The sequence below is a fragment of the Biomphalaria glabrata genome, chromosome 9 (genome assembly GCF_947242115.1).
Source record: "Biomphalaria glabrata chromosome 9, xgBioGlab47.1, whole genome shotgun sequence".
NCBI classification, from domain to species: Eukaryota; Metazoa; Mollusca; class Gastropoda; family Planorbidae; genus Biomphalaria; species Biomphalaria glabrata.
Window position 1 is genome coordinate 32,675,382 of NC_074719.1, and position 54,845 is coordinate 32,730,226.

The 54,845-nt window shown below is 35.3% G+C and overlaps 3 protein-coding genes across 7 annotated transcripts; 1 reads left to right on the forward strand and 2 right to left on the reverse strand.

The window, feature by feature from the left end:
- Positions 1-8,072: 8,072 nt before the first annotated feature.
- On the reverse strand, positions 8,073-17,052 carry LOC106060294 (FAD-dependent oxidoreductase domain-containing protein 1-like). 3 transcript variants are annotated; one of them, XM_013218113.2, is made up of 11 exons: positions 16,922-17,052; positions 14,813-15,020; positions 13,590-13,789; positions 13,109-13,238; positions 12,914-13,013; positions 12,278-12,372; positions 11,670-11,830; positions 11,072-11,217; positions 10,699-10,837; positions 10,438-10,542; positions 8,073-9,536 (listed from the first exon to the last, which is right to left on the reverse strand). In XM_013218113.2, the coding sequence occupies exons 2-11, from the start codon at positions 15,006-15,008 to the stop codon at positions 9,282-9,284; spliced, it is 1,527 nt and encodes a 508-aa protein (XP_013073567.2). In that variant the 5' UTR covers positions 15,009-15,020; positions 16,922-17,052; the 3' UTR covers positions 8,073-9,281. The 3 variants fall into 3 exon arrangements, with proteins under 3 accessions (XP_013073567.2, XP_013073565.2, XP_013073566.2); XM_013218111.2 differs by lacking the exon at positions 16,922-17,052 and adding an exon at positions 16,798-16,921; XM_013218112.2 differs by lacking the exon at positions 16,922-17,052 and adding an exon at positions 16,764-16,902.
- Positions 17,053-17,121: 69 nt separating this feature from the next.
- LOC106060295 (exosome complex component RRP4-like) lies at positions 17,122-24,270 on the forward strand. Its single transcript, XM_013218115.2, has 8 exons — positions 17,122-17,477; positions 18,724-18,825; positions 19,354-19,489; positions 20,520-20,585; positions 21,374-21,442; positions 21,919-22,095; positions 23,271-23,399; positions 24,097-24,270. Exons 1-8 carry the CDS (start codon positions 17,248-17,250, stop codon positions 24,175-24,177), a joined length of 990 nt encoding a protein of 329 aa, XP_013073569.2. The 5' UTR covers positions 17,122-17,247; the 3' UTR covers positions 24,178-24,270.
- A 591-nt stretch (positions 24,271-24,861) lies between these two features.
- Positions 24,862-43,524, reverse strand: LOC106060296 (uncharacterized). 3 transcript variants are annotated; one of them, XM_056040447.1, is made up of 8 exons: positions 42,816-43,294; positions 42,422-42,545; positions 34,750-35,873; positions 32,082-32,230; positions 31,289-31,350; positions 29,251-30,629; positions 28,432-28,760; positions 24,862-27,658 (listed from the first exon to the last, which is right to left on the reverse strand). In XM_056040447.1, exons 3-8 carry the CDS (start codon positions 35,871-35,873, stop codon positions 27,459-27,461), a joined length of 3,243 nt encoding a protein of 1,080 aa, XP_055896422.1. In that variant the 5' UTR covers positions 42,422-42,545; positions 42,816-43,294; the 3' UTR covers positions 24,862-27,458. The 3 variants fall into 3 exon arrangements, with proteins under 3 accessions (XP_055896422.1, XP_055896421.1, XP_055896420.1); XM_056040446.1 differs by lacking the exons at positions 42,422-42,545; positions 42,816-43,294 and adding an exon at positions 43,444-43,524; XM_056040445.1 differs by lacking the exon at positions 42,422-42,545.
- Between the last annotated feature and the right edge of the window lie 11,321 nt (positions 43,525-54,845).

A 54,845-nucleotide genomic window follows, 5' to 3' on the forward strand; every position in this document is an offset into this window, starting at 1 on the left:
GGCTGGGCTCCATTAATAAAGTGCAGTGAATAGTCTAAATGTGGCTCAACAAAGATGGCTATGGCGGATTTTAGGAGTCAGTTATAGACATCGGGTCTCAATAAGGGAAATCCTATACCGAACTGGGATTCGACCCCTTAGTAAGGTTGTGACAGAGCGTCACATGAGGATAGCGGGACATGTTCTCCAACAAAATGAATTACACATATTAAGTTGCGATGCCATTACGAGGAAAGCGCAAACAGGGACATCCTAGTACAACTTGGCGCTACAATTCCATGGAGGTCCTTAGAGCAGGTAGAAAGAGACTTCAGACATTGCCAGTGACAATTTTTTTGTGCCGCCCAATGCGCCGAACGACGCGGGAGGATCTAAGTCAGAAAGAATAGCACTTAAGGTTTTTGAAATAAATCTATTTAATAGCAGGATAATGCACTGTAGATACCTCAGAACAAGCATTTTGTTCTTGGTATGTACACACACACACACGCACACACACATATGAATTTTTTCCGGGGGGTAGGGGGGTGAACCCATGCAATGGTTTAACACCTTGCCACAGAGATTTGTTCGGACTGACAACTTTCCTAATAATTCTTACTATTAGTCCGCTGTGACATCCATCAATACTTCTGACACCATCATTAGTCACTCCAAGTCATTTCTCTCAATATAGAAAAAGATCATCTAATATCGTTGAAACCTTTTTTAAACAAGTCATGGCTCCATACTCACAAGTCGAGAGAAGAATCGCGTTAGCAGAAACGTATACAAAAAAAAATCCTTTGACAAAGAACACATAGTCCACATAGTGCATATAGTCCACATAGTCCACATGGTGCACATAGTCCACATAGTGCACATAGTCCACATAGTGCATATAGTCCACATGGTGCACATAGTCCACATAGTGCATATAGTCCACATAGTGCATAAAGTGCATATGGTCCACATAGTGCATATAGTCAACATAGTGCATATAGTCCACATAGTCCACATGGTGCATATAGTCCACATAGTCAACATAGTGCATATAGTCCACATAGTCCACATAGTGCATATAGTCCACAGAGTGCATATAGTCCACATGGTGCACATAGTCCACATAGTGCATACAGTCCACATAGTGCACATAGTCCACATGGTGCACATAGTCCACATAGTGCATATAGTCCACATAGTGCATAAAGTGCATATAGTCCACATAGTGCATATAGTCCACATAGTCCACATGGGACATATAGTCCACATAGTCCACATAGTGCATATAGTCCACATAGTCCACATAGTGCATGTAGTCCACATAGTGCATATAGTCCTCATGGTGCACATAGTCCACATAGTGCATATAGTCCACATAGTCCACATGGTGCAAATAGTCCACATAGTGCATATAGTCCACATAGTGCATAAAGTGCATATAGTCCACATAGTGCATATAGTCCACATAGTGCATATAGTCCACATAGTCCACATGGTGCATATAGTCCACATATTGCATATAGTCCACATAGTGCATATAGTCCACATAGTGCATATAGTCCACATGGTGCACATAGTCCATATAGTGCACATAGTCCACATAGTGCATATAGTCAACATAGTCCACAGGGTGCACATAGTCCACATAATGCATAAAGTGCATATAGTCCACATAGTGCATATAGTCCACATAGTGCATATAGTCCACATAGTGCATATAGTCCACATAGTCCACATGGTGCAACTAGTCCACATAGTCCACATAGTGCATATAGTCCACATAGTGCATATAGTCCACATAGTGCATAAAGTGCGTATAGTCCACATAGTGCATATAGTCCACATAGTGCGTATAGTCCACATAGTCCACATGGTGCATATAGTCCACATAGTCCATATAGTGTATATAGTCCACATAGTGCATATAGTCCACATGGTGCACATAGTCCACATAGTGCATATAGTCCACATAGTCCACATGGTGCACATAGTCCACATAGTGTATATCGTCCACATAGTGCATATAGTCCACATAGTGCACATAGTCCACATAGTGCACATAGTCCACATAGTGCATATAGTCCACATAGTGCATATAGTCCACATAGTCCACATGGTGCACATAGTCCACATAAGAATAAGAACACATAGTCCACATAGTGCATATAGTCCACATAGTCCACATGGTGCACATAGTCCACATAAGAATAAGAACACATAGTCCACATGGTGCATATAGTCCACATAGTCAACATAGTGCATATAGTCCACATAGTGCATATAGTCCACATGGTGCACATAGTCCACATAGTGCATAAAGTGCATATAGACCACATAGTGCATATAGTCCACATGGTGCATATAGTCCACATAGTTCATATAGTCCACATGGTGCACATAGTCCACATAGTGCACATATTCCACATAGTGCATATAGTCCACATAGTCCACAGGGTGCACATAGTCCACATAGTGCATAAAGTGCATATAGTCCACATAGTGCATATAGTCCACATAGTGCATATAGTCCACATAGTGCATATAGTCCACATAGTCCACATGGTGCAACTAGTCCACATAGTCCACATAGTGCATATAGTCCTCATAGTGCATATAGTCCACATAGTGCATAAAGTGCGTATAGTCCACATAGTGCATATAGTCCACATAGTGCGTATAGTCCACATGGTGCATATAGTCCACATAGTCCACATAGTCCACATTGTGCATATAGTCCACATAGTGCATATAGTCCACATGGTGCACATAGTCCACATAGTGCATATAGTCCACATAGTCCACATGGTGCACATAGTCCACATAGTGTATATCGTCCACATAGTGCATATAGTCCACATAGTGCATATAGTCCACATGGTGCACATAGTCCACATAGTGCACATAGTCCACATAGTGCATATAGTCCACATAGTGCATATAGTCCACATGGTGCACATAGTCCACATAGTGCATATAGTCCACATAGTCCACATGGTGCACATAGTCCACATAGTGTATATAGTCCACATAGTGCATATAGTCCACATAGTGCATATAGTCCACATGGTGCACATAGTCCACATAGTGCATATAGTCCACATGGTGCACATAGTCCACATAGTGCACATAGTCCACATGGTGCATATAGTCCACATAGTGCATATAGTCCACATGGTGCATATAGTCCACATAGTGCATATAGTCCACATGGTGCACATAGTCCACATAGTGCACATAGTCCACATGGTGCATATAGTCCACATGGTGCATATAGTCCACATGGTGCATATAGTCCACATAGTGCATATAGTCCACATGGTGCACATAGTCCACATAGTGCATATAGTCCACATAGTGCATATAGTCCACATAGTGCATATAGTCCACATGGTGCACATAGTCCACATAGTCAATAAAAAAAAACAACTTATTTGAAAATAGGGTCTACTAAAATAATATTTCAGTGTTTCTCATACTTCTAATCAGTGACACCACATCTAGACAAAACAGATTCTATTCGTGTGTAAAAGGGGGGTCAAGAATGTAATTTAAAAAAAAGGAATTCAAAGACTTCAGATTATAACATAATGTTCAGTATTTTTATTGTTAACATATATATATATATATATATATATATATATATATATATATATATATATATATATATATATATATATATATATATATATATATGTGAACAGATATCCGTGCTGCGATACGGTTGAAATAGTTGGTATAGGTTTACTCTGCCTGAAACACTATTTTATCCTTCAAACCACTATTACATAAGATCTGAATGAAGTTCCATTAGAACTAACCAGAAAGAATTAAAAACTCCTTCATCCCAATGTCGGTCAGAGTGTTACAAGATCATCTGTCATCATCGAGAAGTACATAGAAGTCTAATTCATAAAGCGCTGGTTGTGAGTGTGTATGTGTTTCGTGTGTGAATGTTGTTCGTATTCGCATCTAGAATGTTATTGTTACAGTAGTTAGGCTGAGGTTGTCAATTGTTGTCAAACTAAATTTCCATTTGATTGGATCAATACAAATTATCTTATCTATCTGAATAAAACGGCCTGCATTATCTTATCTTATCTTATATAATACAGACGTTACTTCAAAAAAGAAGATGATTACGTCCTACGCGTCATGCATTTAGTCATGCATATTAACCAATGACTTAAATTCTGCCAAGTCACTGGTTTTCCTGGCTAGCTCAGGCAACCCATTCCATGCTCTAATAGCACTAGGGAAGAAGGAGTATTTGTACAAATTTGTCCTAGCATATGGGACGAGGAAAGTGCCTTTATCTTTGTGTCTTTCAGAGTATTTTATTAAATTTTGTTTTTGTATTTGAAGATTATGGTTCAGTGTTTTATGTATGATTGCTACTTTACTTTTGAGCCTTCTGTCCTGAAGGCTTTCTAAATTTAGTGATTTTACTAAAGGTGTTACTCTAGTCAAATGTGAATATTCGTTTGTTATGAATCTCACTGCTCTATTTTGTGTCTGTTCCAGTTTCTTAATGTTTTCTTGAGTTGAGGGGTCCCAAACGGAGGATGCATATTCTATTATTGGCCTAACCAAGGTTAAGTAACATTTTAGTTTTATGTTCTTATTTGATTTATAGAAATTTCTTTTAATAAATCCTAATGCTTTGTTTGATTTTTTTGTAGTTTCATCAATATGTGGATTCCATGATAGTTTTTCATTTATTATAACACCTAGGTATTTTGCGTTTTTAGTCTGTGATACTGGTTTGCCATGAATAAGATAAGTGGAATTAATTTGTTTTAGTTTTTTTGTTACTCTTAACAACTGACATTTTTCTGGGTGGAAAGACATGCTCCAATTTGATTCCCATTTCTGTAATTCATCTAATTCTCTTTGTAAAATATCTGTGTCTTGTGTTGTTTTTATTGTTCTATATATTATGCAATCGTCTGCAAATAATCTGACTTTTGTTCCTGAACTAATGCAATTTGGTAAATCATTTATGTAAATTAAAAATAGTAGTGGACCCAAGACTGTACCTTGAGGTACACCTGAGTTTACTGTTATCGGTGTTGATTTAGAGCCATTTATTATTACAGTTTGTTCTCTCCCTATCAGAAAGTCTTTAATCCACTGATGCAGTGGACCATTAATGCCGAAATATTTTAATTTTTTAAGCAAACTATGGTGGTGAACTTTGTCAAAAGCCTTAGAAAAATCTAGTAAGATAGCATCTATTTGTTCACTATTATCTAAACCTTTTGAAAAATCATCAATTAGTCCTATTAGTTGTGTTTCACATGATCTATATTTCCTAAAGCCATGTTGGTATGGTGTGAGGACATTATGTTTGTCTAAGTGGTTTATGATGTTGCTACATATTATGTGTTCTAGGATTTTACATGTGATGCTGGTAAGTGATACTGGTCTGTAGTTTCCTGGGTCAGATTTTTCTCCTTTTTTAAATAGGGGGGTGACATTAGCTTCTTTCCAGTCCTTTGGTACTCTGCCCTGGTTAAGTGAAGCCTGAAAGAGTATTTTGAACACTGGGGCTAGCTCATTACTTAGTTCTTTGAGTAATCTAGCTGGAATACCATCAGGTCCAGAAGCTTTATTTGGTTTGGTGTTGGCTAATAGTTTTTGAATTCCATTTTCTTGTACTACTATATCTTCTATGTTGTCTACTTGGTTCAAATTCAGTAATATGTCTTTGTCTCCTGGGGCTGAGAATGCTGATGCAAAGTATTTGTTTAGAATGTTTGCTTTAGTTTCATTATCATTATGTATTATGTTATGTTCATCTTTTAATGGCGCTACGCCTGTTGTTTCCATTTTCTTAGACTTAATGTAAGACCATAGGTTTTTGTTGTTATCTTTAGATATTACATTGTTTATGTATTCACTCTGCAGCTGTCTGCTTACTTTTTGGGTTAAGTGTTTAATTTTTATATACTTTTTGTAAACTCTTTCGCATTAGTTTCTTTAAATTTTCTATAGAGGTTTTCCTTCTGTTTACAAAGCTTCTTTAGTCTATTATTAAACCAGCATTTATTTATGTTGTTTGATGTGTATTTAGTTGGTATATGATTTTCTATAATGCTTTTAAGATGGTTTTTAATGAAATTCCAGAGGTCATCGACTGGTTGGTTAATGTCTTTTTCTAATAAGAATGTTTGTTGAAAGTTTAGTGCAGCTTGGTGTAGTTGTGTCAGGTTACATTTATTCCAGAGTAAGATTTTTCTTTTGGGTTTTGTATTGGCTACTGCTTTTATCTGACTGTGTATTTTTATGATCTCATGGTCTGATAGACCAGGGATAATTTCATAATCAACTACTAATCCAGGTCTGTTGGTTAAGAAGAGATCTAATGTGTTGTTTAATCTAGTTGGCTTTTTAATGATTTGATCTAAACTTAGGTTGTGTAAAGTTTCTATGAAAAGCTCATTTATGTCCTTAAGGTTTTGGTGTTTATCTATGGTTAGTGTTTTCCAATTTATATCAGGTAGGTTGAAATCACCCATAATCCAAAAAACTGCATTTTTATTTGTCTCTTTAAGTGTAGTAATCTGATTACATAGTTCCTGCATGTATTCTAAACTAGAATTTGGTGGTCTGTAAATGCTGCCTATTATTAGGGATGTTGAGGTGGTATTAATTTTACAAAATGTTGATTCTACATTTTTTGAGTTAGGTAAGGTAATTTCTTCTGCTATAAGAGTGTTTTTTATTGCTAAAAGAACTCCTCCATGATTATCAGCCCTATCTTTTCTAAAAATTTCATAATTACTATTGAAAATTTCTGCATTATAAATTTCAGGATGCAGCCAAGTTTCTGTTCCTGCAATTATGTCTGGTTTCTCACATTCTAATAAAATTTCTAAGTCTGCTGTTTTGTTCCTAATGCTTTGAAAATTTATAACTAAGGTTTTAAGGTATTTTGGTATTACTTCTTTAGTAGGTTTGTTTAGTGAGGCTGTTGTATTAATTTTAGTAGATTTAGGTTTAACAGGAGTGGATCTGGCTAGTGGTTGGTGAGTTTGGTTCGGGATGGTGTTTAGGATGTTGTATGGGTTAGAAGTGTCCGCATCAAAGGAATCAAACAGTCCTGATGTAAACTGAGGTAACCCACACGGTACACAGTGCCATGATGCGTCTTTGTTGCCTAAGGCATAATACACAGGTGTATTCATATGGAGACATGATGCATGGTACCATTCATCGCAGGTGTCACATTGAATGGCTTTCTGTTTCAGGGTGCATATTTTTTTGCAGATGTTGCATCTATCTTTAGATCTAGGCCCTGGATTTGACTCTACATCTCCTGCTATTAATATTAACAGTGATAGGTATTTATTTCTGCTGTGTCTGATTGAGAACTTCCATTTGTGATGGGTAATCTTCTTTAATGTTATAGATGTGTATGTTAGGTTATTTTTGAAGTTGCATTGTTCTAAAGTGTGATGATTGATTATGACTGTTACAATGCTCCCCTAGGCCCAACACATTATTTCTAGTCTTCAAATTCTATAAGACCCTTTTGTTCTCCTTGTCATCTTTCAATTGTCTCCTAGATATTTTTTTTTGTTTTAAATTCTTTCTACAGAAATCACTAAGGGTGGAGCGCTGAAAGCTGGGCTGCTGAGCCATGCATCTTTTGTTTACTTAGACTAAGAAGAGCATCAAGTGTGTACTATACAAACAGTTGTATTCAAAAGTGATGGGAGGAGGCCTATGTACATGAAAAAAGTGTACTACTAAAGAATACTCAAGAAATCTCAGGAGTGCTGCAGAGCATCTGGCCAATTGTTTTGCTTGGTGCATCCATTTTTTTTTCTTGACAGAAGAAACCAAAGTATTTATGAACAAAAAAATGTTTTTTCTAGTTTATTTCTATTTTTTATTGACATATGATATACAGTATATTTCATGTTTACTTTCACCTTAAGACATTTTCAACTCTCTGACTGATTAAGTCAATGAATAATAGTATCCAAATATATGCAATTAAATTTAGCACAAAAGTTTATTATATTCTTAATATTGTTGTAACTCTAGGTTAGGCACTCAACGAATAGGCATGCAACTCAACACAGTTTAACAGGAAATAATAGTTGTGTTTATTCACTAGGGTAAACACATAACATGATGATTCATCCTTCAGCTTCCTCAGAGTCTTACTACTAAGTATACCAGTCCTTTGTTACTTCGCTCCAGGTCCCTACTACAACCTTCAGGCAGCACAAAAGCTGGCTTCTTCTTAGTTTCACAAACATTCAGACTCTTCACAATCCCTGATGCACTGTTCTTCTCTCTATTCTAGTGTCTTCCTGTTTACGTGCGCTAGTGCGCACCTCAAGCACTGGTGCAAGGCAGGGTTACAACAATATAAATATAATTTGAACCAAAAAATGTTAGGAATTTTAAAAAGACCTTTCAATGTTGACTATTGACAGAAAACAGTCCAAACTTTTCATATTCTAAATCATCTGAAATATACATTGAAAAGAAAAATTCAATCACAATGTGCATGCAGGCAGCACATAAGACCAACAGTTACAGAAAATCCTAGATTTTTTTCCCCGAAGTAAGGTGGATCCTATAAAGTAATATCACTAATGAACAAAGTTTTAACAAGATAAATCTTTAAATACAAGTTGTACACATTCGAGTGCACAGTTGAATACATTGTAACACATTACTTTGTACAATAAATTTCAAATTATATCTAGAAGTAACATGACTATTTAACAAGAAGTTGTATCAATCTCTGTTCAATACTGTACACAAAACATTGTTAAATAGATAAGAGAGACTTAACCAAAGATCTAGAGTAGCATTAGGAAGTCTTTATAAGTCACTCTGTCTCTCAAAACATTTATGTCTTCCTTGCATGTTCAACTGAATTTAAACTTGCATACAATTTAAACAAATTCTAAGGCAGTATGGCATGAGACATAAAAAAAAAAAGCACAGCACACAAAGATTCAGATCCATAACATAATGATTCTGTTCAGGAACAACCATAACATAATGATTCTGTTCAGGACCAACCATAACATAATGATTCTGTTCAGGAACAACCATAACATAATGATTCTGTTCAGGACCAACCATAACATAATGATTCTGTTCAGGAACAACCATAACATAATGATTCTGTTCAGGAACAACCATAACATAATGATTCCGTTCAGGACCAACCATAAATGCAAAAAGTTCTCTTTGATCTCACAGAATGACATGAAGCAACATTTGTGCAATGACATGATGTTCAACAATCACAAAACTATGTTCCCTGTCAGCTAAACTATTCCCTGCTCTTCAATGGGCACTTTACTAATGAACCTGTCAAAGTGAAATTTTTCCAGGTTTATTGTTTTGTAATCACCATCCAATATATGTTCCATTATGGCCCGACCCACGCCAATGGAATGCTGAAGGCCATGGCCACTGAGGCCATTGGCAAAGTACATATTTCTTAGATAAGGATGTGGACCAATGACAAGGTTTTGATCAAAGAAGTTGTAATCATAAAAACCTGCCCAAGCTGACTTCAACTGAAAATAAATACAAAAATACAAATTTATGTATATTAGATTTTAAAAATCTATTGTAGTATTGAAAGTAATAAAATTTTAAATAGAGTGCGAGGCACAGTTGACAATACAGTATCCTGCACAGTAACTTAATGTATTATGTCATACAATAGAATGTATAAATAATAACAATTCAAGAATTTCAACACAAATGAAACACATTCATTTTTCATTTAACACTTTCATTTTCCTGTCATTATAACCTCTCAAAAGGCGAAGGTCATATGCTTAAGTTGGATCCTCATAAAAAAACTTAAGGAAAAACACTTATAGAATGTGTGTGCATGTTTCTGATGCAACCAGGAGTAAAATTGTGGCAGAGAATTTGTGTGTAATTGCTGAAAAGATTCTGATGTTACCATTTCTGTCTGTCTGTCACAGTTGAGGTGATAAGTAGGGGAGTAAAAACAAACTGGAGATGAGTGACAGAAAGTAAGTAGTTTAAAGAGAGTTCTATTTGGTTTCAAATGCTCAAGATAGGACTTCTCATTTGTGTTTCTATAGAGATCTCCATTGAAGTTGAAAGCTGTGAATATTGTCAAAAAAAAAGTTATGTTCATTTTGTTTAAAAAGAAGTTTGTTGAAGTTTTATTAATTTCTGCATCAAGAATATAATAGATCTCCAATATTTAGTTGGACTAGCTGTCGGAAGTCACAACTCAATGAATGTGTATTGACAAAAAACAATTTTCAATTGATTATGTATGTTTCAATTGATTTTGTATAGTTTGCACTCATTATTTGTCATGAGGGCATAATGTAATCTGGAAATTTACTACAACAAGACAGCAACAGTCAGACTTGACCTGGACAACTTATAAGTTAACATGATAGGAACTACAAAACGAAAAGAGTTACTAACCTTTGAGTCATTAAAAGCAGGAACTCGATTGGCTACACCTGGCCAGACAATTTTCTCATAGAAATCATAATCCACTTCAAAGTTGGATATATCAGGTTCTTCTGACTAGAAACAGAAAATAACTTTGGTATGAATTCTGTAAGATGTCAATGTTTTAATGTACCTACGAATGATAGTTTAAATGTCTGAATAAATCAGTAAAAGTTTTTTTGGATCACGCATCTAGCAGCATCATAAAGAGAGAGACAAGCAATATTTTACCTCATTAGTTGGAGAGCTACCACAAAGATAATGGCCACCAAAGCCTTCCCTACGTAGATACACTCCTGATGGATCTATGACAAATGGACAGTCAAGCATGGGTCCTTCAGGACAGTGTGTTACATAAACAAATCGTTTCCTGTAAAATCATACAAACATAAATATACAAAAAAGAAAGAAAAGGATTACAACAACAAACAAAATGTGATACTGCCACAGAAGAGAAACAAAATTTTAATCTTTAGGAAATAAATTACTTATACTTTTTTACATATTTTCTCCTGGACTATTGCCTAAGAATGGATTTAGTTTGAACTACTTTGTTTGAAAAGAACAACTACGCTGACAAGACTACGATGTTGACACATTTCACCTTGGTTCCACTGGAAGGGGAACTTGTAAGTCATTCTCCCCTATTCCTATTCTGGCCATTTCCGCCACATCTGCGGCCCATGGGCCAGCACAATTTACAACAACAGCAAACTTGATTTCATACTCTATGCCACTTTTAATCCTGACCTGCAGATGAAGAGAAATTATTTATTCTAAAAAAATCTTTAGACAATTCAATAAGTTAATGTAGACATTTTCAGTGTTTCTACTCAACAAGAAATACTGTGAAGCTCGATAAGTTATTGAAATGTTAATGTAATTGATTAGTTATTAAAATGTTATGTTTTTTTTTTCAAAGTGATAAGTTATTGAAATGTTAAGTTTTTTCAAAGTCATAAAGGTTAGGGAATGTTTAAAAAAGTTGTTTTATCTTCTATTCAAATACTTTCAGTTATTTTTTTGTTTTCTATGACAGTGCTACTCAATAAATCATCTTTTTGTTTTCTATGACAGTGCTACTCAATAAATCATTTTTTTAAACAATTTTTAAATTTAGGTTTTTATTTGATTGACAAAAAAAAATAATTATAAAAAAGAAATCGCTCAAAGTATTAACAAATCATAAAACAATAACTTACCACGCCAGCCTCAAGACTGTCTGGTTCATTTGTATTACCTTTCTGAGCAAATTCAAAGCCAGTGAGCTCTCCATGTACATACTTAGTGCCCAGACTTAGATTTTTTTGTTTCAGTGCTCGGACCAACAGCCAGGGGTCAAACCAACCTTCACCTTCAACTCCTGAAAGACAGAAACAAAAGAAGTATGAACTGATATTTTCTTTTTTAAATAGCTAACATCTTTTAAGATAATTAATAGAAGACATCACAAGAGAGGTTGGAAAGTAGTGATGAATGCCTCCAACACGTAGTAGTGATGAATGCCTCCAACACGTAGGAAAATATGCTAAGTACTGTATCTAAATCTTAGAATTGCATTGAATACTAATGGGTAAAACATGTAGCCTAACAATTTAGTCTTTGCTTCTTTCAACCAATGTGGATATTTTAGGAACACAAAATTACTTAAATTATTGCAGCTAAAATAGTTCTCAGGTCTAAAGGCTATAAACTATTTTTTATAAGTATTTTTCCCCTTAATAAAAAGTGCAAATATCTCCACAATCTGTTAAGCTAATCAATGAACACAAAATCTGAGACCACTATTATTTTAAAGATAAATACTTACCAAAAGAGCCACACTCTATACCATCGAGGTTCATCCAGGGATACTTCTCAGCTAGTTGTTTTTTTGAAAGAAGCACAACCTTGGCTCCGAGCTCTCTAGTGAAAGAAAATATCTTTGTCAATTATAGAATGCAATGAAGCACCAAGTGTGGTCACTGTGATGTAAGGAGATAATTTTTTATTCAGCCTTTAGGAAAGTGTATGTTAAAAACAATCTATATTTGTTAGGAAGATGGACATCCAACTCTCTTGGCTTCATTTTGATGTTCCTGTGAAAACAACTAAAGTGGAAGTAATGAAAATTGGTACCCTGAAATTGACTTAGTGCTCTGAGAACAAATGCATCTGTATCAGAGACATGAGATGGGAATTTAATGAAGACAACTAGGACTAACTGTAAAAAACACCTAGCTATTTCACAGGGTGGGGGTAAAAAAAAGCCCCCCCCCCCCCCCTTTTCCATATTTATGGACTTTTGACAGTAATATATAGTAATATGAGTAACATAACAGGAAAGCATAGATTTAGAGCAGACTATATAAAGCTAGATCTATGCGTGGTTATGCGTGAACTATCTTCACTAAATATAGCATAAATGTAATTGTCAAATTTCTAGGAAAATTGTAATCACACTTACTGCTGCATCTTGACATTATTGGCCAATTGTTCTGCATCTCTGGGTGGGGCAAGGAAAAGATAGCCCTGATGATTGAATTGCACATCTGGAAGACTTTCATCTACAAAATTTATAAAAATAAAAAAAAAATTAATGTAAAAAAAAACAACTAAGTAATCTTAGGGACGTACAATTATAGAGAGAAATTTTACATACGAATGACGCTTAGATTCTCTTTAATGTTTCTGAGAAATTCAGAGGTGAACATAGACAGCTGAACATTCTCTGGCACAGAAAACTGGTGACGTATTCCACCACATGACAACATTGAGGATGCCCTTGTGTACTGAAATGAGAAATGTAACAAAGTTTTAATAAAGGGTTCATTATGGTGAATGAGATTTTATATTTGAACTTAAGCTTTGTTAAAACTGAAAATCACACACATACAAAAGTTTATGCTAGAAAAAACAACAACTTTTTCTTTTAACCTTCTGAATAGTGTCAGGGATTAAAAAAATGACCAGTGTCAAAGCAGGAGTCTGGGACTGACAACCTACTAGTTAAGCATATTTATAGGAGCTTAAAAAGATCAAACAATAGATGTTAGAAAAAGCTTTCATATTTTAAATATTACAATTAGGATAGGAAAGCTAAAAACATAATTCATTTTTTGAAAGGCAAGAAAAACAAATACCACTGGATCTCGTTCCACAACCGTAACAGTGTGACCCTTAGCACTGCGCTGCTTCAACCAGTAGGCTACAGCAGATCCCACAACACCTCCTCCAATTATTAAAACATCTGTTTCTCTTGGTACCTCCGTGCCTAGAGGTTTCAGTGTGGACACCCCTTCAAACTCCTCTTTAAAAATCTTCCAGGGAGATCTGTATTCGCCTGTTCAAATATTTTGAACTTTCATTATAACTTATAATATTAAAAACAACAGCAAAAACACAAAGATAGCTGTACCAAATGAATTGTTACAAATAACACAGGAGGATCTAAAGGCTGATTAATATATTCCTACTCCAGATTTTCTATGATCTATGCACAAATCAAAACACTATACGACCTTAGTCGTCTTATCTTTTCTTATAAAATACAGATTTTACTTCAAAAAATAAGATGATTATATCCAAAGCATATGCCCAGGTCAATCTAGTCATGCAAGCCTGCCAAGTTATTGGTTTTCCTGGCTGACTTAGGCAACCCACTCAATGCTCTAATAGCAGAAGGGAAGAAGGAGTATTTGTACAAAATTGTCCGTAGCATATGGAACAAGGAATATGCCTTTAGTCTAGAAAATAACCTTTACAGTGAAGCTTATAAATGCAGATTTGAACACTAAAATTTGTATCAGAAAGCCTGGTTGTTGTTTTTTAAGATGGGTGTCAGAGAGAGTAGTATATAATGTTCAAAGAGAAATGGGGATGAATAATAGAACAAACAAAACATTAAAGCTGTAAGACATGCACACAACCTATATATATATATTGATACTGTGGAAATTTCAACTCAAAGAAAGTTTTCCAGATTACTAGTAATTTTCCTTATTTCTAAAAAGAGTTTCATTATTTTGCATCTTTTTGTTTTCTTTGCTGATGGCTAAAAAATAACTTGTGAAAATCTCAAGACAATAAAATTAACACTTGATAGATGGTAATAAACAAAAGAAGCTGAAAAAAAAAGTGAAATCAAGTAAAACTCTCAAATGAGATTCTTATGGCTCTTAGGCTTACCATTGGTCCACAAGGAGTATGAACTTTGTTCTCACACTGAGTTCATCAGTTTCACATAAAAAGTGACTGCAGTCACAAGGACTAAATCTCAGAACATTCAGTTTACCATCCAAGCATTCTACCAGCCCTGTTCCATGCAACTTAAAATTGAGCTACTTTTCAAGGACAAAGTAATTACCAGCTCTAGGAATTCTTTTCTCATCATTGGACACTTCTTTGTCATCATTGTTTCCATCTGAAGAGTCTCTACTTAGTGACCTGCTTTTGCAGAAACTACTTGATTGTGTTTCAACTATTTTCTCATTTAATATCCTTATAATGCCAGTGGGTAGCTTAGCAAAAATGCCTGATCTGGTTGTAATAAAGCTGTGCATTTTCACTGCAATCTGAGAATAAAAATAGAATACAGTTAAGTGGTCAATGTGATTATACAAGTAGTAGCCTTTTTTAGTTGGCAACTGGTCATGGAATTTCACTGTAGATAGCCAAGAAAAGACTAAAGTCTTGGACTATGGGGCCAATGTAATCTATGTTCTTATTTAGGTTTAGATCCTCCCTAACTGTTCTGTGCATTGGGTGGAAAGTTGTCTCCACAAATATCTGTCATTGGTATAGGGGCTTTGTAAAGCTTTTAGTATGGAATGTGAATCTGATTATAAAATCTGTCACCATCAAATGATCCTCACAGAATTTCGAGGATGGTTTTTTAGAGAACCACTAATGTCAATGCTCTGCAACTATGCTGGAGATGTTATATTATATATGGACCATGAATTTGACTGAGTCAGAGTGAAAAAAACTCATTATAGTCTCGATCTGTAGCCAGCTATTCCAAAGTCTACTGATGCAAACCCAACTTTAGTGGTTTACTAACATCATTAGGTTTTACTAATTTCAAGGCAATAACTGGGGCTGTGGGTTGCCATCAAGGGAGAAGACTGGAAGCATTTGAGTCTAGGTCTTTTGCCTGTTTGTAGAGAATATATAATAATAGATCAGTTTTATCTCCAAGTATATTGGCATGGTTATTAATTTTATTAAATGAATCAATGACAATTCACACAATATTGTTAATATATCTTCTGCATCTTCATCCACCTACTAACTTAATTATATATCTAGAATCTAGACAGAACACTGAGTCTCTATAACAAGGCTCTCTCTATAATTTAGATTTTATATAGATGTACTAAATCAATTTCCAATTTTATAATTATTATGTACTTGTCACTACACTACAGTCTCTCTATCTATAATAGATAACTTGAATACACAATGGTATGCCAAGGTATGATCACTCATGGGCATAGCCTGGATATTTTTTCAAGTATTGGGGGGGGGGGGGGAAGGAGAGGTCCTTTCCGCCCACCCCCACCATATTATATTGTGTAAGTACATTTAATTAATTCTTTATTACAATCTGACCCTTCATTCTTTCGGAAGACACTTATTGTACCCTAAAATAGGTTCTTCCTGGAGTTAGTGGAAAGCCCACCCCAACACAAAGCCCTATTTCCAGTATTTAAAACAAAAAAAAAGCATTTTCTGAGGTATCTTCAGTGCATTATTCTGCTATTAAAAAATTTTAGTTCAAAAACTAAATCTGCAATTCACTGTACTTTTTTAATGGAGCCCAGCGACTGGTAGAAATTTGTAACCCCTCTTGGCTACACTCATGGAGACTGTCATTTGTCTTTATTTTTGTTTTATAGAAGAGGGGGTTTTTAACCTCAAAACCCCCTGGAAGGGGATATAAACTAAAAAAAACCTTGGTGCGCTGGGGCAAGTGATGGTTTAACATTAAAATCTTACCTAAAATAAACAAAATCAAAACAAAAAACAGTCATAACATTCAACCTCCACAGCTGCAAAAAAAAGGGGGGGGGGATTTCATTTCAAGGTGGGGGGTTGAACACCCCCCCACACACACACTTTGCCCATGTCATCATTGTTAATGTATGATCTATAAGTATTATAATGAATCATAACAATGACTATGACTATGAGTCATGACTATTTATAAGATTTATAAGCATAGATTATAGATTAGAAATGATTTTTTGATAGAGTATAAGAGTCTTAGAGATGATAGATTATAAATATTAGATTAATAGATCTAACAATCTAACCTAAATATTCTAAATTTGTCTAACTTAGACTCACTCTAGACTACTAGTGACTCTAGTCTAACAACTCTGACTTAAGTCGACTAAGTCACAAGTACTAGATTAGATAATAAGTGACCTAAGTTAACTAAGTAGACGAGGTTTATAAGTTTGTATATTACCTTTCAGAAGATTCACTAGCCTATAAAATATAATTAATCGTATCAACCAAGTATAGATTACAGACCAACCTATTTGTAATATATCTAGATCTATAATATATACAGGCCTGTGATCTGGATTCTAGATATATAGGTCTGCCATTTAGAATATATACATGTAGATTCTATAGATCTAGATTTAGTTCTACAACACTTTTAAAATTTAAGAGTTTGTCATAATTTTAACAATATAAAAAAATAGATGTAGCCACTGAAAATAGAATCTCTACTGCATTCCTCATTAATACTCGGACTCGAAGACAAGCCTTATTATAATCTAGATCTAAATGCAAGCTGGCACTTCTTCTGGCTTTGCATTCTGCCTTTTCTCTGCCACTTTCTTGTTTCTACTTTCAATTTCTACTTATAGTCTAGATCTAAATAAGTTTATCAACATGTCCGTTGATATTAGACTTGCTAAATCTCGTGTTGTTGGTCTTGATGTTTATCATGGAGACGATCCTGGTAATATTGTTACTCCCGGAGACATAATAACTGCTGATACTGGATTTATGAGGTATAATTATAATAATCGACCATCATGATTCATGATGATCATGGCACCAGTGAGGCAGTGACCAGTCAGTCCAGTGCCAGCCAGGCGCTGCAAGTGGCACCACATTAATAAATTAATTTCATTAATTATGATTAATTAGTCACTTTGTAATTGTTAGTAACTAGTGTCATTAGTCTAGACTATAGTAGTATAGTATAGTATATGATGCCTAGATAGATCTATATTATTCTATATTCTATATGTAGTTATGTAGACTAGTTTAGATCTAAATTCCCTCTACCTCTACTCTAAGTTGACAGTCTAAGACAGTCTAAGATTTTCGTAGTTCGACTAAACTAAAGTTAAAGACTTTACGTTGCCTTAAGAGTACTAACTAGATCTAGAGAGAGTAGAGTTAAAGACTACTAGAGTAGAGTCTAGTACTAGAAAAGTGCTAATCACTTAGACTTTAGACTTAGCTAGGTCTTGACTAGATATAGAATCTAAATCTAGATCAATATTAAATATTATATATATATATTAATATATTATTATTATACTAAACTAGATCTAGCAGAGTACACAGTTAAAATTTCATCCCAAATCGTTTTGTCCCTAATAACTACTTCCATGATTTTAGGATGTATAAGCAGTATTTTTCTTCATTTTACTAACACTTACAGTTACATACATAGATCTATCAATTAATCAATCTATATGGCGTGTGGTTATCATCTATGACCTTATGCAAGCTAGATCTATATATCTTGATTATAAATTAAATACTATATCAAATCTATTCAACATTGATGAGTGATGGTGGCTGCATGGTTGTGTAGTATCCCCTTTGGACTGACACTTCGTTGGTCCCAGGTTTGATCCCTGTCTATTGCCATCCCCCACCATCCTTAGAGTTTTTTAAGGTTTTGAAGGAACATCCAAACATGTAAACAAACTTGTAGCATGTTCAAGGCCTGTTATCTTTAGACTGTAATCATACTCTCAATATGGGTCCATGATTTCAAAGCATGCTAACCATGATCTTTTTCAGTTGGACTTTTGGACATGGCCCTGGATTTAATATTTGTGTTTCCTGAAAGAAAATTTGAAACTACAACAAAACAATATAATCAGGGAAAACCAACAACTAATTATAATTGATTTTAATTTGAGCAGCTAAATACATTTATATATAACATCTCTGAGGAGAAACATTTATAACTTACATTAATTCTCTAAATGTCTTTACATTTTCTTGATACTTCAGGGGCCATGGAACTTACATGTCAGAAGATTGTCTTCATTCTTCTGTGGCTGGAATGGTTGAACGAGTCAATAAACTTGTATCAGTTCGTCCACTTAAAACAAGGTGGTTACATTTTACTTTATTAATACTTCACTATTAAAAAAATTAAAGGAAATTCATATGTAAATCAATGTCAATAAAAGTTATTTAAAAATAAAATAAAATTAGCTTTTTTTAGAATTAACACTAATTTATGGAGTGCATTTTTAATAGCCAGAATAACATCTATTATATTTTAACTTTGGTAGCAGTGGCAAAGCAACCATGGCATGAATGGGTTCAATGTTCCTTTTTCAATGACCAATAGGTGCCCACATGGGTCCTTGAAAATAAAAACAAAAATGTTTCCAATTTAAAAAATCATTAATTTTTTTGAATTTCTACATAATTTTACATTGTGAATTTGTTGACATAAATGACTGTACCTCTATTGTAATGCAGTTTTGTAAATGCACTGATAAATATTGGATGATTTTGTTTTAACCTGGACCCACCTTGCTATACTATTGTTTGGTAGACACTTCATAAATATTTAGCTCGCAGAATGTAACATCTACAAGGAAATAGATTAATATGATGACTTTCTTTCAGATACAATGGAGAAATAGGAGATGTGGTTATTGGGCGAATCATAGAAGTCTCTCAAAAGAAATGGAGAGTAGAGACTCATTCTAGAATGGACTCAATCTTGATGTTGTCCTCTGTTAATTTGCCTGGTGGTGAACTGGTAAGTTTGATTCTAGTCAGTTTTGTGATATTGGTAGTTCTATGTTTTTAGGATTGCCCAGACCATAGGACTGTTAATAAAACTCACTATTGAGGAATGACTAAAATCTAGTTTCCTACAAAGTTGAGACTGCTGCACTCTGCCACTCCTCTCATGACCATATGTCTCCAAATCTTTGACTTAAAAAGTAGATTTGAAATGTCTAAGCTATTGATTCTAGATCTCCTTTAGGAAGTGACCAGGTATCACCCACTTACACTTGCACCTCAAAGAGCAAGCATACCACAAGATATAGAATATAAATATAAATAAATATGTAAAGAAGAAGCTTATTAATTATCTATAGATAGTTGAAATTATATATATATATATTATTTATATTTTGTTTGAGTTTTGACCGTCTTAATGAATTATAGCATTTATAGAACCTAAGTCATTTAAAGTTGTACTGAGTCCTAGCATGTTTTTCTTGTTTCTAGTCTTGGAAAATAAAACATATTAATATGATACTATATGGAGCTAGTTTTGAGTAGTATATTGTGATTCAATATAATTCAAGTATAAAGTATTGTATCCCTATGTGATTTATGGTTTTATGGTCTTGCAGTGCTGAAAAGTATTTTTTCTTTATTTTTTTTTCTTTTTGGAAAAAGTTTTTATCTGTGCAATGGATGTGTTATTAAATGTTTGAGACTTAGAGTCAAGATAATGAAGTTTCTTTATTTTATCTGTTCAGATATATAAAATAAAATATGTCAACACTTTACAGTGAAACTCTTTGAAAAGCAAACTTTGGAGAAGATGAGATTGTGATCATCTTTAATCACAAAGGAGAAGCTTCAAAGAGTCTTGGTGATTGGTTGTTGTTATGCTGACACATATTAGCTTTGTTTACTGTTGGTCATAATAGCTGGCAAAATTGATTTCATTTGCCTCGTGGAAGTCATCTCACTTTACATACATATATATTTTTTTAGAAAGTGGTTACAAAACCTAACTAAATAATAATGTATTTGTCTGTGATGTTTAGCGCCGTCGCTCAGAAGAAGATGAAAAAATGATGAGAAACTATTTGAAAGAAGGAGATCTGATTAGTGTAAGTAGACATGTGACAAATGTAATACTTTATGTAATACTTCTTGACATTGACAGTATTGCTATTAGTGGTAGAATGCAATGCTCAAAAATGGGCTGTTTTGCCTGAGGGGTAGATCACATTTTTAGTGTAGACCTACATTTGTATAAAACTGAGATTGGATGAGACCACTACTTATCCTGTGTCCACATTTTGTTTGAAAATGTAAAGATGGTTACTTGATAGGTTGTTTATGAAACATGCTGCACAAACTTCTTAAGTAATTGATTAAGTTTGATTGACTCTTGATTTTCAATGACATTTATATATGTAAATAAATAAATCTAATAAGAGAGATCATATTAGATACCTCATTATTATTTATTATTATGTTAAAGTCCACTTTACAATGTTGAGACTGCTGCACTCCTCTAATGGCCATATTATTTTATGTCTGCAAATTGTAAAATACAGAATTTGAAATCTTAGTCATAGAAATGATATATGGGCTAAGCTAAAAATTTCCATGATTAGATATTATCCAGATTTTTGGTCATGCTTCTTCTTCTGTGGGGTAATCTAGTGTTTTTTTTCACCTTCTTCTCTTATGTCTTTCTCATTTTCTTCCTGGAACTTTGCTCTGTAGGATTATTTTTAAAGTCATTTAATATTGTCATTTGACATTTTAGTATGTTTTTAAAAAGTGTCATTGCAACATACAGGACTGTATTTAAAGATGTTTTCATTTTTGTTCAGTTCATTTGAGCAAATTATAATCAAGTCTTTATAGATTACTTCTTGTTTCCCAGGCAGAAGTTCAGAATGTCATGTCTGATGGATGCCTATCTCTACACACTCGCAGTTTGAAATATGGAAAAGTATGTTTTGAGTATTTGTATGTAGTTGACTCTAATTTTAAATGTGATGTTAGACAGGTCAGGGCTGTAAGTCATAATGTGGCTAAGAATCAAACAGTGTAGTTTAAATCAACTCACTAAATGACCAAATATAAGGAAAAAAATGCTCTATGTTGATTTTTTGTATTTACTTGTGTCAGGCTCAGAGATCTATAGATCTAATCATGAGAGCTTAGACCTATTTGTTTTGTCAGGCTCAGAGATCTATTGATCTAATCATGCAAGCTTAGACCTAATGAAAGTTTAAAGAAAATAAAAATTCCAACAAAACTCTTAAATAGTTTGGAACATAATGTCAGAAATAACATGTCATACATGAGAAACAATGCACTTAACATCTAGAGTAAATAGTTTCTTACTTAACCTATTTTTCATTAGTATTAAAAGTATTTTAATTTTCTTATTTTAAATATTTCCTGACATGATCACATCTACAGTTAGGTCAAGGCACATTGGTCAAAGTCTCACCTTCACTTGTCCTGCGGCGAAAAACACATTTCCACAATTTACCTGTTGGGGCATCCATCATTCTGGGCAACAACGGCTACATTTGGATTTGTCCAACTGAACATGTAGAAGCAGGGGAGACAGGAGGCTATGAAACAAATTTACAAGTGAGTTATTTTGTCTATGAAAGAAAGCTTGCAAATAGACTTCTTTGATCTATTTAGTGTTAGAACATTGAGTTTACAGGCACCCAAGTTTTTCAATTTCTTAAACTTTGTTAATTATGTTATTATAAAAAACTTTTAAATGAGTAGAGATTTAAGTAAAGTTTATGTAAAATGCGACTACCAGTGGCGGGTTTCATGTTCTCCTGCAAATGTTGCTACCTATTTTTTTTTTCTAACAGTGCCTTAAGTTTATTATAAGCTTGGCTGAGCTTAGCACACCTACTCTCTGTTCCTAGTACATGTACTGTGGAACATGGTGGCCATGTGTCACCATCTTATTATTAAAGCCATCAGTCATCTTCGAGTCCATATGAAATGAGAAATGTGCTCATCTTCGATCACGAAGGAGGAGCTATATATATATATATATATATATATATATATATATATATATATATATATATATATTAAAGCCATGTGAACGTATTAGTACTGTACAGTGCTTATTATTTCTATCTTTGCAAAATTGATCTGTTTTCATTAGGAGTATTTCTTAATGCCATGGGTGTCTTTGAAATAGTCTGTAATTGTTAGCAGTGACTGAAATACAAATGTCTTACACTCTTAACTCTTTCTCTCCTAATCAACAATACCATCGTTGATTTTGACCTCATTAAATTAAATTGATGTTTAATTTTTTTAACTTGACTTTGAACTATATAAAAATTTTATACCAAATACATTTTCTGATAACAAACAACAAAGCTATTGAAGCCCAATCATAACAAGGTAGTGAAATAGTAATAAGCAAAATGAAGAATTCCTTCCAAAACGTGGAAAAATAATTACGGAGAGAAAGAGTTAATTTACTAGCAGTTTTTTACAGCATACTGTTATTATTTAAGTATTAATTCATTTAAACCAATATGCAACAAACTATACCAAATTAGCTATTCAATCAAAATGTGTTTTTAATGATTTATTTAAAAAGTACTTTAACAATTTCAATTTTATTTCTCTTTATTAAGAATTATCTCCATTGATGTATTTTTTTAAAAATGTATAAATAATCATTTGATCCAAAAACTGAATAATTTGTATTTGTAAATGATGCAAGTCATGACACATGACACTCACAAATAGGTTAAATGTTTTTTTTTCCTATCTTTCTACAGCCAGTATCCAGGTCAGAAAGAGAAGCCATTGCCAGGCTGAGAAACTGTGTCTTAGCTTTAGCTGATCAGAATGTTCTTTTGTTTGATACTAGCATCTTGTACACATTTGAAGCCTCACAGAAATATGCAGTAAGTGGTCTGACATTAATTTCACCTTAGAACTAAGCCCTGTCTTGTTTGTTGCTTAAATCTCTCAATCATTGCCTAGAGTAAGAAAGTTTTTCTTGTATATTAGTTGGTTCATGAGTCTTATCTTTCATTAATTCAACTGGTAAAAAACTTGTATCTATATAAGTATGCCTGTCAAACATTGTGATCTATAGGGCAGATAATGTAAAGGTCATCTGTTCCTGTGGCCCACAGTTAATGAGGGTGTCAGCACAACCACCTTTACTTTTCCCATCTAGTGTCAGCTACCCGTTAGAGCTGGGTAGACTCAAAGGCACCCTAAAAATACAGAAAGTAAAAATCCCATTTTACACCAGGATTCAAAGCACTTTACCACTCAGCCACTGCACCTCCATCCATATACTTTTACCTAATTTATTTGGTCACTTGGTATTAAAAAACAACCACTTTTACAGTTGAACCAAATAATGCATGAGTCTAAGAGAACTTGTTTTCAAAATAAGTGTTTTACAGAACTAATGGATTGTGCTCACAAAATTATGTTGCTCTGTACAAGTTTTGTTTTTATCTATTTTTCAACAAGTTTAAGTCAAACATTTAGTTTTACATATCACTGAAATGTTGCTTTTGTGTTTTTTTTTTTCACCACTATTTTCTGATTGGGATTTTTCTAACTATATTTGTGTTTGTTTTGAAGGTGAAGGACATATTGAAACCTGAAGTGATTCTGGAAGTTGTGGATCTTGTTCAACAAAGACTTGAGCTAGAAGGAAGCTGAGATGTTGAAACTTAGGGTCATGTTTTTCAGTTGTTTATAGGTCAGGGACAGTAAAAAAGAACACACACAAAATAAAAGCAACATTCACCTTTACTTCATTCTACATGTTTAGTTTATATTTTGTAGAGTGGTTACCGTGTTGGCTTGAGAAGCCTTAGAAGGCTTGAGCCATGTGTTTGAATTTTTTAGTCTAGATCAATTACAAATTTAATTACATGACTAATCCAAACTAATTGATACAAGTACACTTAATAAGTATTTGTTTTTCCCTTTTTTTTTTGTGTAAATATATTTGTATTAATAAGTTAGCAAACACGAACTTTTATTGTTGAATTCATTTTATTGTTACATCCACTGGATCCAGTCTTGGACCAATCTAAGCGTAAAGATTTATCATTGCCCAGTACTCTTAATGAGGCAGCGATGGAAATCTTTGGCAGTCCAGTCTCAGTTTTAAATTGAAGTATAGATGAAGTGAAACATGTTTAATACTTTTGCACATGACTTGCATCAAAAGAAAGGATTATAAGATATGGCAACTATGTGGCCATGTCATGCTATCCACTGTGATTATGAAGTATACAAATCTAAAACTGCACAGACAGTAAATACTGTTCAAACCCTGAAGTATGGATTGGTTAATGACACTGAATATTAATAATAATAAATAATACTGAGCTCTAGTGAAACTGCTTCAGGAGGTTTATTTCAAATTGATTTATTCACAACACATAAACTTATCATCAAACAGCACAACACAAAAACTGGCAATATTTTTTGTCAGGATCTCAGATGAAATGTACATAGTGATCATGAAATAAAAATGTCTTATGATATTACATAGTGATCATATAATAAAAATATGTCTTATGATATTACATAGTGATCATATAATAAAAATGTCTTATGATATTCATAAAGTCATAAGAGAAAACAACTGCCAACATTATTATTCAATAAAAACAAAGTACAACAGCTATTGGGGAAAGTTGTACAGATGGCACAGTAAAAAGTAACTTACTCATAGTATCACAATTACTACAATGAAATCAAATGAAATAAAGGCATTTAAAAAAAATGGAATTTAGTTGGCCAGAGACTGTCAAGTTTTGATTGAAATATAAAGTCTTCAAACTTAATTTTTTATACTCAAAGAAAAATAAAATTATTTACACACTAAATAAATAAACATCATCAACACAAAAACAAATATCAGAGCCAGGGACACACAATTGAGTCTCACAAACACATCACATAAATATAACAGCAGAGGAAAGCACAAGTTTGAGTCAAGAAAGAATTAGACTCTACAATTCTTTTGAAACCAAGAAATCAGAATGTTACATTAAAAACACTAAACATTGTATTGACACTAGATTAGATGAGACAAAATTTATTGACATCACCAGCCCAGTCCTGAGATGAAGACATTTCTACTTTTTTTTTTTATATTTGTTACTAGTTAAACAATTAGAGTATTTTTTTAGGTTACAAATTTGTATACTCAAAGCTTAAGTTTGACAGAATAACAGTAGCAATGCACTATCAATCAATAAGTAAAAAATCAAAAGCTCTTTAAGTGCTACTGTATGCATTTGTCCACACTAAAGGCACAGTACAAACTGACCAATGAAAGGCACAGATTTTGCCATGAACAAGTGCGGTACATAGTGTTTATTTTAAGGATTGGTTAGTAAGTTCTTGTCTCCTCTGAAACTACAAAAGGCACACAGATGTATTGCTCCAGATCTCACTACCATCGAGAAGCGTGGGGAAAACATCACAGGATAGGTTCACTTGTAGGGGAGGCAGAAAAGAGAACATTCCATGTGTAGGTAGAAAATCTGTCTTCTAATGACCTCAATGGCACTCATTTTAATTTCTCCTGTACAAGTAATAATGAAATCGAGACAATGCAAGCAGTTCAGTTTTGAAGACTATCACAGATGAATGAAAGAGCAGTAAGCAAAACAAAGGGACTTAAATTCTCTGAGAATTCATCTAGTTTAAATGTAGGATCAGCTTGAAATATAACATCAGAGTTCTCTTAAGTTTTATTTCCAAAAAAAAATAAAAAATCAGGGGTTTTAGAGTTAAATAAAATAATATGATTTGTGATGAAAGACAATGAAGAAAGATTTTGATGAACAAAGAACTGAGCAAACATCAAATTAATTTACAGGAAACATTTTTGTCTAATGTAATAGACACCAAATATATTTACAGTTTGTGGCACATTACAGGAATAAATGCATGAGTATGATCACATCAGAGAAATAGAATTCTACAATAACTTAGAAAAGAACAAATGCACTAGTACAAAAGTGAATTCAATAACAAATAGCACTAGTACAAAAGTCAAGTGTTGTGTTGTATGAGAAGGTGGTTAAAAATTGTCATAATACATTTTCTTTCCATTGGTATTTGGTAAATAGAAGCTTGATTATAATTTTAGAATAACAGAACTTAATACAAAGTGTTTGAGAAAATAGCATATCTACATACGAATTTCATAAACAATAATAATAAAAAATAATAGCTTAAAATAGCATTCTGCTCAAATAACACCGGGCTGAGTCATAAAAGCTACAAAATTATTTGCACCGAGAAATAAAATAGGCTTTAACAAGTACACATGTGTGAAGAACATAAAAAAAAGCAACCAGTAATAGTACAACAAAATTTGCCATGATAAAAGATAAATAAGTTCACATCATATCTTACAGTGAATTAAATATTCCTAACAAAAAAAAAAGTCAACTAAAAAACAAAACTGTACATGTGGTTAACACTGATTTAAGAGGCGGAGTGGTAAAGCATTTTTAATTTCCAGATCTTTGGGCGCCTCTGAGTCCACCCAGCTCTAATGAATACCTGACAATATTGTGGAAAAGTAGAGGTGGTTGGTCGTTGTGCTGGCCACATAATGCCTTAGTTAACCGTGGGCCACAGAAACAGATGACCTTTACATCATCTGCCCTATAGACCACAAGGTCTGAAAGGGGAACTTCACTTTACTAACACTAATTTACTTGTAGCCCTTTGTGTATCAAAACTTGTTTTTTTTTAGGCTAATACTTAACTGCCAACAGTGCTTTTTTTTTTTTTTGAGTGAGAACTAGTTCAAATTAAAAAATGAAAAATAGAAACTAAGAAAAATTGATTTGGATCTGCTTTGGCTTCAAAATGTATTTCACTTTTTGTTTTCCACATCACAGTCTGGTATTTATTCACAGAGCTAACACCTAATCTATATCAACACTTCTCTACACTCTTGTGTGTTAGTCATTGAGTAAAAAGGGGATGTAAATCATTTTGCTGGTCAGTAATTGGGCTGAGGCTTCTTGCAAGTAGGGCAGTTGGCTCAAGACATCTCCTAGCCTGTTAGCCTCTGAGGGAAACTTCTCTAGGATGTACTGTTGTAAGGCTTGCTTATAGGAGGCAGAGATGTGCTGCAACTTTGTCTCTTTTTTGATACTCTCTGTTGCAAAGGAAAAGAAACATTTTTAAAATAGAGAAAAAATACTTCTGAAAGTTTTCTTGGAAGTGTGCACCCTTGAAAGTCTTAATTATTGACAACCTTTGTGTGTTTTTAAGCCTGATATGGTTGTCACAATGAAGATAGTATGTTTCGTTCACATCAGTGAAACAGTGAACTTTTAACAGAGTTGGAAAGAATTAGTACATGCCATTGAAAACAAAAACAATTAAAGCTAGAACAGATCTCTTACTAATTCAAATGAGAATAAATGTGATAGGATCTAAAAGTTGATCTCTTGAACATTGTTTAAAAAGCCTAAACTCTGATGCAACTACATCAAATGATCGCCAACAGAATTAGATGAAATAGGTGAAGAAGAGAAACGCTAAAAAGAAAATGAGCAAGGCATTGCTTTTCATCAGGCAAAAAAGAGAGAACTGGTCATCAGAACATTGTACAACCACAAATATTAGATATACTACTGGACAGATGACCAATTCGGTTAATTTTCTTCTTATAAAAAGGGCTAACTTTTGAGCTTTTAAATGAACATTAACCCTTTAATTGCAAACTTCTGAAACTTTTCACTGACAAAACCTATTTTGAAGGTACGCTTCATATTTTAAAGGAACTCTTTAATGTAAGACAAATATGACTAACAGTATGCCTGAACATTTTTCAGGGCGCCATGAGCATAGCTTTCATTACCTACCTATTCCTTAAGAAAAGCATGTACATTATTTAGCAAAAAACAACAAATGACTCAAACTCACCATGGTTGAGTAACAAAATGACCTTCAAACACATCAGTTCCTTTTTGGTGATGCCCAGCTCCCAAAAGTAGGTCATAATGGCCGTCACCTTCTCCATAATCTCCCCTATGTCAGACTGCAGCTGGTCTAGGGTAAAGAACTTATTGAAGCTCTTGTCCAGGTAGTCCTGCATGCGCAGCATGTTCTTGTGGTACAGCTCTGAGAAGGTGGGCCTGTAGTCAGACTTCTTAAGGTGCTTGCCCACAGGGCCAGCAGATACCATGATCAGCAGAAGAAGCTCATGCCATTTAGACATAAGGATTTTAGTTTGAAGCTCTTTGGGGATATCTCTGTGAAAATAAAATGATATATCTTAAAAATGAACACAGCATAGAATGATTATAAAAAAATTTATAGCACAATCAATCTAATAATCAAAGACCCCACATCCTTAACTTTACAAATAAAGACTTTATTTAAACTTTTTTTTTCAAGATCTCAAGGCTTGGAAATCAAAGAAGAGTTGATATATTTAAAACAAACAATGAAACAGGCGTCAAACAAGGCTTCTGATTATCCATAAACTATGATTTGAAAAATGAAGATTTGTTTATGAACCCTACAGTGCTTTACTCTGTTTTGATTGTGAACACTGTATATATATATCCAATGTCAGGGGAAGTGCAGGAAACTAGTAAGTTAGCAATCTTATTGAAATAGCTTGTCAAACATGGTTTTAACAACTACTCTTGGTCCTAATTGTAAAAGGCTTACTAAAAAATTAAAATTAATTCTGATTAATAATTGAATCTTAATTGAAAAAAAGACCAAACCTCTTACCTATAAAATGGTAGTTGTTTCATCCACTGGATAAACCTCATGACAATCTTGCCTCCAACCTGGCACAAAGCCTGAGCCACAACTTCTTCTGTGCCAGTGAATTGTGAAATCTTGTAGTCATTAGCAATACTTAAAAGACTCTCGTTTTTAGCCAGGTCTGATATTAGGGAAGATACTGGCATGTTAAAGAAAGACAGTCCACCAGATGTGGCTGTGGCAGATGCTTGATGAGTTGGAGGGTGCAAGCTGGATATACTTCTGCCATTTTCATTTTGTAATGGACTCGCTGGATATTTAAAGTGGTGAGAGCTGTTTGGTGAAAGATGGTTGCTATGTGCTTTTGTTTGACAGTCGTTGGGAGGACTAGTAGAGGGTGATGGGGGGAGAATATTAATCTCACGAACACAAGACTTCTGAAGGTTAATAACTTTACTCTGCCGATAGTCGTCGATGCGTTCAACTTCTTGTTTGACCCCAGGGAGATTATTCATGTCAATGTAAACATGATGATTCTTCGAGTTTTTAAGTTGATTAGAGTTACTGTCTTGCACATTTTTCTGGATTGTTCTATCTGATTGAACATCAGGGCTACATGTATTATGTTCTGCCCCATGAAAACTGGAAGATGTATATTCACTAGTAGACTGATTTGGGGACACTCTGTGTTTGTGGTTGTAGTAAGATGAGGTCAACTGGTGACCACTAAAGGAAGTCAATGCTTGTTCTTGACAAGTTTCAACCCCACAACGGTGTGCATTAGGAGATGACTGTTCATTATCGTAATTATATGATTTCATAGTGTGAGAACTGTGTGATCTCTCCAAGCATTGGTCTTGATGTCTAGAAGAAGAACAAAGAGCAACTTTGCCCAGCTCTACAGTTATGCCTTTGCTAGGCAAGCTGCATGCATCAGACATTGAAGAGCTCAGGTTACGCTGCCTTACAGGTGATGGGATTTTTAAATGTGTGACACCTTCTTGGGGCAAGTAAGTCTGTTGATCAAAGAGTCTGGACTGATGATAAGACTTTGGCCCATTCGATGACGCACTTTGTAAGTGCCCACTGTGGGCTGAACTGTACTCATTGTGAGAACTACTATACAATGAGGTGCTGGAGGTAGGCACATTGTTCAAATGCCTTGTGTGGTGGTAGCCATGGAACTGATCATAACTTGTAAGAGATTTTTCTGAGTGGCAGCTCACAACGTCTGAATCACAGCCTGTGCTTGACTCATAAGCTGAGTTTGAAGAAGTGAAGTTATCAACAGGGTATCCTGGGATTGTCTCTGGCATTTCCAGCTTGCAAGTGGGAAAGCTAAGCTTTTGATTTCGCATATTTCTTTCAGAATTCTCACGACGCTTATGTTTTTTATACTTCACCTGAAAAAGACAAATGTTAAAATATTAAATTTATATCTTTAAAAATATTATAATATGCAGTTAGCCTACTAATGAATTGAACTTTTCAACATTCAAAATTGGATTAACCAAGAGTCTTCTATAAATATATTTTATTATGGTATGATAAAACTCAAAATGTTTCATAAACATTTCCATTTATTATTTTAAGACTGGCCTAAACTCTTTCTTTTTAGAGTGCTTTCTATTTAACTTATTATTAGCTAATAAATTGTAGACATATGTGTAGAATATGTTCTAGGGAAATGGTTTCAATTAGGGGATTTTAAAAAGCATATTTTACACTGAAAGCAGCTCTTCAATAATAATAATAGTTTTTTTCTTTACAAAAATATTTTGCTTTACACTTACTCTCAAAGTGAAATCTGCCACAATTCAGGCTCCCTCAATGTTACACTCATACAACATTTCATTTAACATTTAAGAGGTGTCTTTTTACAGAACAGAGAAGTTCTATGCTGACTTCTTTATACAATGAAAAATAAATCAAGGGCTCTGTGTGATACATTTTCATCTTATTCAGAGCCAAGTTCATATTTGAAAGTTTGAGCTCAACTAAAAAAAAAAGATAAGAAATCTTAGTTTCAAAACTAACTTGTTAGCCTGCAGAATGTAATTACCTTGTAAAGATTATAAACAGCTCCAGAATTTCTACCTCCAGGCATTCTGTCTTCACGAACAGCTGAAAAAAAATAATTAAACATGAAATTATAATGTAATAAGCCCATTATTTAGAATATTAATTTTCATACACAATTGGTTTTGTGAGTTTGTTTGTAATATAATATCTTTAATGGCTTCAGATTTATTGAAAGCCAATATATTTGTCCAGAAAACATTTGTGAAAAATTGCTTTTTAGTTATTGGTGAAATTAAAATTAAAGTAAAACCATTGACATTTATTATGTACAAGGCCTATGCTCTATGTTTATGCTACATTCTCTTTAAGTCTCAAGTTCATTGCAATGTCATTGTGCTGGCCACATACACCATAGTTAGCTAAGGTTGCAGAAAAGGGTAAACATAAACAGCCACTTTCCCAGCTTCCTAGGTAAACTTCACCTTCCAAGTTACTTTTATATATTAGTTCTAGATGTATTTAATGAAAAGCAAACGGCATTGAGTAGAGGTGATAGGCTGAGAAGTAAAAAGCTTGGCTCAGAACTGAGGGATCCCAAGTTCGCTTCCAGGTGAAGACGGATTTTAAATTTTGGGACCTTTAGAGCACCCCTGAGTCCATCCAGCTTTAATGGGTACATTAGATGAGGAAAAGTACAAGCGGTTATTAGTCGTTGTGCTGGCCACAGAGACAGATGACCTTTTCATTGTCTGCCCTATAGATCTCAAGGTCTGAAGGGGGAACTTTCTTTTAAAAATGACATTGACAACAAATTGCCAGTTGGAAAATCTCACCTGCAAGAACCATCCCCATTTTCAAACATTTTTTAAAACGGCAGTACTGACATCGGTTCCGCTGGGCCTTGTTGATTTCACAATTACTGTCTGCCACACATGTATAGACTCTCTTGTTCTGAACAGTTCTTTTGAAGAAACCTTTGCACCTAAAGATACCAGTAGGAAATAGAAATGTAAGTTTATAGTTGTTTCCCTTAGATGTATGCAAGGTAAAATACGTTTCCTTTAGATTTACCAGTATGTGAAGGGAATTAATTCTTCTGAGAATGCCAGTAAATTGTTGATATCTTTCTTGGCCACAAGTCTGTATTTTACTATAAGTTCTTGGATCTATGTGCTGGGTGTGGCAAAATATGTAGGTCAAAGATGAGACTGACTATCGACGTGAAATACTGAACTCCTCATTTAAAGTCCTAAAGCCTATAAATCCATTCATTTCTAGATCTAACATCTTTTAAACTGATGAGTTTCAAACAGAAAGTCGAGTTTGTAGCTGATAACATAGTTAATGAAAGGTGACCAGCACAATGAGTAACTGCTCCCCCCCCCCCCCCCCCCCCCCCCGGGGAAAGTCATTGGAGATGGGAAGCTCTAGATCTAGACTATACTACAGAACATTCTGAAATCTTCATCTAGTCCTTGTCTAGTAATATTAATCAAAAGAGAAAAGACACAAAAATTTAAGTTTTCTTCAGTCATAGTCCAGTACAGGGTTCATATCTCACTTGTTCTGTTGGTTTTATGGTAGTATGGTTCTACTCCTAGATACATAGTAGTAGTGTTTTTTCTTAATGTGTAACAACATAACACATTATTAAATCTAGTAGCTAAATATTCAGCAACTAAAATCTCAAAAAAAGGTTGCCAATGACTAGTCAAGTGGAAGTCACGGGCAGAAGCTACAGTTAAATCATTACATAAATATAGATATAATAATATAATCTTTTGGTAGGAGATGAAAGCCTGAACATTATTTTTGGTAAGAATATTATATATTTAGGTCAATTTTTTTTATTTATCAAATGGATGAGATAAAACATGATTAAACAATAATGGCTACTATAAAAGACAATAATGGAAATAATATCTAAAAATATTGGTTGAATTAACTAAACTTGTTCAATCCCTAATCAAGGTAATGAAATAATTATTACATTAAATCAATCAGTGACATAGAGATAAATAAATGACTTTGACTAAATTGAAATTAAAATTGAGGTAACGGCTGCCTTTCTTATTAAATCTTGTCAGTTTATTTTACTTTTAAATTATAAATTCTCCATCTTTTTTTTTCATGTCTTTCTCAAACCTTTTTGCATCAGTAAATTGAGGCAGTCTCATTGAAGTCTCTGGAACCAAGAACTATTAGTAGGCCTATTAGTAACTTTAAATTATCTTGTGAATGACTATAATTATCTACTGTAATTGCCTACATGAACAGTGTGGCATGAGAAACAAAACTGATCAATGACCAAAAAGCAAATAAAAGGTACTGAAGCACTGAACTGACATACACATACTTGTGTAGCATTTCAATATAAAATACAAAGTCAAGGACCAAGTAAGAATTACTCAACTCATAGCATTTAATTGCCAAACATTTTCATAGCCAGAGAAAATTAGACCTCAGATCAAGACATACATACAGAAAACTATGCCACACCATGCTACTAGCTGCTTGGAGGCCAACAGATCAATACAGACTGGATGAGAGTTGTCTAGGTTAGTAATTATGCTGAGTGTTGCATTTCTAGCATTTCATGGCATCAATATTGATATTGCAGTGTAGATCTATTAGTGAGATTATGAACCCATGCCATGGTGACATATAAAGATCTAAGAACACATAAGTCATGCTAAATGAAGATAGCTAAATATACAACAGTTGTACCAGTGTCTGGAAAAATATAATAAGTCTAAAATATAGATCAACTCTCTTCTATTGCACTATAGCTTTATAAAAAGTTGTTTTTGTTTCTTAAGATGCAGATATCAAGTATTTTCTTTTTACATAAACATTGTTTCTTTTAAAATGCTTTTAAGCCTGGAGATTTGTAGGGATTATTTTCATTATTCCAATAAAGTGATCTCAAAATAAGCTGATTAGCCTTAGTTCAACTTCACTAATAAGCCTTTTTTAAGAAGGGTTAACAAGATAAACTAGTTTATAGTAGTAGGCCCTATTAATATTTCAACAAAGTACCAAAAAAGAGAAAATATTGCAACTTTCTGCTGTATGACACACCAACTCCTCCTTCAAACAAACACTACTGAGACCACTAATAATTATTTCCTTTATGGAGGGCTTACCATTTTTTTTATTATACACACAACGGACAGTTGAAACTCTTTTAGCTGGACTATTTCAGGAGGAGGTGCAAGTTACAATTTTATTTCATTTGGCTGGGGGATGTATGATCTATTTTGCAAGTTAGAAAAAAAAAGTTCCTATAATGTTATTGTTTTATTAATGGCTATTTAGAATTTACCTATACAGATTTAAGCCTGTTTTGTATGCTTTCATTTACTTTGATAAACATTTAAATAACTATTTTTAAGACATTATTTTGCCTCTTTTGGCATATAGTGAAAAGAAACGTTGGATGCTATTATCTTGCAAAGCCCTCAAAAGAAAGCCCCCCAAAATAAAATAAGAGTTGCTTACCCTTCACATGTTATGATTCCGTAGTGAAGACCAGTGGCTTTGTCATTACAGATAGCACAAACCAATGGCTCCTCCCCATCAGAGTCTTCACACTTGATCCCTGATGACAAAGTCATGCTATCAGCATTGGCAGGTTTTAGGTTGTGGGGGTTCTCTGCAAGATGGCCTCTGTAAACAAAAGCCCCATTAGTGTAATGGGAGATGAATTCAGAGTCCTTCTCTAGCTTCGTCTCCTCACGTCTTGGTTGCTTGAACTTTGGACTTGGTAAGTTGAGTGTTGTAAAGCTGTCTTCTGTTGGTATAGTTATCTGGGGTTTGTCAAGTTGAAGAACGTCCTTGACACTCACAGCTTTGGCACCGTCTAATGTGGGATATGTTATAAGCGGTGTCCCCTGTGGGAACCCAGAATCTTTGGTACTGGAGACAATGTAACCATTAGCGTTTGTTGTGATAAACATTGGTGTGGAAACAGACTGAAACATGCTAGACGAGATGGACACCATGGGAATGAGCTTCATGCCTCCATTAGAGCTGCAGTTAAAGCCACTTGACAGCTGCATGAGATAACCCTGTGGACAACTGAGAATCACTGGGCTGGCTGATGTCATGGACGATGCAGCACTGCTCACTTTTGGCATGGGGCTAGGAGAAGATGATAATGACGTAGATGATATCACCTCAGAAGAGGACGATGAAAGAGATGACATGGGTGAAGATTTCAGAGACTCTGATAAAGGCGATGGTTGCCTGGAAGCGGACATCACATCATTTTCCCTGGACTCGTAATCTTCATCGTCGTCATCCTCCTCCATCTGCTTTCGAGATTTCTTTTTTGAGGGGGGAGCTGAATCCAGATCGGACGTCCTATCTGAGATGTAGGCACTGTCTGCACTTCCAGTGCTGACATCACTCCGCTGGTCACATTCGGAGGGCTTCATGTATACAAGCTCACCAACAACAAGGGAATCTGTTTCTCCCAGAATATCTCTCACTCTTTTACGTTTCAGCTTCAAGTCTTGGAATAGACCAGCGGTGGAGGGAGGCTGTGCAGCTTCCTCGGGAGTAACCTCCATATTCATTCTCAGTCTATGTGGGGGAGTGTATGCTGACAGGACTGCTGCCATCTGAAATATATAATTGTACACTTCATAGTAGCAAATGTCTAATTGTATTATCGTTTTTTAAAAGACCAAACTGCATCGTAAAAACACACACACACAATTTTTTAAAATATGGGGTGGGGAACTTCACTAGCTGTTATTATATATGTCAGTGAAGCTCAAATTTTCTTACATTATTTGATTGTTAACTAATGAACTTTGTCTTCGTTAAAGGTGGTGGATTTAATTAATACATAAAGATATATTAATAAACCATGCTATACAGTTTATATAGATCTATTTTAAGATGTAAGTGGGTGTGAAGTATTTTGAACAAAAATATCAGTAGTGATAATAATCCTTTAGATCAAACAGTTGATGTGTAGTAGTAGGCCTATAGCTGACAATGTGTATGTTTTTGTTCATGTCAGATCAGTAAGTTTGATAGGCTTCTACATTGATTCTTTATCTCTAACTTTGAATCTGAATCCAAATCTTAAATACCGTATAGATTAACATTCGTTTGGCCTTTCTAAAGATCTAAATATATTGACTACAATATATACAAAGACTGAGACAATTTTTTAAAAAGATTTATTTATGATGATCATTTCATGTTCACATTGAAGTGTAAGACTTAAAAAAAGAATAGTTTTTTTTTTGAACATATTCATTGAAATACCTCGAAATTATCATCCGGAAACATTTTCTAGAAGCTATGCTTTCGATGCACGAATATACTCAAATGAAAATGAGATAGTTCCTACTCTAGTAATTTAAGAGGCTCAAGTTCAGACAAACCTCGAGCAATTTTTTTTTTCTAGTCTAGAGCTAGTTTCAACAAACAATCCCAACCTCGACCTCTTCGCAGTTGGCGCTTGTTTGAAGTCGACAGCAATGTGCACTAGAAATTCAATTGTTGCCTCTTCATTGAGACAATGGAAGAGTCCAAACAATGTGATGGTACAAGTCTATAGAATAGTAATGACCGACATCTTAATTTTTGTAATTATTGTAATTATTTTCTCTGCCTCTAAAGAGTCTAAGCTAACTAGGTGAATGGACTTATTTTCTCTGCCTCTAAGCTAACTAGATGAATGGACTGAATGGACTTATTTTCTCTGCCTCTAAGCTAACTAGATGAATCAAGAACGCAATCAGATAATTTTATTTTAACTATGTACTTGAGAAACATTTTTATTAGTTTCTCTTTTCTAGTACCGTTTTTGTCAAAAGATAATTAAAAAATCTTTTTATTTTCTTAATTAGGCCCTAAGTATATTATAATAATGATTATTATTTCAAATGATTTGACCATGGCCTAGCTAATTATTGAAATATATTATTAAAGTTTAAAAAAAAAAAGCCTAAGTACAATGTTTGAGAGTAGCAAAGTAACCTTTTCAGAGCACACGATCTACGTGGCAGACGATGTCATGGTCATCTGTTTCTATGGCCGACGGGTGGCCAGCACAACGACCAACCGCTTTTCTTTCCCCCAACCAATGTCAGTTTTTGGTGGACTCAGTGGCGTCCTAAGAATCCCAAAATTCTAAAAGCAAGTCTTCACCGAGACTCGAGTCCTGAATAGATGTCCCACGAACTACTGGAATAATTAACTAGAATCCACGTGAATAAATCTCTATAAGAAAATTAGCAAAGTAAAAGTTTGGCAAACACTGTGTTGGGGCATTATAATTTTGTTTTCAAATCTACGTCTATTGGCAAACATATTTTACTGTCTGACAAAGTAAGCGTACACAATGGTTTAGGGGCGGGGTTTGACTTTAAAAACGATGTACACAATCTTTAAAGATCAATTAACGAAAACAAAAATTGCTGATGCCCCCCCCCCCTCCCTTTATTTGCAGCCTCTCCACTCTCGGGTTCATTTCCGTTCAGTGCAGTTCACGATTGAACAGCTCAAGTACACACAACATCGTCTGCAACCAAAATTTGAATGGCATGTGTGAAGGTCATACTGAGGCTGGCCAGATAAACAGACACGTTGTATTGCAGCCAGACTAACTGAGTGGAATAGGAGAAAAACAGCCTAAAGTTTAAATTAATTTCAGAGAGAAAGGTCTGAAAGAGGCACTTTACTACACAGATTTTTTTCAAATAAATTTCAATGACAACTTTTGGGATTTGTTACATACCGGTATAAAAAAAAACACCGAATGATTAACAAGAATGTTGTATAGGAGATTTTCACTGGAAACTCAACAACGTCAAGGTCGCTAAATCGAAGTTCAATGGTGCCAACTAAAAGTGGACTACAAACTAAAGAGTTTAGACAATTGGATTCTAAGTACTGTTAAACAGGCAGAAGAAAAAACAGCACGAAAATGATTATAACTTTAAAAAAAAATTTATCAAGAGACTACAATAATTGTATACATCGAAGTCACCAAATAAGTAGCTAGTTATGATCTGTCAGCCATAGCTGAACATCTCTAATAGTGTTTCAAATACCACTTATACTGAGTCACACACACACACACGTGATTTACAATAAAAAGGACGTAATAATAATGAAAAAAAAGTTGTTTTAAACACACGACAATTTTTCTAAATGTTAAATATAAATTTAGAATTTTATAGTACCCCCCCCACACACACACACACACATACACACAGTGAATATGATTATTTCCGGAAATTCGATTTTCCCAATGTCACTACATGCTTATATTATTACAATTATTACTTAAAAATCTAAAGAACGGAACTAAAAGAGTTGGAAACGGATATATTATAGTAATAGGTATGAGCGTGTTGTTGTTAACACCCGACTCATCGTTGAGCCCCGCCTCCTGAAAGTCAAACGCCAACGTGTCTAGCCTGTGACCTGGAAGCACACACCGTGACAGCAGTTTACCAAGTCTAACGATCAGGGGTCGTCTAAGTACGGCCTTAGCACTTTACAAACTGCTTCTAGTGGACGCCTAGTACTGGCCAACATCCTGCCAGTAGACCGGCTCATCCCTTCCCTCGGTTGGTTGAAAAGTCTGAAGTGTTGCGCAACAAAGGGAGATAATGCAGTCTTTTAATTAGGTCACCGAAAAATGTCCAACTAAGCAATTTGTGCATTACGATGCGGATTGTTACGCGCAATGACAAGAAGAACAATAATGTCAATAATCTGTATTGTTTAAGTGCGCAGTAATTTAAAACAAAATGTAGCCGTTAAATAGAACTAAATCAATTCGACCTAGAATCTACTTAGTTGTCTATTTATAAATAGCTTGTCTGTTGAAGGTTCCACGACAATTCGTTCACCGACAAAAAGTTCAAGACTTTTCGTTCACCCGACAATTCGTTCACCGACAACTTGTTCACCGACAGTTGGTTCACGACAAATCGTTCACAGACAAGTCGTTCACCGACTAATTGTTCACAGACAAATCGTGCCCCACCTAGGTCATTACAAATGAACACCTCCTTTAGTTTGTACACCGGATGTACCAGAAATAATCAGCTAGCTATTTATAGGTTTTCCGAAGGTTTGCAAATCTTAACTACAGAAGTCTTCAATATTATACTATCATATCGAAAGAATGGGGAGGGTAAGTCACGTTTGAATGTAACAAACAAAAAGTGCTACACAGAACTCAATATATCAGAAGTATGTGGAAACTACAAATTGAAATCATTTCACGTCGTCTGGGACAGAGCTGAAGAAGTGAGACATCGACATTACAGAGTATTTATATTACAAGTGTACTAAATACACACAAAGACTGCGTCACTAATGGAGAGATAAGATGACCTGCTAATCACTGTCAAAAAAACAAAACACAAATTTAAAGTTTATGTCTATATCACAAGGTCCTCAGGGCTCACAAAGACCTTCCTTCAGGAACAGTACCAGGGGGAAAAAACGATGGTAAAACAACATAAAAGAATAGACGGGACTGTAATTGAAAGAGATTCTAATGCAAAAGACCGGAATAGAGAAAGACGGTCGACAGATCATGCGTGGTGTCCCATCGGTTCATCAGACTAAGGGCTAAGTGAAGGCTAAATATGAACTAACAGGCTGTCTCGCTTGTCAGGCAGTGAACAGTTTACTGACAAACCAATGGATACATTCAATCTATTCACATTTATCTATTTATTTTGGTCAAAGTGTGCGCGACTATTTGCTGTATTCGTCTAATATGTTTTTTTTTTTAATATGTTGACTGTAATCTCATTCGAAAAAATTGACATGTTTGAATTTGATATGTGGCTGTGTGAATATGAAACAAAAATACAAATAGATATAAATAAACACAAAACAGAAACATGTATTTACTTTCACTATCGACACAGAGAAAACAAAAGACATCTTTCAGATTTTATACAGACAAATAACAATTGTTGTCGGAAATTTGATTTGTACTGAGAAAAGATCAACAGTAACTATATAAATAATATACCCGCAATCAACTAGTTTGCATTATGTTGACAAATGAAAGACTAAAATTTTTATAATTTCAATAGCGCCATTTTTTTGCAGGCAGTGGCCTCGCTATTTGGTACGGACAGCACGGGAGAACACCCAGTAGAAGGTGACATTATTTGGCCAACGGTTAACGAGCAGGGTGTTATGTGGCCAGCACAACGACCAACCGCCTTTACTTTCCCCAACTAAAGTCGGGTACCCATTAGAGTTGGGTGGACTCAGGGGCACCCTAAAAATCCCGAAAGTCAAAATCCCAGTCTTCACCCAGATTCGAAACCGGGAAGCCAAGCGCTTAACCACTCAGCCACCGATTTCTTGTATTGAAAAAATGTTTGGGGAAGATGTGATTGGGCTGGTAACATTAAGTGATCGCACCGAGTGACACAAGCTCTAGCGACATCACTGTTAGCAGGCATTCAGATAAACTCGGATTGGTGGATTAATCAAGTGCACTTTCTAATGCGAACTATGAGCAAGCCTAGAGCACTACGGGGAAGTGCAGACACTGCGTCCAAGTTTAAAGCACTAACACCAAGCGCAAGACACTGCGTCCAAGTTTAAAGCACTAAAACCAAGCGCAAGACACTGCGTCCAAGTTTAAAGCACTAAAACCAAGCGCAAGACACTGCGTCCAAGTTTAAAGCACTAAAACCACGTGCAAGACACTGCGTCCAAGTTTAAAGCACTAAAACCACGTGCAAGACACTGCGTCCAAGTTTAAAGCACTAAAACCAAGCGCAAGACACTGCGTCTAAGTTTAAACCACTAAAACCAAGCGCAAGACACTGCGTCCAAGTTTAAAGCACTAAAACCAAGCGCAAGACACTGCGTCCAAGTTTAAAGCACTAAAACCACGTGCAAGACACTGCATCTAAGTTTAAAGCACTAAAACCACGTGCAAGACACTGCGTCCAAGTTTAAAGCACTAAAACCAAGCGCAAGACACTGCGTCTAAGTTTAAAGCACTAAAACCACGTGCAAGACACTGCATCCAAGTCTAAAGCACTAACACCAAGCGCAAGACACTGCGTTCAAGTTTAAAGCACTAAAACCACGTGCAAGACACTGCGTCCAAGTCTAAAGCACTAAAACCAAGCGCAAGACACTGCGTCCAAGTATAAAGCACTAAAACCAAGCGCAAGACACTGCGTCCAAGTTTAAAGCACTAAAACCAAGTGCAAGACACTGCGTCCAAGTTTAAAGCACTTAAACCAAGCGCAAGACACTGCGTCCAAGTTTAAAGCACTAAAACCAAGTGCAAGACACTGCGTCCAAGTTTGAAGCACTAAAAACAAGTGCAGGACACTGCGTCCAAGTTTAAAGCACTAAAACCAAGCGCAAGACACTGCGTCCAAGTGTATGGCACGATGGCCAAGTGAAAGTTTTGGTGGCAATAATTAATATAGCATTTACATTGCCATTTCATATTAATTTATGTTTTAGTAACGAAAATATTTTTTTTTAAATATTCAACTCCAATTATAGTAGGCCATTGGGAATAATCAAATATGCTTGTGTTAATTTTATATTATTTGGCAATGTTACAAATCCAGAAGTCAGAGGTTATATGGATAATTAAAAGGTCATTATGACAAACTCACTGGTAGTTATAGTGTTAATTACTGGAGTCATCCAACCAGCCAACGCAGTGCTTATAACGTAGTGGTACTTATATACCGTTGCCAGAATAGAAATTGTCTGTTTCTTCAACTAGTACCAATGGACTCAAGTGACAAGACCAACAGCACAAAGAGGCCTCTACGATAGTGCTGGGCGTCCACAGACATCACATTTTCTCAACCGAAACGGTCAAGAGTCAAACAAGAAATAGATTGATACTAAATATGGGAAAAACCTTTAGATTTGCTTTAACATTTTCAAATTCAACAATTAAGAGCAGCCCTAGAGAGGAAGTCATCAAACATAAACTATGTCAGGTTAGCCCATTCATAGTTCTGGATATTCAAAACATTGAAGTAGACAACAAAGTTACGAGATTATTTGACACAGTCAAAACTTACACAACCAATCTGGACAAAATAGGATCGACGTCACTGACACTGATGACGAACTGACCAACTCAGTAACGAACACAGAGACAGAAGTGTTGACCAATACTTACACAATGTCAATGACATGGGATTGGCTAATGACCACCATGGTTTCAGTCGAAATAGAGATTTGGCAGACGACTTCTGTCTCATAGCAGACGGCATTAAATCTGTTTTGGCCTTTTTAAAAAAAGCCTTTAAAAAAAAATCTCTTAAGCAAAATGAATTTTGGTTTGTTAAAAAAATAGATAATAAAATAGCAAACAGAATAGTTCTACGCATTCTTAAAAACCTCACAACAAAATTAGAGTTACTAGATCTAGATGTTAAGTGTTAATTTACAGTAATATTTTAGTGAAACAAATAATTTAATCCATTTAAAGTATTCAGCTTAGAACACATTTTCAAATAGACCAGTAATTAAAGTTTCAGAACTTAGTAGTTAGATGTAGTGAATATATTTACCATTGGAGAAGTGATAAAGGAAGATCTTGTGGAGTCCACAAGAAAAAAAATTCTTTATTATTCCAGGGTCACACTTTGATGATAATGAAAATACACCGCAAAGTATTATATATATATATATATATATATATATATATATTAGTTAACACTTCATTTGTGTTCATTTATAGCGTGAAGTACATCAAAGAAACACACAATCTAGAATATATATAAACTAGATCCCCGATCAAAGACTATGATGTTTATGTCTGGTAACGTACGTAGCTCTCGATTAATTTAAACTTAAACTATAGCGCCACAAAAACACCAACATCTCCGAAATATTTGTAAACAATGAGCATACAAATTGTCGATTTGCGATTTCAAACAACTAGATCTAGAATTGAGATCTACGATGGATGCAAATCCACCCTCGCTATATCCTCGCATTCACTACGACTTTTCTGTTCAGGCCAGGGGGGGGGGGGGAAACAACGGCACGAGTATACACACCGCCCGACACGTGACGACATTTTTATCGAGTCAAAATAGACACATGCCGCTGTTTATACAGCACACACACACACACACGCTCGTATCTGATCTCTTCCAATGTGTAATCGAGATTTCAATCATAAACATAACATACCATTGGTTCAATGTGACAGTGGGTGCATCAGGCGGGTAGGGGTAAACTCAGGGCAGGTCATCAGTTTTTTGTATCAGTAAACCTTTCGGCACGTTTTCTCCCCTCCCTACTCCGCTATAGCGAGGGAAAAAAAAAAAAAAGACAACCACCTCACGCGGTTATCAATGTGAGATTCAAGTAACCTTGGCCATGCGCAATCGCTGTGTAATCATGACCGTGACCTTTCGCGAGGCGACCCTATTTTTGTTTTGCGCGCAGTACGAGACGCCTGCCAACGGGTCGGTGAGGTCAACTTATATAACAGACAGTAGTGAAATTCGGTCACGGGTATTTGGAACCCCGATGTAGTGTCGGCGGAACCACCTTCCTTCCGATATTTTCTCCTGACTGATGTAAATAAATAAGTTGGACGTTAAATAATGTTTGATGTTTATCTGGCAAATAATTGTATTTTTCTTATAATCTTTGACTACAGAGAATGTTTTTTATAAGTGGGTGTAAATTATAATTATATATAGTGTCAGCACGGGGAAGAAATAGGTCTATAATTATTTGTTTAATCACAATTTACAGACACAATTATCACAAAAGAAAAAAAAAATCAACCTTTAAATATTGCATAGATCTTTGTAAGGAATAGTAAATTATACTCATAATTTGTACATAATCAAATGAATTGTTTATATATACAAAGACAGATTTTCAATAAGTTTTAAATATATGCATTTAATACTAATAAACACAAAAGAGTGCAACATTTGTGAAGGAATGTGAATATTTCATATTATAATATTATTATGTCCCTTATTTTCGTAAACTTAATATGCATATTTTGTTGTAAAAAATATAGTTAAGAGTTTGTGCAAAGTTTCACTTGATCTTCTTCCACGGTGAATCTAACGGCATAAAATATATCCATTGTCATTTTGGACAATTACATAATAATCTTCTACCTAGTTCTTTCTTCTTTTTTATACACACAGCTTTTTTATTCCCACCACTTTGGTAACTCCTTCACCATAAAGAGCTTCAGCCTTGTAATAACGTTCAACTTTGAGACCGAGAAGATAAGTCCATGACCATGACATAATATACTGCACGTAGTCCCAGGGTTAACTAGTCACTTGTCTGTTGTAGCACAACTCTGGACAACGAAGGTTATAGACACTTGCGTAACTGGAGGGTTGGGGGGGGGGAGGAACGAGGAAGTGGTGTTCAAATTCGAAAGTCCCCCTGGGCACCCACTTAAGGAGTCTCCCACATGAGTGTCCGAATTGTTTTTCTTAAATTAAAAATTAAATATTACGCCACTGCTGCCTTAAATTGTAATCTTGCTTTTCAAGTTGTTATATAAGTTAGTGACCCTGTTGAATGTATTCCACACAGATTAACTCTTTCCGTGCTGGATTACTCTCAGGGAGTGTAACTTGGTATTCAGGGTTTGTTTCATTATTGTTATAGTTGTTAATTATTGTTTCTCACCAAGTAGTAGCGTAGCATCCATGGTGCGAGGGGGGTTCAATACCTGTGACGTTGCAACAATAACGCGAAGGGGTTCAATACCTGTGACGTTGCAACAATAACGCGAAGGGGTTCAATACCTGTGACGTTGCAACAATAACGCGAAGGGGTTCATTACGTTTGCCCCGATGACCAGTAGTGACCAACAAGAGCACTTGGGGATGACACCAAAGTAAAAAAATATATATAAAAATATTGCACTCTTGAAAAAAAAAAAACGGTGACGTACTTCCATAGCAAGTGGGGATTGCACGCGACCAATTGGGGATTGCACGCGACCAAGTGGGGATTGCACGCGACCAATTGGGGGCCCACTTGAGCCCTTAGCGATGACACTTTGTAATTGTATAAAAACCGATTTAAAACTATTTGCATTGGAATGTCTTTTGGTAAATATACAAACTACTCGATTTTTTGGGGTCAAACACTAAAAGCGTCTTATTGGGAAAGGGGGGAGGGGCACCAACATATTGTATTCTTGAACCCGGGCCCACGGGTACCTTGCTACGCCACTACCACCAAGTACCAGTATCCCTTATAGTTCGTTACTTGGATGTCTAGAATTTCGAAATAAAAGAGTCATTCCTTGGTTACTCTGAAATTGTGAAGAACTTTTAAAGACATAGATTGTACTATCGTGACTATAGCGTTCAGGGCCGGCCTTAGGGTACTGCAACCTATTCGGCCGCAGTGGTCCCCGCACACTCATAGGCCCCGCGCTAACTCTAGTTGTAAATTATTAAATTAAACCATTTTAATTTATAACAGTGTTTCCGCGGTCTCCTGATTTTCCCGGAAATCTCATGAAATTGCAAAGTATACGATAAAAGTCATGAAAACATGAAATTATTAAAATATCCTGAAAACTCAAAACATGTTCTGAAAAATAGACAAAATTGTAATTTTGGTGTGTCATTCAATATGGAGAACGCCAATCCTACTCGCGATTAAAAAAAAACGGCATTGTCAGCTTTCATTTAATAAAAATAATAGGGCGAATTTTAACCAAAACAGTAAGTTCCATTACTTAATTTACTGTAATAGCTTAAATATAGATCTAAATCTATCTCGATCTCTTAAAAAAATCAAAAGCGATATTTTGCTATCGATAGTAAATCTAAAAGGCATCTCTGAATTTTTATCGGATTTATGTTGGAAATCTATCTTCTATTGAATATGGCTTGTAAAGTTAATTTCCTGTGGCCACAATGACCAACCACCCCTGGTTCGGAAGCCATGCGCTTTAACACTCGGCCACCGCGCTTCCTAGATAACACAATAACTTTGAAAATAGTAAAACTAAAGTAATGTTTCCCTTTTAGACCTTGCGATCTACGCTGCAGATGATGTAAAAGTCATTTTTTTCCCAGGAGTGGTTTTAAACTTAAAACCCTCTAATATTGGGTTTTAAACTCAAAACCAGTCACAAAATTTCACCCCCCATTGCGGGAGCGGGGTGGATTGAACCCCGAACCTGCCCCGCCCCCCGGATACGCCCATGCTGGGGCTTATTTGGGTAAACTTTTCCAATTAGTAATATATTTGAGGGCAAATGACACAAACATCCATTACAAGTAATGTTGAAACATTAAGATCATGGCAGGGAAAAAATGTTTTTATACTGGTAAAATAGAGCAATTATTTTATATATATATCCCTAATTTATTTTAAAATAAACAGTTGTTAGTTTTTAAATATTTCTTTTCATAAATCTATTTTGGTCCATTTAAAGCCCACAGGCCTTGTGCTGTGAAACGCTGACACTGAGTTTAAAGTACAGACCTTCACGTCTGCCTGTAGTCAAGTGTGCAATGAGGCCAAACGAGTATGTTATTGGCACCTTGAAGAAGAGCGGGGGGGGGGGGGGAGGGAAACACGTGACTCTTTGGTAAATGAACTCTTGTCTATTTTAAAACATTGCTACACGTGTTACATTTGTTGAATAGAATGGTTCTCCTTTTTTCCCTATAGCGATGGGCTTTCCAAATGAGGCACAACTATCAAATGTATCATTCAACTTACACATTGATTCTACAGTGCACAACTATTAAATGTATCATTCAACTTACACATTGATTCTACAGTGCACAACTATCAAATGTATCATTCAACTTACACATTGATTCTACAGTGCACAACTATTAAATGTATCATTCAACTTACACATTGATTCTACAGTGCACAACTATTAAATGTATCATTCAACTTACACATTGATTCTACAGTGCACAACTATTAAATGTATCATTCAACTTACACATTGATTCTACAGTGCACAACTATCAAATGTATCATTCAACAACTTGAAACAAAACTTTTATACACCGGAGACACCAAAACAGTGGCTAGTTTGTCCAGCAGGTTTCAAAATGGTCATTGAGACCCGAGGTTTGAATTGCAGGTTTCAAAATGGTCATTGAGACCCGAGGTTTGAATTGCAGGTTTCAAAATGGTCATTGAGACCCGAGGTTTGAATTGCAGGTTTCAAAATGGTCATTGAGACCCGAGGTTTGAATTGCAGGTTTCAAAATGGTCATTGAGACCCGAGGTTTGAATTGCAGGTTTCAAAATGGTCATTGAGACCCGAGGTTTGAATTGCAGGTTTCAAAATGGTCATTGAGACCCGAGGTTTGAATTGCAGGTTTCAAAATGGTCATTGAGACCCGAGGTTTGAATTGCAGGTTTCAAAATGGTCATTGAGACCCGAGGTTTGAATTGCATGTTTCAAAATGGTCATTGAGACCCGAGGTTTAAATTGCATGTTTCAAAATGGTCATTGAGACCCGAGGTTTGAATTGCATGTTTCAAAATGGTCATTGAGACCCGAGGTTTGAATTGCATGTTTCAAAATGGTCATTGAGACCCGAGGTTTAAATTGCATGTTTCAAAATGGTCATTGAGACCCGAGGTTTAAATTGCATGTTTCAAAATGGTCATTGAGACCCGAGGTTTGAATTGCATGTTTCAAAATGGTCATTGAGACCCGAGGTTTGAATTGCATGTTTCAAAATGGTCATTGAGACCCGAGGTTTAAATTGCATGTTTCAAAATGGTCATTGAGACCCGAGGTTTGAATTGCATGTTTCAAAATGGTCATTGAGACCCGAGGTTTGAATTGCATGTTTCAAAATGGTCATTGAGACCCGAGGTTTGAATTGCATGTTTCAAAATGGTCATTGAGACCCGAGGTTTGAATTGCATGTTTCAAAATGGTAATTGAGACCCGAGGTTTGAATTGCATGTTTCAAAATGGTCATTGAGACCCGAGGTTTAAATTGCATGTTTCAAAATGGTCATTGAGACCCGAGGTTTGAATTGCATGTTTCAAAATGGTCATTGAGACCCGAGGTTTGAATTGCATGTTTCAAAATGGTCATTGAGACCCGAGGTTTGTTTGTAAAATGTTTTGTAAAATGTTTTACATGTTTCGGATGTTCCTTCAGAGTTGAAGATAGTTTACTTCCTAGTCCAAACCTCCCGCAGGACGACGGGGGATGGGAGCGGGCAGGGTTTGAACCCTCGACCGTCGATAAATCCGAACGACAGTCCAGCGCGCAAACCGCACGACCAGGCAGTTTCCTATGTGTAGGTCTAACGCCATTTTTCTCCCTACAGTAGTAGGTCTAATTGTTTTCATTGTCAATACATGTACTTCCGTATTGCTTACACCGGAAACACCGAAAAGAGTGCTAGTTATGGATTGGTCTCCAGTACTCTCGCAATGATTATTGTTTTCTGTACTATCTGTACTTTTACTTCTGACACCAGGCTGGTTCTAGAATTTGAGCTTACTACGAACAAATTATAATAATAATAAACAAAAAGTCTGCTATGGTATTACGCAACATAGTCCCGGCTTTAAACACTAGACTTTCTCTCTAGATCTTATTACCAATAATCACGATCACATGTCTCGGCTATCTTGATTCTCTCTTATCTGATTGGATCAATGGGAGGAGTTGGCCTACTTTGAAAAAAAAAAGATACGACACCTCAACAATGCCAAGGTCAAATTTGCAATATATTACCGACAACGAAGTGCATAGTTATCTAAAGGCGGATCCTCGATCTATTTTGAAAAGGAAAGACATTTTCGGAGCGTGTACATATGTTCGTGCAGTAACTAATGAAGTCATACTTTCATCATTGGCGGATCAAAGATAGTAGAGGTGGGTGGGTGGGGAAGTGGCGGCTAGGGTATCTTTATACTAAGGCAATAACACAAAGGAAAGTTTCCACAATTACATGGAATTATTTAAAGCGAATTTTTTTTTTCGTTATAAAGACGGTTGATCTCCCCTTCTAACCTGTCACTATAAAATACAAGATGAGTGAATGGTAGGTCAAGTCATGTTGAGACCTGGTCCAAGCTGAAATGGGATACCAACGTGCTGGCTTGGAAGTACAGGGGACACTACTATTGTCTCTACCTGGAAATGCTGATGTCATCTAAAGGTTGTGGGATGGAAATAGATTCCTTTAGTCATTAGTGTCAATTCATCTTCTTTTTGGGTTCGCATCTCACTTGTTAGACTTAACACTATCTATTAAATCTCACTTGTTAGACTTAACAGTACTTAACACTATCTATTAAATCTCACTTGTTAGACTTAACAGTACTTAACACTATCTATTAAATCTCACTTGTTAGATTTAACACTATCTATTAAATCTCACTTGTTAGATTTAACACTATCTATTAAATTGTATTTTTTTATAAAGTCAAAACTTGTTTGTTCTTCGTTCGTGAGATTTCAACCTCATATACACTCCAATCAGATGTCGAAATCGCTTTAATTTAAATACTCGAAATTCAAGAGCAATATTGCGTTATCTTCATTCTACTTGCGTATAACCTCTAAGGATTTTTTGTATTTTATTTTACATAGAGAAAATGATTCTTAAAAAAATGTGTTATTAAAAGCGAGATGCAAAGAAAATAAATGACGATTGCTTTTTTTCAAGACTTTTGAGACATTTCCATTTGTTTCGTTCAAAGAGTAACACGCCAAGACTTTGAGACATTTCCATTTGTTTCGTTCAAAGAGTAACACGCCAAGACTTTGAGACATTTCCATTTGTTTCGTTCAAAGAGTAACACGCCAAGACTTTGAGACATTTCCATTTGTTTCGTTCAAAGAGTAACACGCCAAGACTTTGAGACATTTCCATTTGTTTCGTTCAAAGAGTAACACGCCAAGACTTTGAGACATTTCCATTTGTTTCGTTCAAAGAGTAACACGCCAAGACTTTCATCGACCTCTCTTTATTTTCCTGACTTGGTGGAAATTAAAGTGCGTAGTTGCGTATTCGAGAGAAAGAGAGCAAAGAGAGAGAGAGAGAAGTGGGAGAGAGAGAGAAGAAGTGGGAGAGAGAGAGAAGGGACAGAGAAATAGAGGGTGGGAGAGAGAGAAAGAGGGAGGGAGAAAAAGGGATAGGGTGGGGAGAGAAAAAGAGAGTGAGGGAGAGAAAAGAAAGGCAAGGAGTGTGTGGGGGGGGGGGAGTTAAAGAAAGAGAGAGGGTAAAGAGAACGAGACAGAAAGGTGGAGTGGGGACAGAGAGGGGAGAGGGAGGTGGACTGGGGAGAGAGAAAGAGAGAAGGTTAAAAAAACGATCCCCCCACTCCTTGTGATATTGATGCCACCTTAGATCAAGGTATGAACTATATTATGCATTTGGTGCTATGACAATGTTCTTTTCCTGCATAACACTAAAAAGGGAGAGAGGGGGGGGGGAGGGGATAAAAGATTTACTTAAAAAAATGACTGTTGGAATTCAGAAAAAGAAAACCATATCGCGCTGGAAAATACACATACACCGGGTCGGCTCGTATACTAGGTCAGCACACGTAACCTTGGCAGACAATTTCAATGTCACGTCCTGCAGACGATTGTTTATCCTGACGTACACGTGACTCTAAAAATAGAACATTTTACGGTTGCCAATTACAAAATGAGCCAGTGTGTGCTCTGCCTTCACCCCTCTCTTACGTACCATACATCACACTACATTGCGCGTGGATCTAAAACTTTGGGGGTCATTCTGGGGGTAGTTTCTGCAAACGAATGGTAAGGGAACGGGATAGCTTTGAGGTTAAAGGTAAGGCCCTCGCGCAGTAGGACATAATCATCTTCTTTTTTGAAGTAACGTCTGTATTACATAAGATAAGATAGCTTGGGCTTCATGTACTGTATACAACAGTGTCAGTGAACAGTGCCGTATATAAGATAAAAGAGGCCCTTGATAGGAATGTTGAGGAGGGCCTTACCCTCTTTAGACTAGGCCTACTTAAATGGAAATATATTACATACCGTATGTATAGATTAGCATTACAATGACCCACTGGCTACGCCCGTTGATTTGTTCCCAGGCTATATATGGCTTATTTTGTCACGAACTTCTCCCATTTTTTGTTGTTGTTCTTACTTAGAACTTGGACCGACCGGAAATTTGAGTTTCCCTTTTCTCCACCCCCCAACTCTCCACCTTAACAAATAGTTTTATTTACATTCTGACTTCACTTCTGGTCTTCAGTTATTTCGAAATATTTGTTTGGTGGTATGATATTTGTTTGGCGGTATGATATTTGTTTGGTGGTATGATATTTGTTTGGTGTATGATATTTGTTTGGTGGTATGATATTTGTTTGGTGGTATGATATTTGTTTGGTGGTATGATATTTGTTTGGTGGTATGATATTTGTTTGGCGGTATGGTGGTATGATATTTGTTTGGTGGTATGATATTTGTTTGGCGGTATGATATTTGTTTGGTGGTATGATATTTGTTTGGCGGTATGATATTTGTTTGGTGGTATGATATTTGTTTGGTGGTACGATATTTGTTTGGTGGTATGATATTTGTTTGGTGGTATGATATTTGTTTGGTGGTATGATATTTGTTTGGCGGTATGATATTTGTTTGGCGGTATGGTGGTATGATATTTGTTTGGTGGTATGATATTTGTTTGGCGGTATGATATTTGTTTGGCGGTATGATATTTGTTTGGTGGTACGATATTTGTTTGGTGGTATGATATTTGTTTGGTGGTACGATATTTGTTTGCCGGTATGATATTTGTTTGGTGGTACGATATTTGTTTGGTGGTATGATATTTGTTTGGTGGTATGATATTTGTTTGGTGGTACGATATTTGTTTGGTGGTATGATATTTGTTTGGTGGTACGATATTTGTTTGGTGGTACGATATTTGTTTGGTGGTACGATATTTGTTTGGTGGTACGATATTTGTTTGGTGGTACGATATTTGTTTGGAGGTACGATATTTGTTTGGAGGTATGATATTTGTTTGCCGGTACGATATTTGTTTGGTGGTACGATATTTGTTTGGAGGTATGATATTTGTTTGCCGGTACGATATTTGTTTGGTGGTACGATATTTGTTTGGTGGTACGATATTTGTTTGGTGGTATGATATTTGTTTGGAGGTACGATATTTGTTTGGTGGTACGATATTTGTTTGGTGGTATGATATTTGTTTGGTGGTATGATATTTGTTTGGTGGTATGATATTTGTTTGGTGGTATGATATTTGTTTGGTGGTACGATATTTGTTTGGTGGTACGATATTTGTTTGGTGGTATGATATTTGTTTGGAGGTACGATATTTGTTTGGTGGTACGATATTTGTTTGGTGGTATGATATTTGTTTGGAGGTATGATATTTGTTTGTCGGTATGATATTTGTTTGGTGGTACGATATTTGTTTGGTGGTATGATATTTGTTTGGTGGTACGATATTTGTTTGGTGGTATGATATTTGTTTGGTGGTATGATATTTGTTTGGAGGTATGATATTTGTTTGGTGGTACGATATTTGTTTGGCATGGACCTTTTTATTTTCTCTTATTACATCCTGCAAATCGTATATATATATATACCTTCCCCCCCCCCCTGTTACTTCAAAAAAGAAGATGATTACGTCCTACGCGTCATGCATTTAGTCACGCATGTTAACCAATGACCTAAATTCTGCTAAGTCACTGGTTCATAAGTAATATAGAATCAAAAACAAATCTATCCACTACTCATCTTACACAGGCAACATCTTAATGTAAGTTTAGCCCCAGCTATTTCATTCCTATGGAATCTAATTATACAAATTGTAAATACAATACAAACCCAGGCCGAAAGTAAGCTCATCATTGAACAGTTTTGTGAAACAAATGATGAGCAACATGTTGAACTCTTGCTGTAAACTGAAGTTCGCTGGATTTCAAAAGGGTTTTGTTATTGCTCGTTTTGTTAAGCTCTTAAATACATTTTTTGTTTGAGAAACAGGAAGATTCAACGGTTGGCGATGACTTAAAGCTAAAAAAATGGTTTTACATGGTAGGCCTCTAACGCAAATGAATGAAACCTCCGACTACAAGGAAAGAAATGAACTTTCGTTGATTATATCATTTTTTCTTTTATCGAGATATTAAATCTATTTTAAAGAGTTCTACAATCTCACATAACTTGTTTGTTGACAAATAAATTACTGCCTAAGGACGTCGATATCTATGCAATTCAGATAACAATGCTCTATGAAGAAATTTCGATTCGCTTCTAGGATGTAAATAAATGAAATAAATATAAATGATAAATATTAAACATCTGTTACTGATGTTCAAATTGAGTTTGCAGGAAAAAATAGATTTACAAAATTATGTTTTCAGTAAAACGAATGTGACCATAGGAGGCACAACAGAGATGTGGCTGCACTTGAATGTTTCAGTAGAATTCTAAAACTTTGGTCGAAAATGGAATTATGTTTTAGCGTTTCCATATCAACTTACAAGGTTAACCTAGATGTAGTGCGTAACAAACGTAATGAATAAGCAAAGACATAGACTGGATGTCACCAGTGGCGTCACTAGGGTTTTTTTCCCTTTGGTTTGTTGCGCTGTAATACATATAGTTTATAATTACCTAGGCTATTTCAACAAAAAACTCTAAAATGGGTGTCTATTAAATTTTTTAGTTCAATAGTTGATTACAATTTATCACCAGTTCACTGGCTTTACGTAGTCATGTGAAACTGTGCACGCGTCTCTAATCTTTGGAATCGAAGACAATGCCATTAATCTAGAGTTCAAAATTTTGCAACAATGCAACCATAAGTAAATTACTCTGTTTTTTTCTGGATTTCAAGCTTGAAAACTCGAAGTTAATGTCTGTAACGATCTCATTTTAAATAAAATTTTAATCTATGAAAGTGTCGTTTACGGGGGCCTCTAAAAAAAAAGTACCGTCTGCTGAATGACGTCATGGCTTGTCTAATTGGCTTTCGAGGCTTACCATAACAAGGTCAATTTGCAGCAAATAAGTAATATAGAAGAATAAATAAACCAGTGAATAGACTCAAATAGACTGTATCATTATATAACAGTAGGCTGTGACGTAATGAATGACTGGAGTATTCAATTATCATTACGAGGGCATTAGGTTTGATTTCTGGTGAAGACTATTAGTAGTTGGAACTTTAGGGCTGGATGTCTGAAATGAGATCTAGAATAAATATTTTAAGACGGTTTGTCGTCGTGTTGACTTCGCCCTAGAATTGGATTCTATCTGTATCCTGGACTTAGCCCTCAATGAACACAAGTTGACCAGGCGCCATCTTCCATCACCTGATTTTGTTCAAAGAAACACTAGGTATTACATAAGGCGTCAACTCAAGTTGCAGAAGTTTCCATACGTACAAAAGTTGGTTGTCTCAATCTTAGAAGTATTCTGCTTCGAGTTTTTTCCCCATATATTTGACTCCTGATATTTGAGTCTAGCTAGTAGGATGGTGGTTGAAATCATTGACCAAAGGATTGCCTCACTTGTTGTTTGGTCGTTGATTTGCAGCACCAGATTGCTAGTACAACTATA

Excerpts from the sequence above, each read along its gene's own strand:
- LOC106060294 (XM_013218113.2), bottom strand. The coding sequence starts at position 15,008 with ATGCACAGCTTTATTACAACCAGATCAGGCATTTTTGCTAAGCTACCC. Across the intron at positions 12,373-12,913 it reads AATAATGTCAAGATGCAGCA|AGAGCTCGGAGCCAAGGTTG; the intron begins GTAAGTGTGATT and ends TTCTTTCACTAG. Across the intron at positions 11,831-12,277 it reads TATAGAGTGTGGCTCTTTTG|GAGTTGAAGGTGAAGGTTGG; the intron begins GTAAGTATTTAT and ends TCTGTCTTTCAG.
- LOC106060295 (XM_013218115.2), top strand. The coding sequence starts at position 17,248 with ATGCAAGCTGGCACTTCTTCTGGCTTTGCATTCTGCCTTTTCTCTGCC. Across the intron at positions 17,478-18,723 it reads GCTGATACTGGATTTATGAG|GGGCCATGGAACTTACATGT; the intron begins GTATAATTATAA and ends TTGATACTTCAG. Across the intron at positions 23,400-24,096 it reads AAGCCTCACAGAAATATGCA|GTGAAGGACATATTGAAACC; the intron begins GTAAGTGGTCTG and ends TTTGTTTTGAAG.
- LOC106060296 (XM_056040446.1), bottom strand. Across the intron at positions 30,630-31,288 it reads CTGTTTATAATCTTTACAAG|GTGAAGTATAAAAAACATAA; the intron begins GTAATTACATTC and ends TGTCTTTTTCAG. Across the intron at positions 27,659-28,431 it reads CATTTTGTTACTCAACCATG|AGAGTATCAAAAAAGAGACA; the intron begins GTGAGTTTGAGT and ends CCTTTGCAACAG.